This window comes from Xenopus tropicalis, chromosome 3 (assembly GCF_000004195.4).
Source record: "Xenopus tropicalis strain Nigerian chromosome 3, UCB_Xtro_10.0, whole genome shotgun sequence".
Lineage (NCBI taxonomy): Eukaryota > Metazoa > Chordata > Amphibia > Anura > Pipidae > Xenopus > Xenopus tropicalis.
In genome coordinates this window covers 76,152,769-76,224,857 of record NC_030679.2, presented here as the reverse complement: position 1 = coordinate 76,224,857, position 72,089 = coordinate 76,152,769, and the positions used below count along the sequence as shown (strand labels likewise).

General features: G+C 37.6%; 1 protein-coding gene and 1 long non-coding RNA gene across 2 annotated transcripts; one reads left to right on the top strand and one right to left on the bottom strand.

Moving 5' to 3' along the window:
- Nucleotides 1-22,881: 22,881 nt before the first annotated feature.
- Nucleotides 22,882-55,447, bottom strand: LOC101732374 (chloride anion exchanger). Its single transcript, XM_031899014.1, has 21 exons — nt 55,369-55,447; nt 54,900-55,035; nt 50,127-50,266; nt 49,194-49,304; nt 47,542-47,699; nt 45,453-45,617; nt 43,052-43,204; nt 40,747-40,829; nt 38,524-38,671; nt 36,703-36,816; nt 35,532-35,609; nt 34,866-34,961; nt 33,437-33,543; nt 30,353-30,422; nt 30,178-30,270; nt 30,001-30,096; nt 28,059-28,292; nt 27,026-27,080; nt 26,311-26,456; nt 26,163-26,228; nt 22,882-24,116 (listed from the first exon to the last, which is right to left on the bottom strand). The coding sequence occupies exons 2-21, from the start codon at nt 55,028-55,030 to the stop codon at nt 24,093-24,095; spliced, it is 2,268 nt and encodes a 755-aa protein (XP_031754874.1). The 5' UTR covers nt 55,031-55,035; nt 55,369-55,447; the 3' UTR covers nt 22,882-24,092.
- An 8,260-nt stretch (nt 55,448-63,707) lies between these two features.
- On the top strand, nt 63,708-64,815 carry LOC116409746. Its single transcript, XR_004221999.1, has 3 exons — nt 63,708-63,871; nt 64,159-64,218; nt 64,684-64,815. It is a non-coding gene; the product is annotated as an uncharacterized LOC116409746 (long non-coding RNA).
- The last annotated feature ends 7,274 nt before the right edge of the window (nt 64,816-72,089 follow it).

Sequence of the window (72,089 nt, the reverse complement as noted above, 5' to 3'; positions counted from 1 at the left end):
CTTCATGTATATAAAACCTACATAGAACTTGTTTAAGATGGTTTAGTGACAGGAGATGGAAAATGTAGTATTTTCTCCACTGGATAAGATTCCTTACTACCTGTGCTCAGTAGCCCTGAGAGTAGTGGCATCTGTCAGAGAACACAGGAGGCTATTTTATTACCAAAAATGCTTGTGTGCATTTTTGGGATGTAATTCTCCCATTGTGTACTAACAAGGGGTGCTGCTTTTCTCAGTGCTACTAAACATGGGTGGTACGAACTGGACCGTAGCCTAAGCATAGACTTCAGATCTATCTTACCAGGCAGCAGAAAATAGTTGCTTAACAAAACAATAAATAGTGTATTCATATTTAAAACACAATGATAGGATATCTTTTATATCTTGGAACTAGCTTAATTTCCCAAGAAGCCTAAAATGACATAAGCACTGAGCAAGTCACTGAGCAACTGACAGCTTATTAGATACTGGGTCTCCCCTGTTCTGCACTTCTTAATACTATAATAAAATACTTTGTAATGATAATCTGCTAGAGTGAAACACTGGCTACTGTTCCTTAAGCCATGTAGTTGCAATATCCATGTGTGGTGCTACATGAAATCCCTTTGCTTGGATACCAAACAGAGAAATTAAAACAAGTTTCAGTTTACAGCATCCTAATTCCTGTGAACAAATGTGGGAGGTGAATGTAGATTTTTCAGATTAGTGCACAGACACATATCCTGCATAATGGACTTCTGCTTGTATGTAAACCAAAACAAACTCATAAGGAGATGGGAGGGGTTTGTTCTTACATTACCTCTAGGGAAACCATCTCAACTGATTAGGGAGGAGTAGGGGAAGATAGTAAATTTAATCTTTTAATGATATGTGAGTGTTTTGTAAATAAATCAAAATCAAAATTATATATTCTGAATACATTTTATTTTATTTTATTTTTTTTTAAATTTAGGTACTGTTTTGCAGCATGAGAATAGCAACAAAAACCATCGTTGTTTGGCCTGGGAGTGTTCATGTTCCATATGCAAAAACGTTATATTTATTTTGCTCATGTTAACAACATAAACAAGCCTAACATGCTCAGAGATAAAATTTATGTAGAAACTCAGGCAAAATTTGCCCAGGTCCTGGAATCATTAGCATTCATTTTCCGAAGTCCACTTAACCAGGAGACCCTTAAGATGGCCATTCACAAAGAGATATTAGAACCAGAAAATATAGAGTAGGTGATACCTTTTATTGTCTAAGTAGATTATAGATTGCAAGTTTTTGAGACTACTTAGTTCCCTGCTGCAGACATGGTATCAAGTTTGAAGCAGGGACCTAAGCAGTCCCAAAAGCTTCCATTTTATAATCTACTTAGGTAGCCAATATTTTTCATTATTTTGTTTATTTATTTCCTATTATCTATATGGCACCAAACATTTCTGCAGCTCTTTACAAATATTATACATCATTCACATGAGCTTAGAGACTAAGGTCCCTATCACATTCACACACACAATGGTCAATTTTAGTCAGAAGCCAATTAGCCTGCCAGTATGTTTTTGGAGTGTGGCATCAAACCGGAGTACCCAGAGGAAATCCATGCAGGGCAGGGGAAACATACAATAAAAGGTATCACCTACTCTAAATTTTCTAGTTTTGATCTTTGGCTAATATTGTGCAACACTTTGCTACAGAGGAATTAGCAATTATTTACCAGTGCCCCAGATGCAAAGCACAAGCAGTACGGACATGAGGTATTTTGCACCATGCATGCAAGTTATTAAATACAGAACTTCCGGATGCAGGTAGTGCTCCATTCTGAAGCAAAAGGGCGCACAACAGGTGCTCATTGCTGAACAGGGTTCAAAGTATATAAGACATGGATGCTTGTGCATGTTTTGTGTACTTTGAACCCTATCCTACCAATTGTAAATGGCCACTAAATGCCAACAGTTCATATACAGAACAAGAAATCATTGACATAAAGACTGCTATCTTGCACACATGTTCATTCATAGAAAAGATTGGTTACAAGACTGGCCATGTACACAAAGATAGCAACTGGATATTCAGTTGGGATGCCATCATCTGGAAAGATCATTCTGTTGTTATCAGAAGACTGGACATACAGATACAGATATATGTTGTAAAAAAGACAAAGACACCACTTCAAACCTGTCTGATCAAAAAAAACAAGAACATCCATGGCATAACAGTATCTGTCCAGATTGTTTTTTCAACACAAATGAATGAACATATCATATTTTATCTGACTACAATATCTGTGCTTTTTATTGCCAGCTATTTTGATATTTGTAATTATTTTAGCATATGGCTGTCTGTTGGGCTTGATGGCACCAAAGCCATATTTATGGGTTAAGCTCTTTTAAATATATACACAGTTATTTTGGAAAAGGTTAATAGTCTTGTCTTTCCTGTAAGAGCTTTGCAATTATTTAATGCCTTTGTTGGGCAAGCATATACTGGGAGGCTCAGAGATGTGACAACATAAAATAATATTACCAAGTGATCAAGAATGACAAGGAAACCTTCTAAACACCTAAAAAACTGTGATCATTATGTTGCAGAAATGATGCTAATACTAAAGGATGTTAATTTTAATATCACATGACATGTATGACACATATTGATATAATAATAACATAATAAAATCATGATAAATGTTGCACTGCTAGTCTTGAACAATGTTTAAGAACCCTTTTTGTGGTGATTGCAGAGAATTCAGTTGGGTGTGTAATTATTAATAAGTCCATTGTTTTATAACAAAAATGTGTAACTGTATTAATGTGCAGTTTTTTAGGTTGTCTTTGTGATGTGGTGTCACAGTCTGAATGGACATTATAATACTGGAGATTATTATCTGATAAACGTGTGCCCCCGACATTGAAAATATTTTGAACAAACAGAACAATTGAAGGCAGCTTTGCAGATGCTTATACAGTGTTAATTCGGCTGGCCCCCGGGCCACTTGGTCAGATATTGTAGAGGTTTGGTCTGTGTATGATAACATTTTCCAAAGGCACAGTAAACAGGTGCAATAAACCTATATGCTTTACAAATACAGGTATAGGACCCATTATCCAGAATGCTCGGGACCAAGGGTATTCCGGATAAGGGGTCTTTCCGTAATTAAGATCTCCATCCCTTAAGTCTACTAAAAAATCAATAAAATATGAATTAAACCCAATAGAATTGTTTTGCACCCAATAAGGATTATTTATATCTTAGTTGGGATCAATTACAAGGTACTGTTGTAGTATTACAGAGAAAAATGAAATCAGTTTTAAAATTCTGAATTATTTGATTAAAATGGAGTCTATGGGAGACAGGCTTTCCGTAATTCGGAGCTTTCTGGATAATGGGTTTCCGGATAAGGGATCCCATACCTGTATATGAAATCTAAGTTTTTAAACTGATATAAAAAGCTTGTGTAAAAAAAAAAAATAATGGTACAGTATTTAAAGTGGTAATTATATTGTGACTGTATCCATTAATCTCAGTGTTTGCTAGCATTCATATCTGAGGGCACCCTGGGTGCATCACTGTTATGTTACAGTAACAAACAGTTTCTAGTGAGACGGCTTTTATAATCCTTTCTATCTCTTCGAAATTCCTGACTTTTGCCTCTCTATGATCTTTGTGGCTTTACTAATTTAAACCTTTTGCTCTTTAAGGATCCAAGAATGAATAGCACTATGTTCATGTTATCTCCCAAGGTTTCTGTTTTCCCCATACTTTACATAACACATACTTTTTCACAATTAGAGGTTCTTTTGCTTATGTGCAGGATATTATGCTTATGTTCTTCATTCTTAAATGAATCAAATCTGTAGACCTTATAATGCGGCAATTAGCAACTTTGCATTTGTCACAGTTCTCACTCTATTCATTAATGCATTTTAATTATACATCATACTGTTTTAAAATTATGATACATTAAGTATATTGTGGCTCAGACTACACCTGGTAGTTACCCCTTCTGTCTGCATTCTGTTGGTGACATACAATTCTTGGAAGCTTGTTACACTATGTTCAGTATTGTAGGTCAAAGATTATCAGTGAGTGTACATATTTTCTTTATGTCATGCTAGAACATTGCTATTATAGACTCTAACATGTAAGCCCTGGTATCATTACAGATAATGTATGCAACTTTCATTTTTTTCAAATGTTATACTCTTAAAAGGTTAATTAATGACACTAACACGCAAACTCTATTTATAATATTTATTGCTTTATTGATTTTCAATCATTTCTTTATAAAGGTGACTTTTTTTACTGCTGACTTTGTTTGTGGAATAAAACCTATAAATTAAAATATTTTTATTTGCAATTTAAAGCTCAATATTCTGCATTTATGGATTGGAATGGAAGTAGCATCACTTGATCGATCCAATATGTTGGAAAAAGCATGGCTTAAAGGGATTCTGTCATGATTTTTATGGTGTACTATTTATTTCTAAATGACACCGTTTACATAGCAAATAATTCACTCTACCGTTTACAATTTTATTCTTGAACCAACAAATGTATTTTTTTTAGTTGTAATATAGGTGTGTAGGCAGCCATCTCAGTGCATTGTGCCTGAGTCTGAGCTTTCAGAAGGAGCCAGCGCTACACATTAGAACTGCTTTCAGATAACCTATTGTTTCTCCTACTCCTATGTAACTGGAGGAGTCACAAGCCGGACTTTGATTTCTTAAGCTGGCCATGCACACACCGATAATATCGTACGAAACCTTGGTATTCGGTATGTGTATGGCAACTCGGCGAGGCAACTGATATCGCAGAAGGCTGCTGACTTGCCAATTGGGTGGGTTAAAAGATTTTGATCGGGCGCTATTGAAGGCACCTTAGCAAAATATACCTTCAGGGCTGAATCGACAGAAGGAGGTAGAAATCCTATTGTGTCTACCTCCATATCTAATGATTCAGCCCTGAATGTCAGTGGAGGGTTGGAACGACCTTTTGTGCAACATTTTCGAAAGATCGAAAATCACCACGTGTGTGGCCAGCTTTACTATTGAGTGCTATTCTGATGTCTACTGGGAGCTGCTATCTTGCTGCCATCAAATTGATCTGCTGATTGGCTGTGGAGGTAGGGGGGTCATATCCCTCCAACTTGCAACAACTTGCAACTTGCAAGAGTGACTGAAGTTTATCAGAGCACACGTCACATGGTTGTGGCACCCTGGGAAATGAAGAATATGGCTAGCCCCATGTGAAATTTCAAATTAAATATAAAAAAATCTGTTTGCACTTTTGAAAAACGGACATCAATTCAGGATTCTGCCGGAGAAGCTCTATTAACTGATGCATTTAGAAAAAAACATGTTTGCCCATGACAGTATTCCTTTAATCTGTTTTGGGCTCAGCATTAAAAACACCTTTTTGTCATTACAGCCCTTTAGCAGCAAAGAGCTATGCCTCTGAATATGTCCCTACTTGCTCCCTATCTCTATTCTTCTAACTCAGTTTGTGCTGCTGTCAGGTACATTTAGATTAGGGACTGACTCTCTATATACAGTACTGTATATACAGATAATACAATATAATATAAACTTCACTCTATAAGGCTGATAACGAATTAGTTCAGGTTCTGATGGATTATTCAGGGAGCGGCAATTGGCACAGGCCTCAGCTGGACCCTGTATTTACCACCTGCCTAGTAGCAGGTAATGGGGTAAAGGACAGGGCAGACCTGCACCCGCCGTTGCAGTGCTTTGCACCTTCCAACATTTTTTTATCTGGCATGAGGTTCAGAGTGCAGTGCATTACCTATGCCGCAAGTCAGATTTGAACGAGTACAAAAAGGCGCACTACTGCACCCCTTAGTGCTCCTTTAGTTGCAGCAGTAATATAAGAAGCCCAAGATCAGTGATTTACCTAGAAGTTACTGGAATGTACAGTACATTTTTTAGGGCGTCTCTAAACTTTAGAAACAAGGGTGATTTCTCACCCTCAGTTAAATCTATGCTACACAGGTGAAAATATCCCAATGTCTCCCTTTGAATTTTCTCACAATATGCCAGATTGCCACGAGTAATATATTTTACTTGTGGCGATCTAAATGTTATACTATTGCACATTTTATTCAGAAAGATTTGATGCACATGGTAGCACAGATTTAACCACAACTGATTAAGTCACCCTAAAACTTTTTTTTCTAATAAAATGACTTATCAGTCAGAGCCTCCCACAAAAGGTGACAAAAAGACAATCTAAAGTTGTCTTAACAAGGCCCTATAATGCCTGGTGAATTGACCACTCCTCAAAGTTGACAAGTTTTTGACCTGTATATATAGTTCTAATCTATGAGCCTGCATATTGAATTCCTGCAGGAGATCAGGGAATTGAAGTTGATGAAAGTGTTTTACGTTATCATCCTGAAGCTTATCTGTTTTTGGTCATGTACTTACAGTCTCTGTTGATCATTCATTTTCCAGGTAGTTATAGCTGTTATCTTCATTTGTCTTGTATTTCTGGTTTTTCTTGGGACATATTATCATGTTTGGATTGCAGTATCTCTGGATCAAAGTAATAGCCACATATTGGCGTCTGTTTACTAAAGTTCATATAAATTGTCTATAACCATGGTCGGACTGGGCCGGCAGGACATTGGGAAAAAAACCTCAGTGGGTCCCACAACCCACAACCAAGCATCAGGGTCCACCCCAGACCTTTCTCCCCTGATTGTGCCTAGTAAGTATGAGGTGGGGTGGGGGAGTATCAGCCCCGGTGGGCCCCGTACACCCCAGTCCGACCCTGTCTATAACCCATTGCCCATTAATGCTATGAATATTCTTGCAAGAATAAACACTGCTCCAGTGTGACAAATTTTTGTTATTTATGCAAATGTAGCAGTTAATTTCAGTGTTATTTCTTGCTAGTTGCAGGTTTTTTGGTGCACATTTAGGTTAAATGCATAATGTGATATAAATGCTGCTGACTTTTTTGGTCACTGCCAATAGCCACTCTAATGAATAGTTTATATAAAAGTATATTTGTTAATGTATTATTAAATATCATTAGGGTCAATAAATTAATAGTAGTAATAAATGCGTAAGCAAATGTTTCCATAACTTGGCAGATAGATAAGAGACAGAGCAGGTATTTGGGAAGAAGAGCTTAAAGAAGAGGAACTGAAAATACAGCAAAGTGTGAGGTGGGAAGTGGTTGTTATATCTTTTGTCATATGCTTTTATCAATCAATGGTGTTACTATGTCATAAAAATCCTTTTGAGAAAGAGCCTTTTAATTCTCTAAGTTCAATGGCCCTGGTTGATTGTACTTAAGGGTTCAACATAATAAAAATTCCACATTATAATTCAACCCTTAGCAGGATAAGAAGCAATTTTAGATAAAAAGTCTTCGCATTCTATGTTATTATCAAAGGTCTCAATTGATTCAAAGCTATTTAATTGTAATGGAAAATATATTTCCATTCTTAGCTAAAGGAAGGACAATCTCAGTACAATAAATGCACTTGGGAGGCAATTACATTGTTTTAAGAAAACAAAATGAAAAATATTGCTTAATAAATGTTACTATTGTTATTATTCTCAGTAGATTCACTATTGGTCTTTATATATACATTTTTAAATTTACAGGTATAGGATCTATTATCTTAATCCTTGCGATCTGTGGTTTTCTGGATAACAGGCCTTTCTATAATTTGGATCATCATACCTTAACTCTGCTAAAAGCATTTAAATATTAAATGAACCCAATAGAATTGTTTTCCACCAAACAATCCCACCTCATATGGATTAGTTACCATCAAGTGCAAGCACTGAGTTACTATAATACAGATAAAGAAAATCATTTTTAAAATTGATTTGATTAAAATAGACTCAATGGGAAATGGCTTTTCTGTAATTTCTAGCTTTCTGGATCACAGGCTTCTGGATAAGGGATCCCATACCTGTATGTATATGTGATTTGTTTACTTATGACTCTCTTTCACTGGGCATTTAAAGGAATGTTTGTTTTTTACGTTTACATGTATTATCATTCAAAAACGTTATTTTAGATATGTTCAATGATTACATAGTTACATATAGTTACATAGTTACATAGGGTTGAAAAAAGACCATTGTCCATCAAGTTCAACCCATCCGAGTAAACCCAGCACACAACCTATACTAACCAATCTATACACTCACATACATAAACTATATATACAACCACTAATACTAACTGTAGATATTAGTATCACAATAGCCTTGGATATTCTGCTTGTTCAAAAACTCATCCAGGCCCCTCTTAAAGGCATTAACAGAGTCTGCCATTACCACATCACTAGGAAGGGCATTCCCCAACCTCACTGCCCTCACCGTGAAAAACCCCCTACGCTGCTTCAAATGGAAGCTCCGTTCCTCTAATCTATAGGGGTGACCTCTGGTGCGTTGATTGTTTTTATGGGAAAAAAGAACATCCCCCATCTGCCTATAATCCCCTCTAATCATGTCCCCTCGCAAGCGCCTCTTTTCCAGAGAAAACAACCCCAGCCTCGACAGTCTAACCTCATAGTTTAAATCTTCCATCCCCTTAACCAGTTTAGTTGCACGTCTCTGCACTCTCTCCAGCTCATTAATATCCTTCTTAAGGACTGGAGCCCAAAACTGCACTGCATACTCAAGGTGAGGCCTTACCAGGGACCTATAAAGGGGCAAAATTATGTTCATCCCTTGAGTCAATGCCCTTTTTTATACAAGACAGCACTTTATTTGCTTTAGTAGCCACAGAATGACACTGCCTGGAATTAGACAACTTGTGATCTACAAAAACCCCTAGATCCTTCTCCATTAAGGAAACCCCCAACACACTACCATTCAGTAGATAGTTCGCGTTTATATTATTTCTACCAAAGTGCATAACTTTGCACTTGTCAACATTGAACCTCATTTTCCAGTTTGCTGCCCAGTTTTCCAATTTTGTCAAATCGCTCTGCAAAGCGGCAGCATCCTGCATGGAACTTATAGTTTTGCACAATTTAGTTATTACATCATGATTAGTATTACATCATGAATATACAGTGTTATTTTTCAAATCAGTTGCAGAGGCCAATTCTGGGCAATGCATACATTTCAAGTATTCTTTGCTATATTTAATTTAGTTTTCAGATATAAATACAAAGGGTAATGCTTTAGAGATTCATATATTAAACATGTGCCCCTAGAATAAGGGCAGTATATTCATATACTAAAGAAAACCCTATAGGGCACACGTACATCTGCAAGAGTAGTTTTTAGCTCAACCAGCAATTTTTCTTCTGCTAAAGAGCAGGAGTCACTTGGGCTCATTTATTTAACAGTGGGCAAATTTGCAACTGGATAGTAACCAATAGCAACCAACCAGTTATTAGCTTTTTCTCATCCGGCTGCAGGTAGAACAATGAAAGAAACAGTTTGATTGGTTGCCATGGGTTACGGCTCAGGTGCAATTTTGCCCAGTTTTGATAAATAACCCTGGCTGCCTTCTGAAGATGAATGACATGAAACAGAATGCTTTGATGTTAAACTTATTGCAGCTCTTATTTAGGCAGTCAGGTGTACCTTGAATTTGGAAGATACAGCCTGAACCTTTTGCTACATTGTTGTTTTCTAGAAAAAAAAAAGAGTGTATTCCCTGTTCATTCCTAAGGAAATTATAGACTATAGTTGTAAGCCTGCAGTTGTGGCAGTCTCAGTCTCCAAGGCCAAGGGCTGATAACATTGCACAAGCCATCTCAGATTCACCCAGGGGCACTTTGTGTAAAGCTGTGAATGATTTGAGAACAACGGCAGAGTTTTGTCTTGGTGCTGTGGTTGATTTATTCAGATCTCCAGCCAGAAGTTTTCCTTTCACCATTGCAGCTCGTAAAGCCTTATGGCTCCGTTCTTGGTATGCTGATATGGCATTTAAGAATACATTGGGGCCGATTCACAAAAGGTCGAAAAAACATTTTTAGCATATTTCTTATATTTTGAGAATTAACGATCGATTCACAAAAAGACACTTGTCTGAATTAAGAAAAGATTTTATTGTCGTTATTTATCTTGTGATGACATATTTTTAAGCGATATTTTAAAGCATACAATATGTTTATGCATTATTTCATAGCACGCAATATTAGCACACGCTATTACGCACGTAACCGTTACCTTCTGAAAACTACCGTTCTGAAAATTACAGGTTCCCTGAAAACTGGAGGATGCATAACTCTAGGTCAAACACACACTTGATTCTCTTTTTCACAATCCAACAAAAATCCGACTGCAAACTCCATCTTGTCTTCATGAACGCTCACGAACCGCAGTGTTTTTAAAGTTTCACTTTAATTATTGCAACATTTTGTGCTTTTAGCGCTTAAAATATGTCTGTGAATTATACGTTAGTATTATTTCTATTAGATAATTATTGCAATGCGATGGACATAACGCTTTGCGATTATTGAGATTTTTATGCATGAGATATGAGTAGTAACGCATGCGAAATGACTTTGAATGACTAATGAATCGGTACTTAATTAACGATTACTTTTTAACACATAAAACTATGCGTTAAGTGTTAACGACCTTTTGTGAATCAGCCCCATTGTGTTATCTGCCCTATAAGGGAAAGAGGCTTTTTGGAAAGCAATTGGATAAGATTATTTCTAAATCTTTGGGTGGTAAGAGCACTTTCCTCCCTCAGATGAAGTGCTTTTTAGACAAGAGGTACCTATATGCCAGATTTAAACTCCACCCATGTGACACTGAAGAAAACAAACACTATCTCTTTTATAGTTTTTTGCTGGAACCCTGGAGCTACCTGAGGAAGAGAGACTGGAGCCCTCTAAAATGCCACACACCGCTTGCACTTTGTATCTACAAAAAAATGATTTCACAAGCATTTGACATGTGGACAAGTTTGTGGGTGTGGATATGTTTGTTTTGAAACCCTGCAACTAATGCCATCTTTATGGGAAATGGTAGCTCAAGGGTTTTCCATGCAAATAGGTGGACTTTCATAATGAACAATTGAGTCCTCAGCACAATTATGAGGAACTACTAGGATGTTATAAGGCAAAAGTTACACTATTACTGGATCCCCTTGCTTGAGACCTGAAACAAAGTAGCAAGTCTGACTCCTTGTCAGCAGGATAGCTGCTAGGCTGATTTGGAAACAATTGTACAACACACACAGCTCGGCTTCTGGGTGCAGCTGCTGGCTTACAAACAGAGTAACAAGTCTGTAACTCGTTGGCAGCACAAAAGCTGCTAGGCAAACGTTTTGAAACTATTGTGACTACTCACAGCTCAGCTCCCAGGTAATGCTGAAAGTTTGCAAAGGTACTAGCTGTATGAGAGATTTGATCGAACTGGCAAAGGGGACTGCATGCAGGGGGTTTAAGAAACCTATGTCTGGCTCTGATAGGCTGCGTGGCCAGTGCATGTTAACTCATTCCTCACCAGCCAGCCAACAATTCACCCTGCAATCCTAACACAGGAGCAGCTTTAGACACAAGTACCTTTCATGAATGGCATTTTTTTCACAATAACTGCATCCATTTTGTGCTACCACTGGACCCCTTTTGTTTGGTTCTGTACCAGCCCATGGCAACCACATTTTTCTGCGACCGTTTCGTTAATTCGTGTGAATTTTTCGTACCTTGCGACAATTTGCGCAACAATTTGTGCGACAAAATCGGAAAGTTCTAGAAAGTTTCAGATTCATTAAAGCTTCATTATCGTGACTTTCCTTGGGCCAGGTTAGAGCTGCAGAGTGCCATTGAGTCCTATGGGAGACTTTCCTTGGGCCAGGTTAGAGCTGCAGAGTGCCATTGATTCCTATGGGAGGTCGTTGGGATACGAAAAATTTGTGACTTTCGGATCGCCAATACGATATTATTGTGACTATTATGATTTTTTCTTAAGCATTTTCATGCAATTTTCGATCAGAAATTATCGGATCTAATCCGAATAATTTCTGGTGTCCAGTGTCAATAATGACATAAGCTTTCAAATTACTGTCAATTGTGTGTGTAGATTTAAAGCCCACTAACGGAACCATTAAATTACCAGCAGGCCCACAATGGTTTTAATTGCAGGCCTCTTACATCCATGTAAATGAACACTATTCATCAGAGCTAGCTGAACATACAGATGCTAAGGAGTGTATATAAGCACAAGTACCTCAGTGAATAAAGTAAAGCAGACCAACTCCATTTTAGTGCTTTGCAGTTGCACTTGCATTTGTAAATGAGTCCTAAAATGTGTGCACTTCCAGATGGGCATCATATAGGCCTTTCTTGTAAACTTTTTCCATTTGCAGACTACTCAGTAGGTGCAAAATAATTAGCGGGTGGTTGTACAGGCAAAGGGGAACCCTAGATTTAATGGGTAGTGAAAGGCAAGTGTAAAGTATTGTGATGATAGCAAAGCAAATTGCTATGGCTTGGGTAGTATGTTTTCTGTTTGGCGTTATTAAAGATATACAAACATGCTATTTTTGTGCTTTCACTACAGTGTAATACATGAGGACTAATGATGAGTGAATTTTTTCGGCAGGCATGGATATTCAGCAAAATTCTTCATTTTGCCAATGGAGGATTTTTTTTGCGAAAGTGCAGCAAAAATTTTCCTAGTGAGGAAAAAGTCCAGGTCCACTGTCAGTCATGTGAAACTAATGAAATGTGCAGGTCTCCTTAAAATTAATGGTAAAAGTGAATAAATATTGGAATCACACAACCCAGATTTCAGCTGTTTTTGCTTACAGGATAATATAATTAATCAAAGTTTGCAACATGTCTAATAACAACCAATGTGATATTTGATTTGGAACAGGTGACAAATAAATACTCCTGCTGATTGCTAAACTAAAATGTGTACAAACCTTGTGATTTTTACATTACCAGTATGTAGTGTTTCCCCAAAACATTGATTCTATGGGACAGATGCGCCCTCAGGTGTTCAAATTGCAGTTTAACATTTCAAGATATTTTCCATCTTGCTTAATAGCATATACAAGTATAGCATCTGTTATTTTAATTCTTGGGACCTGGGGTTTGCTGGGAAAGGGATCTTTGTGTAATTTTGACCACCATACCTTAAGTCTGCTAAAATCATTTTAACATTAAATAAACCCAGTAGGATTGTTTTGCCAACTATATGTATTCATGCAGTTTAGTTACCATTAGTTACCATTACAGAACAATGTTCCAACATCCAGGACAAGGGTTGTTGCTCTCTCCACTGAGGGCTGGGTTGAAAAAAAACATGCGGAGAGCAGAAGGGCCCCAGTGTGGATTGTGCCTTCCTCTCCCTAACTTGTGTGACTCCCCTGCCTGACAATTCAGAATCTAGCACAGCCGCACAAGATTCAAACAGCAGTCCACAAGTGTCTGCACACCAAATGGATAGCAGAAACCTTTGCATTTTGTGTTTGCACAATGCCCCACGCTGTGGGCGAAATGCAAAAAAAGGCCAATTGCAGCCTTCATTTGCACTTTCCACACTGCATGGGGGATTGACTATACTCCCTACTGTTTTTTATTATTATAGAGAAAAACAAAATCATTTTTAAACATTAGATTACATTGCATAAAATTGAGTCTATGGGACATGACCTTCCTGTAATTTGGGGATTTATTGATGATAGGTTTCCAGATGAATGATCCCACGCCCATATTTTCTTCTTTCTGTTTTTTATGGCAGATAAACAAATATGATAAAATATGAAACTAAGGGAACCGTGGAGGACTGGAAGTAACAGCTTCATTTCTGCACTTCTAGATCTAGATTGAACTAACTAAATTGTAAACTCTAAAGGGCAGGTACCTCCATCCTCTTGTATCTTGGACTCTTAACTTATTGCAACTGTACCTTGTATTTATTGTCATACTTTGTATTTATCTATTATTATCTTAATAACACCCTGTTTGTATTCATCTATTCTACTGTACATCACTGCTTACGTAAGTAGTACTTTGTAAATAAAGATATACTTACATACATACATACACTTCCTTGCATCCATGGGTCCTGTATTTACATCTTACACCTTATTCAGCAAAGTGAACACAAATGGCAGTTTGATGCAAGGTGCAAGTATAGTTAAGTGTGGATTTGCAGAAATGTTAGCATATTTTAGTATATGTATACTTTAAGAGATCCTCATCAGGGTTAATCCATCCAAGGGCTCATTTGTGTTTAGGACAGGATGTGGCATCATGGATATAACCAAGCCTATAAGGATTGAGAGTGTTACAGCATGGATCTGTTTGGATACATTATAAGAACACCTATTGATGTTAGAATAATTTACATAGATAGATAGATGATAGATAGATAGATAGGTAGGTAGGTAGTATTTATTAATTTATCAATCCGTCTGTCATAGTACAAAGTTGTATAGAGTGGTCCATTTTAGTAATCCTCTCACCAATGCAAATGAGATATACAACACAAATACACAAAATACATAATAAATCCTTTATGCTTCCTATGTTATATTTTCAGAGGGATCATCTGAAGTCTTCTGAAGTCTTTTGGCTCATTTAGCAATGACAGTGCTAAAAAGAAAACAGCATTGTCTACACAGGATTGCTTATTCCAGTACACAGCACTCTCTTTTAGGGTACATGGAGCTCCTGCAACATTTCAGAGAATAATGGATATAATTCTCAAACCCCATAGCAAATATACCTTTGCCTATGTAGACAGTCTTATCATTTATGGCATTGACTGGGGAAAGCCAGTAGATTCCATCAGAGAGGTTTTGTGAGTAGCCGATCCCCAAGATGTTGGCAAGAAATGTGTTATCATTGGTACACCATTGGAAGAGGGGTCATAATACCCCAGGTAAATAAGGTACAGGCAAATTGAGACTGGCTGCAATGTGCAACAAAGAAACAATTTCTGGGTATTGTGGGATATTACCGAAGGGTTGTGCCAAGATTTGCCAACAATGGGTTACAAAATGATTGCAATAAAAAGAAATCATAAGCTTATAAAGCATTTAATATGTTGAAAGCCACTTTGTGTAAACAGCTATTGTTAATGACACCTGACTTTATGAAAATGTTTTTGCTGCAAGCAGATGCTTTTGATGTGGGGTTATGGGCTGTACTGTAATTAATAATGAGGAACACCCAGTGGTGTTTTTCAGCAGAAAACTGCACATTATAGTGAGGTAATGTCTTTCTATGAAGTGGGCCCTTCAATCTATTGGGGTGCCACGTTAAGCTCATGGCAGACCCTGACCCTCTAACGTGGATGAGCCAAGCTAAAGAATGCAAGAGTAGCAAGGTGGTTCCTTTCCTTCCAGACAGTAATCACTGTTGAGTACAGGGCAGGAAAGTGGCAACAGAATGCTGATTCCCTCTTTGTCTGGTGGCTAAAAGTATTCAAACACATGGTGGGGTTATATGTGGAAGGGGGGGTAGCTGGAAGAGAAATCTCTCTGCTCAGTAAGCAGGAAATATACATGTGGAGAGCATGTTTGCGCAGATAAGAGAAGAGGACAACTTGCAATTAAATGCTCACTTTGTTTTGGATATATAAAGGCAAAGGAACAGTAACATATAATGAGTTTGTTTCTCACTAATAATAACCTTGGAGAGAAACAACGCCACATTATAATTATGTTGGGTTGAAAAACCCAACATACTGTTCTTCTTCTTATTCTTAGCGCCCCCCATTTTCCAAATGCTAGTCCTCCTACAGTTTTAGGGGTACAACACCCAGACTTTCCACATTTCTTCACTCTATAGCTGAGCAGGTTGCTTGTGCTTTTCTAAGCGATCCCGCCCCCCGTCTTTTTGTGGCGCCGCTCCGAACACCCAAATTTTTCCATTGACTTTGACAGGGAAGATTTTCAAACTGCTGCCACACTTACAGCTTTGAAGCTACACCCCCCAAACTTGAATAACATAATCATGGGGTCACCCTGAAAGAAACAGTGACCTTTGTTGGATGACCCCAAAGTGGTAGGGGCCAACAACAGACAATCAAATTTCACCTATTGATTTTAATGGGGAAATTGAAACTGTTGCCAATCTTACAGCTTTGAGGCTACACTCCCCAAACTTGAATCACATGGTCATGGGGCCAGTCTGAATGAAAATATGGGCAGAGCTGTGAACCTGCTGCCATTCTCACAGTATTAACACCAGGGTCCCCAAACTTTTCACAGTTGGTCACTAAGGGAATGCAGTTTTAGTTTTGAAAAAGTGGGCAGAGCCACCAATAACCAATCAGATTTCATCTATTGAATTTTATTGGTTTGATGCCAGGGTGCCACTGGGTGACTACGTACTCAAGGTTAGAAAAAGTGGGCGGGGACACCAAAATCCAAAAAGTTTCTTTTATTGTTTTTACTGGGGAAATTTTAACTGCTGCCATTCTCACACGTTTAACATCAGGGTCCCCAAATTTTGCACAGTTTGTCACTGGGTGACTACTTCCAAGTTAAGAAAAGTGGGCAGGGCCAGGTTTGGAAAAGTGGGTGGAGCCATCAACAGCCAATCAGACTTCACCTATTGATATTTTTGGTTTAAATTTAAAATGCTGCCTCTCTCACACTATTTACATCAGGGTTCCCTAACTTTGTACAGTCAGTCACTGACTGTCTACGAATTCCGGGTTAGAAAAAGTGGGTGGAGCCACCAACAGCCATTCAGATTTTAACTATTGATTTTCAATGGGGAAATTCAACCTGCTGCCATTCTCACAGTATTAACACCAGGGTCACTAGGGACTGCATTTTTAGGTTTTAAAAAAGTGGGCAGAGCCACTAACAGTCAATCCATTTCCACCCATTAAATTTCATTGGTTTATATTTAAAGGAGACATATTGGATAAATGGGAAAACCCTTAATTTTGTAGGCAATTATGAATAATATACGGTGCTGGTTTCACTTTGTGCTAAAAATTAATCCTCTCTGTAAAAATGGCCCCTTTATTGGAGCTCCCTATAGATCCTATCACTTCTCCGACCTTGTTTGAAATAAAGAGTGGGCGTGTCCTAACGGTCCCTGCCAGAAGCACAGTAGGAGGGAGAGAGCCAATCACAGCCCTGCACTCACACAAGCAAAGACAGGCTTCAGTTCCCTATCAGGTCAGCCTAGCTGCTGATTGGTTCCTATCCTACAGTGCAGTGTACTGAGGGCCGCCGGCTCCCCAGCTCATCCAGAGAATTCAGCCAGCAGGAAGTGGGACAGATGGGCAGGACTAGTGGGGTTTTTGTGAAATTTCTCAATAAATCAGCAGGAAATACAACTTTTTAAAGCACAATCCTTCTATATCTAGAGGAGTATAATTCACTGGTACATTCATAGTTTTTATAAGATATGTCTCCTTTAAACTGATGCCATTATTTAAGTACTAATTCCAAGGTTGTTAAACTTTCCAAAGTTAGTCACTGGGTATTTGCCTTTCAAAGTTAGAAAAAGTTAGCGGAGCCACCAACAGCCAATCACATTTTACCTATTTACTTTCAATGGTGTAGTGTAAACAGCTGTTAGTCCCACAATTTTTATGCCTAAATCCCCAAACTTTGCAAAGTTGGTCACTGGGGACTGCAGTTCAAAAATAGGAAAAGTGGGTTGGGCCACTAATCAGATTTCATCCACTGAATTTTATTGGTTTAAATTTAAAATGCTGTCATCCTCACACTATTTATGCCAGGGTGCCCACTGTTTGTCACTGGGCGACTTTGACTCAAGGTTAGAAAAAGTGGGCACACCCATCAACCACCAATCACAATTTATCTATTGACTTTTATTGGTTTAAATTTAAGCTGCTGCTGTTCTTTAACTATTAATCCTAGGGTCCCTAAACCTTGCAGAGTTAGTCACTGGGTAACTGCAGTTCCAGGTTGGAGTCACCAACTGCCAATCAGATGTCACCCCATTTTCAGTGGGAAAATTTAAATTGCTGCCATTCAGACACTATTAAAACCAGGGCCCCAAACTTTGCACAGGAGTTTTTACTATATAACTGTGGTCCAAGGTTAGAAAAAGTGGGCGGAGCCCAACCAATAAAAGATACAAGAGTTGAAGAGGGCCCTGCCCAAAAGACCTTACAATCTACAAGAGAGCTTGCAATCTACAAGGTGATGCTTCCCTGCCTTTCAGGACTAGGTGAAGGGGTGATTGTTTCCATGCTGGCAGCCAGTGGCCATCTAAGGGTATCAGCATGCAACAGTAAGAGAGAAAAATAGAGGAAGGGAAATTCAACAACAAAATATTCCGTTTTTATAAAAATGGTAATTTTTTTAATAAGATTATAAAGGAGATAACTTTCTTTTTTAGCGAAGAGCTTAAAATCAAGTTTTTGCCTTTAAAACTGGTGTGTTTGCTTCAGAAAGACTACTATAATTTATATGCGCTGCTGTAGAGACATGGGGGCAGCCATTCAGTCTTAAAAAGGAGTAAATGCTCAGGTTATATAGCAGATAAGCTCTAAAATAGAATACAATGGACTTCGATACCTGAATAAGAACTTTACCCATTGTATTCTATGCAGCTTCTCTTTTATTTGCTGTTTAACCTGGCTAAAGTACTGTGAAAAGCAGCTTGTCAAAGTAAACAGTATGCCAACTAAACCAGTCTGTTCTGCTCTCAAAGGAATAAACTTTGACTGTATTGCATATGTTACATGCCAATAAATGTTGGCTGTGAAAACCCTTGTGTGAACAAACAAAGCAATATATGATGAAGTTAGAAAGTTAGCTGTCTTTCATTTTGAACAAGGTATTCCCACTTCAGCCACTTGCATATATCGGAGGGTAAAGGTTTTGCTAATCTTTAATAAGGTGAAGGTTATGGACAGGTAAGGGCTTGTCCTGATTTACAATTGGGAGGGGAGATATTTCCCATTCCTGGGTTAAAGTATTTTCCTAGCAACTCAGTAACTATCCAGATGGTGTCAGGATTCTTTTTCTTTTGGTCTCCCACTTGCTGGGAATGGAGGTAGGTCCCAGAAGAAGTAGTAAGTGTTATTTTGTAATAGTTTACTCTAGGAATGCGAGGCAGGGTCAGGGTAGTTACTAGAGCAGCCAGAAGCTCTAATGAGGAGGCCAGGAAGTGTTAGTACCCTGTGGTGACAAGGTCGCTAGTAAAGGGACTCAAGCATTTAGGCTCAGTAATAATTGATTCCTGGAGCATGAGCATGAGCTCTGCCTAGCACTGGGGATTGTTTGACTAAGGCCATGAGTACTACCTCTTACAACTGATGTGAGAAAGTACTTTAAGCATTTACTGATTTGTGATCTTGTTCCATCTGTTTCAGTATCCAGTAATGATATTCTACAGAAATTCCATCAATAAAGAGTTATCATTTGTTTTTAAGAACCACCCGGCCCAAGTTATTTGTGAGATCAAGTTTTGTCCCATGTGCTTTACAAGGAGTTGCAGGGAGCATGCATGATCATGACAGTAGTGTTAATATGGTCAGCGAAGGAGAGAGAGGTCAAAGATTACCCCCAGACAACATGCTAAGTTGACAGGGTTAATGAGTGTTAATAGAGATAGTAAAGGGGGTAGTTGGACCAAATATAGGTGGAAAGATGATGAGTTTATATCAAAACACTAAATGCCTGAAAGACAATAAAAAAAATGCAATAAGATAAGAATAAATACAAGTTGCTGTACCTCATATTGTAGATATAATGATCTGGTAACAGGGATGGCAAACAATCCAGTGTAAAGAAGGAACTCATTCTGGAAGAGGTGCCTGAAGTGCAAATGGTTGTCTGATCTATATCTATCTATATGTCTATATATTTAGTATGTATTTAGGGATAACCTTTTGGGATCCTGGACTTTCTGCTGCTTTTTTCATGCTGTTCCACCTCTCTGAGGGTTCCAAGTGCACATCCAGGTATGAATGCAGTTTAAGACAACCAAGGCAGTAATAGAGAAATCATATTGAGAATCTTTGTTTTTCAAGTTGCCACAGAGACTCAATGCAGCTTACTGGGTTACCTAATAATTTAAATTCTAGACGGTATTTTGCTAGATTTGCACATTTTCTGTTTAAAGTTAATTATTTTGAGTGACTGGATTGTTTAGAAAGAGATTAAGGGGTATATTAATAAAACTCTGATTCAGAAGAAGCATTTACAAAAAAAAGGAAAAAATGTCCCACACACCTTCCAACAGTAATGGTCTCCCAACAGATATTTCCCACAGTACTTGAATAATTTGCTTTCTTATTCTGCCTTTTTAAACCTGCAGTCTGAAATGCAATTTCTACCTTGGCATATTCCCAGGTGATGGGTGCATTGGAATCTAGTATAATCCCTAGCTACCATTTCAATTATTTTAGGAATATGGTGGTGAGAGTTTTGATGGCAGATAAGGGACAAGAGTCATCAGAGCTATGTAATTTAGAAGTTGTTTGGAATGTATAACTTTGTGGTCCTTAATCATAATTAAAAGCCATTTATTACTGTGTAGAAGTTTGTCATTATTTTAAAAATGTAGTGCTTTTCATGAACTCTACGGCCCATCTTGTACTTGTACCCCTTGAAAGCACATTGAATATAATTCCTCTACATACATTTAAAAAAAAAAAAAAAAAATACAACAAGCATCTCTGTGGGGCAAACAGTGATTTTAATAAGAACTAGTTCATATTTTATGGTTACCGTGGCTTAGCATACCTTGTACCAAATCACAGATTAGTGTAATAATCATTTACTAAATAATTCTGCAGAGCTGCCCTGCAATGTAAGTAATTAAAGCCAAATTCTTTACCTGATAATCCTAGACTTACAAAGTTAACATATAATCATATATATAAAGTAATAAATAGAATGAGCTACTCAAGGGCAATTATAAGAAAGCCTGAGAGGCTGTCAGTGCACTGGGTTCTTTGTGCAAATGATTAAACCCTCATGGGAATTTTGTAGATAAAAATTAAAAAAAGAAAAAGGTTTTCCTAAAACTGAAAGAGACTTAGCATGTATGGCAAATAATCACAAAATATGAATAACTATAAGCAAAACATTCACACCAAAATGAATAAAATGCAACTGGCATGTTGCGGCAGTGAGCAACATGGAACACTAGTACAGGTACTACTGGTGAGAAAAGAGGTGTATGAAAACGTTAAAAAAAACACCTATGCCAATGACATAGACTTAAAACAGACTTAACCATTTAATTTTTGAATTCTTCATAATAAATCTGCTCATTTCAAGTCACGCAACTCTGTTTTCAGTTAGAGTTCTAAACATAATTGTTGGTGATTATGTCCTTATAAGGAATATCTGTATCAAGTTCCTGGGCTCAGAGCAGCTGCTGAGGGGCTTTGCATGAAGCCTGAGAAGGCTGAGATTTTGCAATGTTGTTTTGTTATTTGTACTTCCTTTTCTAGACATAGTTTGACCAAAGTGGCTACAAAGACCAACGGTCAGGATAAACAAGGAGCCTGAGACTTTATTGCTATTTTCTTGTTAAACATTTAGCAATATTCAGGTTACTTAGCCAATAATGTTTGCCCACACCATAAAGGGGGACTTTGTCACAGTGTAATGCCAGTTTATAGTGTCAGACAGCAGTTTATAGTGTCAGTATCTAAAAGGTATTTAGAGCAAAGCAGTGTTTTTGTCGATTTATGAATATGCAGACAGTGCAAGTTAAAGCTGGCCATGCAGGGGGCTGCAATTTCCTGCTGAGTTGTTTAGTTGTGACAGATTTGGGAGCCTTTTTTCCATATATAGGACTAAAATTTCAGCCCCACCCACCAATATTTTATCATTGTTTGGTTAGATGTGGCCCTCTCTCTACAGCTCAGCACAGATCCCCTATGGGGCCATTTCAGGAAATGATCTAAGGGGTAATTTACAAAATGCAGGGCAGGGTGCAAAGTGCAGAATTGGCAAATTGCCACACACGGTCGACCACGGGTGCTGATCTTGAGCTCCACAATGAATAGAGGGCTGGGGGTATTTGACAGCAATGCAATCATGAGAGGCAGGCTGAGGAAGCACAGGGTGCTAAAGAGCAGGTACAGGGCTACCATGTCCCCATCAGTGCTGTACTCTGCCTCAGACATAACTGCTGGTTAAAAGAGTACCCCTTAGTACTCTAACCTGGCCTTCTGGGTATGGTCAGCTTCATTATGAACAGATTATGTTCTTAATAGCAGTTTCCTATTCTACTGGACCTATGTTATTTCAGGGAAATTAGGCTTTTTTATTAAAAGGAAACTGTCACAAAAACAAAATGTTTTTCTTTTACTTTGAATTAGTTGAAATACTTTTCTTTCCGTTTGCATATACTCTGGTACACCTGTACCTTGCTACTATTTTCCAGTCATGTATTTGTAGCTAAGTCCAACCTAAATCAATGGCCATTTGTTTTCCTATGGAAGCCAGAAGTGTTCCATCAGCATTGCATTAGGTCTAGTAACCCATAGCTACCAATCTCAAGGTAAGAATTACTGGTTCCCTCTTTGAAAGCAAATAGGGAATATTAGACCTAATGTAAATGTTGCAACTTTTACCACAGCACTCTGTCTCCTTCCATGATGCTATCATAAAACCAGAGTAGAGCTGTTACCTACTTTGGATATAATGCCATGAACCCCACTGAGGAGGGACACTCTGAGCTGGGCAGGATCCTGCAAAGTTTGGCAGAATGCATGGATGCAAATGATATGCAGCAAGTCTGCTTTAGGCATTTTGGTGTAATGATGTGGGCTTGTAAAAATAACTACAAGAAGTAGTATTTTATAAACAAAATACAAAATTGTATGGTAAGTAGACCCCAGCATATTGGCAAAGGCAGGGCTACCATATAGGGACTGATCAAAGCAGGGGGACAGTACAGTTTAAACTATTTTTAATACTTCTTTAAAATAAAAAGTCTCATAGAAATAACAGGGAATAACAACTTAGAAGAATATACTATGATTTTTTACTTAAATAACATCTGTACACCTATACTCATTTAATAAAATGTGTCCTGTCACTGTTAGATCTGAAATTGCATTTGCCCCCCAAAAAGCACAAAATAGAATGTAACAACTGTTACACAAGCATATACATATTTAAGGACAAATAATCAGTAACAGCAGATGTATATACATAAATAGCAGAAGATAAACATAACAGAGAAAGTTGTCAGTGTGGCCATTCCATTTACAATTGACCCGATAAAAAATACACGGGCAGATTTATCAAAATGTGAGTTTAGAACTTAATATATTAAAACCCTATTTCTATTCATTCCTAAAGGATTTTTAAAATCTTATTTATCAATAGGTTCAAGTAAGAGTTAACTATTGATGATAAGTGAATCTGTCTCATTTAGCTTCGACACGGGGAAATCCATGAAACGTTTAATTTTCTACCGGCCATGCCCATTTTTACACATCTACAACTTTTTTTTCCCTTGTCCGTGACTTTATTTGATGTGAGGTGAATTTTTGCATGACAAATTTTTGCTGAAGTTTCATGAAACAATTCACCAATGCCAAAATGTGGAAATTTGCTGGGAATCCATGTCTGGTGAAAAAATTCGCTCAACACTATTCACCATTTGATAAATACATTCTGAAAAGGAATGAATGGAACATGGGTAAAGGTTTCTATATTAAGCTCTAAACTCATATTTTAATAAATATGCCCCCACAGTACAGTTTTTTTCTATATAAAATCACATTATTTCTTGTCTGCTAGATTTTCTGGTGTAGACCGTGTACTTTTGTAGGTTGGACTGCAGCCAAAGCTTGCAGGTTGCACATCCTTGGGCTGAATGATCACTTGCACACTGCCGCTGGCTCTTTATGTAGCAACAATACAAATAAACACTAATATTTTTCTTAGATTTGTATACAATTTTTTAGTATTTAAATAACTTTTTAAAATTTACATTCCAGTGTAGCAACAATATACAGAGTAAAATTAAGTTTTGCTGACAGTAGTATATCACTATTGGTCAGTTTCCTATTGGAGTTCATTTTGATTGGAAATTCTCTTTTTATACACTTACTTCTTGAGCCCTAACTTCTAGTATTTTCTAGTATTTAGAAATCCTTTGTTATTCCATTTATTCAGTTTTAATGTAGTTTGTCAATGAGAACAGCCTGTATATTTCCATTTGTAAGTTAGAACTTGGTTTCATTTGGCATCTAAAAAAGAATTGTACTTCATTAGCTTGTTATAAATAATTAAAAAATAAATGTATTACTTGTATACTAATATTTCTTCATTAAGCTTCATTAATATAAATAAAATTTTATGTCAGTGCTGTCCAACTTCTGTCGTACCAAGGACTAGAATTTTTATAGCCTCCATGGTGGAGGACCAATAATTGAAGAGAGTTTTGACCATTCCCCTTTTTTAAACTGCGTCCACAGCTTTTAAGACTGTCCCTACATTAATGGTGGTAGCACAGCAAAAACCCAAATGGTTGGTGCTCACTGCCAGGTTCACCTCCCAAAGGCAGCGTAGGGCAGGCAGAGTATGGCACACACAGGCAGGGTAGGGAAGGCAGAGTATGGCACACACAGGCAAGGTAGGGCAGGCAGAGTATGGCACACACAGGCAGCATAGATCAGGCAGAGTATGGCACACACAGGCAGTATAGGGCAGACAGAGTATGGCGCACACAGGCAGGGTAGGGCAGGCAGAGTATGGCACACACAGGCAGCATAGAGCAGGCAGAGTATGGCACACATAGGCAGTATAGGGCAGACAGAGTATAGCACACACAGGCAGCATAGAGCAGGCAGAGTATGGCACACACAGGCAGTATAGGGCAGACAGAGTATGGCGCACTCAGGCAGGGTAGGGCAGGCAGAGTATGGCACACACAGGCAGTACAGGGCAGGCAGAGTATGGCACACACAGGTAGCATATGGCAGGCAGAGTATGGCACACACAGGCAGCATGGGGTAGGCAGAGTATGGCACACACAGGCAGCATAGGGCAGGCAGAGTATGGCACACACAGGCAGCATAGAGCAGGCAGATTATGGCGCACACAGGCAGGGTAGGGCAGGCAGAGTATGGCACACACAGGGAACTAATGGCAGGCAGAGTATGGCACACACAGACATGGTAAAGCAGGCAGAGTATGGCACACACAGGGAACACAGGGCTGGCAGACTATGGCACACACAGACAGGGTAGGGTAGGCAGAGTATGGCACACACAAGGAACACAGGACCAGCCAAATATGGCACACACAGGCAGTGTAGGACAGGCAGAGTATGGAACACACTGGCAACAAAGAGCAGGCAGAGTATGGCACACACAGGTAGAATAGGGCAGGCAGTACATACAGTGACACAATGCTGGCACTGCTCCCACAGTCTGTCAGAGGTGTGAACAGGTGAACAATGTGGGTGCTTACAGTCTGAGCTGGTTGTGCAGTTTGTTAAAGGTGTGAACAGTACAGGGGATTACATGTTTAAACAATACAGGGGTTTACAGCCTATATCTGAGGTGTGAATAATGCAGGGGCCAGTTAATCTCAGTACTGATACAATTTAAAGCTTACACAAAAGGTAAGCAGCCAGAGCATCCATACAAGTGGGGGGCCACATTGGGAGGGGCAGGCTGGATGCGGCCTGCAGACCACCAGTTGGACAGCACTGTTGTGTGTTATTTATAGTTATTATCTTTTATTTTGTTTACAGTCTCAGCCGCAATACAATATAATATTAATGATGTGACATACAGAAAAGAACCTGACCCTAGTGGTGGAGCATATCATTAGTATTAATAGCAGCTATCAGTCACTTGTGGTGATAGCTGCATTTTGGCCAGAAAACACTAGTTTAATGAAAGGTTTCATAGGAGAATTTAGAATGTTGTGGTAGAAAATACATCCCATGTGCCATAAGCCTAAAAAACTGAAAAGGACCAGCCAAAATTGTACTATTGTACTGTCCACTTCAGGTCTGGACTGGGATTCAAAATAGACCCTGGCATTTCAAATACACAGAAGCCCCAAAAGCTCCCCACCAGCCCACTAAATAATGGCTGTCTATATGGCATCTTTCAGAAGCCCCAGAACCCACAGATTGCCAGTCCAGGCCTGCTCCAGTTCAACCAGACAGATAGAAATATAATTACGGGATGTATTTAATTCTTCTGAATTAGGCAAAAGTACACAAAAAGTTAAATTCTACAGTCTTATTCCTAAACCTACAGTAAGGCAAGATTACTTACAGTGATGGCTCTGTTACGCAGATTTTCATCTGTATATCCATTTATGTATGTGTAATAATTTACCTCCTGTTAACAAAAGTAAGGTTTTTAATGCAAAACCTTTCCAAAACACATGTAGATTAGCAAAAGATTGTTTTTTATTGGTTACCTTGGCAGGCTGTATATCATAAGGATATTTCATGCCCTTTTTCGCTATACTGTGCAACACAGCATCATGGACAGTGAGAAAGAAAATTGATGTCTGAATTTCATCATCAAAAAATTCACAGTTTTCTAGTTTATACAGGAGGTCACCTAAAGCAAGATAAAGTAGAAATAAATCTTAAGTTCTTTGCATTTTGTAATCTGTCTGTCTGCCTACCTATCATGTCTATTTATTTGACTTGCTTATATCGCTGAACTATGTATGACATTTGTACTGTTGGGTATATATCCTAATATACTTAGATACTGTACTTCTGTAATGAGATATGTCTACCAAATACATACTTATGATGCAGTTAACCCTTACATGGGGGGTGGTTACTGTGCACAGGAAAGATTTTCAGTAGCAGCTATTCACATTTACACACTTAGCCTTATTTATTAACACTGGGGTAGTTTTGCACACCAGGCCACAAACATATATATATATTAGAAGATACAAAAGTGGTAGTGTTTAATCCAGAAATCATGTTATAATTAACACGAAAATATTAGATTGGAATTGATAGGAATCTGAAGGTAGATTATTGCACTGTAAAGTAAAAGTTTGACTGTGTACATCACAAATTTAATGCAATCTATTGAGCAATGAAGACCTAAAATGTCTAATTAGATAACAACACAAAAAATATCAAAAATGTGTTGAAAAAATAACTTACTGTCTATATTGGCTATGTATACATCAACATCAATCCTGATATATTCTTTAATTGTCTAAAAACAAAAAGACATTAGATTAATATAATAAAAAGCAAATGATTTTATGCAATACTGGAGAACTAAAAAAGGTTTTGTGCCCATCAGAAAAGGGCTGGGTCTGAGGCCTAATGTCATTCTTGTGTGATGGTATTTTCCTGCCTTTTTCCATGTACGTACGATGACATACAAACTCCAAGGTTGGTTTGCTAATGCATGACTCCTCTTTCTACTATTAACAGGACACAAACAACCAAGATAAATGGTGGCATTCAATGGGAACAATGGCTTTTCTAGATCAAAGTAAAATATATAGATATAATAATAATAAAGAAGATAAAGCTATAAAAAAAATAATTATACCATCTTTTCTAGTGGACAAATCGAATGGAAAATAATGATTTTTTTGCTGTGGTTTTGAACTTTGTAGCTTCTCTGCTAACTGCTGATTAAACCCTTACTTCTGAACTACCAGCAACTATCTATATTAGACTTAAATCCTACCAACCAAATGGTGTGTTTGAATGTGTTTGTGTGTGTATGTATAAAGGAGATATTAAACAGAATAAGGGTAGAGAGAGGTTAAAGATAAAGACATGGTTTGAAGGATAAGAGGAAGCGGGTATTATAACATTTTATAATGACCCTTATAAGAGTAGCAAATACAATAGGTAATAAACTACAGTATAGGAAAGACTGGTGAAATAAAACACATACTACAAAAATGTTTAAGACTCAAGGTTAATGTGTACAGCAAATAAAATCCATGATTGCCTGTTTTCTTTTTTTATGCCATCCTATGGAGCAATATGACATTTGCTCAAAACCGCAAAACACATTCTGTTGAATTACCACAGGAATCAGTTTTTATAAATGTGTCAATTTGTTAAAACTTCTGACACAGTTAAAAATGTTTTTATACATATACAATAGATACATCTATTAGATGTTCCCTTCTTCCCATTGTATATTTATTCATAGATTGTGTGAACTTACTGATTTCAAGCTTTTCATCCCAGACACATCAATAAATGACACTGCTCCAAAATCAAGAATTAAACTGTGAATGTCAACCTTTGGGACCACAATATTATATGGAAGATCTGCATTCCAGTCTATGTGAAAGGGAAGGTCATTAGGATGAATGGGATTGTATAGCTCTTCAACTCTGTTGTTATCTAATTCATCATCGGAGGCATTGTATTCATATGAGGTACAGACCAAACCTTTCTGTTAAAGAGAGAGAACATTGAAATATGCCATTATTCTTATATATATTTCTTATATACACTTTGTCCATATTCTTTGGTGGGTTTTAAAATATTTACATTTTATGTTCTGTAACTCCCAATAGCTATCAGGTTGCTATAGCCAGGCAACCAGGCAGCAGTGTGTTGAATGTTAGAAGGCAAGATCAATAGGAAAGAACCAAAAATGAAAGGTGTTAATAAGGAGTTAAAAACACAAATTACAATAAAATCCAGCTGGTCATACGTGGGCAGATTTAAGATGCCCATTTGGTCCTTTTTGGTTACCTCTCTACAGTAAATCTGAATAGCCAGGTAATAATTTAGAAGCCAAATAAGTTAAATGATGAAAGCTGATTAGTTTAGAAAATAATTATAATCTACTACAAGTTAATATAAAGGTGAACATTCCCTTTAAGTTTAAAAAAATAGAAGAAAGACTGATCTGCTTGCAGGATGTACTTAGGCCCCCTGATGAGACCCCATAACCAGTAGCGCTCGGTAACTGAAAATGCACAATAGGGTTACAAGGCCACAGATGACTCCTGCACACTGTATTCAGCCCACAGAAGCTTAAATACATAAGATGAAATGGAACATAAGATGTGCAGTATAGAGGTTAACAGAATGGCCCATTATATGTACATATTAAGAATATACAGGTATGAGAGGGAGAGGAATGTGCACAACTATTTAGAGAGTATGAGTTAAGATGAACATGCTTTATGATGGGCATTAAGAGAGCGCTGGATAACAGATAAGCTTACTTTTATATTATAAGTGCAATTTAAGTTATAAGCAAGTGGATGCATACTTATATGATATGATAACAATATGTTGTTATGTAGTTAAAGACACTGGGGGTCATTTATAAAGTTCACGTAGTGCATAATTTTTGTTGCATATGGTTGTTTTATACGTGTTCTCCCCTAAATGGTTAAATTTTGCACTGTTGTGCCCGTCTTTCCTTTTTTTGCAAATTGCTATGAAATGCACATACAAATTTGCAAATGGCTCGCAAATATGATTAAGGTTTGTATGAGCATGGCCATTGTGGGTGTTTGTTGTACATAAAAATAAAAAAATTGCAATTGTATTTGCACATTAAATACACAAATCTTGTCTAGATTTATAATTATAAGCACAGGCAGGGCAAATATGTTATTTGTGCGAATAATTCTGTGCTGTGTGAACTTTATAAAGGAGCCCCACTAAGTTTTCCCAAATACAGCAATCAATGAGCTATGTAGCATTTAAACATCACCAATTTAATAGCAAATGTCTAATTGATTACTAAGGGATACTACTCCTGGGCAAACTTAGTGCCTGTTATTACAAAAGGTGGTACTTATGTGTAAAGCATCTCTATACTACTGAAGATGCCAGAGTGATAATATCATCTTGGAGCAGATAAATCATAGAAGAAACACTCAAGCAGGCAAGACATTACAGATTTTCAGTGTATGTCTTTATCTGAAGTTACAGTATAAAATTCTGCAATTTTCTAAAAACAGCTTGGGTAAACAAGGCAATTTTAAGTAATTATTGATTTGATCAGGTTACCTTAATCACTCGAGACTTGTCTTCTACAAAGGCGAGGCATAGTATTATTTTACTTAATTCCCTCACCATTTGTTTATTTATTACTATATAATCAAAGGCACCATACACCAACATAAAGAGGAACTTACTGGTGTGACATGCAGAACTCCTTCCTTTAGTAACGCACTGATTTTTCGCAGGGCCTTATTTCTCTTCCGTAAAATTCTCAGTGGATTAAATCCAACCTGAAAATAGGAGGTTGTAATGAATAGAAATACACATTGTCCTTATGCATTGCAGGCTTCTTTACAATTTATCCTACTTACAGCAGCAGAAACCTTCTCTTTAAAGAAACCAGCATTAGCAAAAAAGATAGGAGAAGGACATTTGAAGATTAGTGTTCCTTCTGGTTCATAGATCTAAAGACAAATGAGAAATAATTATGCATTAAGCATTCCAGCATAATGCTGCCACTGTATAACAAACCAACCGATAACTCACTTCTGTATAGTCTTTTTTGTTTTTGTAAATGTCGCTTCTTCCGATATTGGCTATGACTGTGAATTTGGGGCTGTAAAAAAACAAACATTAAATTTTTACTTGTCTTTACTGTTGCATATGGGATCATACTTAAGAATATATACTCTTTCAAGAGCAATATGTGGCAACTCTTGATTATGTTCAAAAGTGCAGAAAATCCAATTTATGACACAGCCAATATCAGGACCATGAGTATTTCAGAGAGAGGGGTTGGACCACATTTAATTTGAGATTACATACACCATTTTATCTATAATTCTATATAGCAGGTATGCCTTCCTTTTTTAACATCCAAACAATAACTCATTTTTATCCTCAGTCAGCTAATAATGTAGTAATAGTGTTAGTATAACATAAATTGAAGTTGCAGTTTATGTCAGAGCTGAAGTGCAGGGGATAGGATGACAAGTTCTAGAATAAGAATATTGCAACTGTGAGGCTGTAACCTGAGGTTGCTTAGGAGAGCATACCCATTAGTGAGCAGTAGAACCCTGCCAGAATCAGTCTTTACCAACACCCTTTTGTGGCCCTGGAACTCTCTGCTGCAAACTGACAGTGAGAACCTGAACACTGCAGCGTGCACTGTAAAAATAGAGCCAGCTTGGGCAAATATTTCTAACATTAAGAGCTTTACGGGAGGGATTGCTCCCATTTACATTAGCTTTACATATGATTATGAGTGCTATTCTAAGAAAGTGTGCAATTTTATTTTTTAGTACAGGTATGGGACCCATTATCCAGAATGCTCAGACAGAGCAATAGTTTTTTGGCTGCTGGGGTCAGTGACCCCTATTTAAAAAAAAATCAGAAGAGGAAAGCAAATCATTCAAAAACTATGAAAAAAAAGAAATGGACCAATTGAAAAGGTTAGGCCATTCTATGATATTCTAAATGGTAACCTGAAGGTGAGTCACCCCTTTAAATGTTAAATTTGGTGGCAAAGTGACACAACTGCGCAGGCCTGAAGGACACCCACACGCCGACACCTGCACAAACGGACTTGGGGACCGATACGCCGAAAAGTAGTGTGCCGGTCTCCCAGTGGACATTTCAAAGAAAAATATTTAACACTTTACATCTACATAAGGTTTGTGGCTATTTTATAACAAAAACACATGTGGTTCTGCCATAAATATCAAAGGTCACTGATTTCCATTTCTGAAGTATTTTATAAAGTTTGCATGGGCGGAGTGTGCAGTGCAACCAAAGGAGCAGTTTTTATTCCAGTCACCAGGCAAAGTATTTATAAAGTGAAACAACCTCTATAACCGAGATAAAATAGCTCACCCCTCCAGTGGGTAAACAACCCTATTGTTACAGATACAAGCTGTAAAACTGTGGCATAGATGCACTTTATTTACACAGACACGAAAAGCCTTATTATCTTGCCAAATAATGAAATATCTATAAATGTTTTACTGCCACTGGAATGTGATTTGGTTTTGATGAAACATACTATCCCATGATACAGTCTGTGCAAAAATGTTATAAGGTCAAAAAACAAACAGCAGTGTGAAAATAAAATCTATATAACTTGCTGAAGTGTAACTTGATAAAAACATACTCTTTTGGTTACATGAGTTTCCAGGTAGAATATAACACAATATAACAGTCATTTGTCAAGGACACTTAACACTGCTGAAAACACTGGGGGTATAGATTTTATCCTTGTGAGCTAACGAGATGTCTGATTTAGGAAACAAATTGAAATGCATGCCTGGCCCCATCCTGGTGCTTATTCATTACTCAGTCCCTCCCCTACAAGGGGTGCAAGGTTTCAGTGATTCAATAATTCCATATATTTTTAAATCAATTATGGACCCACATTTTATAAATGCCAAACTTGAGTCACACATTTTAAACATGAAATTTGCCTATGAAGGATCATGCCTATGAAGAGAACGACAATATGGGCACACAGGAACTTAGTGAAGGGACCCATAGGGTAAATGGTCCCTATGGCTTTAAATCCCTACAGGTCCAGTTCCCTTAGTTGCTGGGCAGAAAGGAATGTATCAATGTGAGTTAATTAACATATGTGTGCTATTGGTTAGAAGGTATGGTGACCACATCCTGCCTCACTTTGGTATAGTGCTGGGAAAGGAGTGGCATCTTCCTGTTTGCTTCCACCTGAGGAACAGGGTAGATGTGTGTGAGAGCCCAGGGCAGGGGCCCAGACCCAGTGAAGTTGGGGAACAGGGCCCTGTGAATGAGGCATTAGATAGTGGCAGGTGTAGCTTCCTTTATAGTACACTCTTGGAGTGTAAGGCAGTTAGAGTTGAGCTAGAAAGAGCAGTTCTGAGCTCCTACATTGGACTTGCAGTTTTGGAGGTATCTCTCCTAGGCCACATTGCCTGTAGTTTAGGGATCCAAGTGAATAGGAAATCAGGATAGAGAATTCCCTGAGGTGATCCTCTACGGGGTGTGTCCAGGAGTGAAGTGAGATTCCTGCCAAGTCTGTCCGCAGGGGAGTGTCAGTCTGTATTACACTCTGTATGTCAGGGGTGGCTAATACATCGATCGAGGTCAACCACTCGATCCCCCGTGGATTCCTGGTGGACCACGGTCAAGCTGGGGAAGCGGAAGTGCTGCATGAATGCGTACGTAAGCTGTGTTGACTGAAAAAAGTCTGCCCACTCCTGCTGTATGTGATGTTGCCTGTACCACTGGAGAAGCTTTATTGTGAGTAACCCTGTGGATGTTTATTAAGCACTTATTATTTTGTTCAACTGCAAGAACCTTCTGGTGCCCATTTGTTACTCTGCACTGCACACAGTTACAGTGGGTTGTAGTTGCACCACACCATAGGTCTGTTCAGTCAATTACACTTTGCGAAGGCCCACCCTGAAGGATTGAGTCGCGTGTACCCCATGCTCTAAACCTACACTAGCTGTGCTGTTGGCTTGGTTACAGCCAAGAAGGGGTTACATTAGCATTAAAAAAATCTTGTTGCTTGGCACATACGTCAAACACAGGTTAATGTGATAATACTGAAAAGTCTTTAAAGATACTAACAATTGTGGAAAAAAAAAAAAAGATACTTACAATTGTGTGCGAAACACTACAGTTAACAACTCATATCCTACTCCAGCTGCCAGCCCATAATCAAGCCCAAGAATAACTACAGCTATGAAGGTCACAATCCATACTGACTGTCAAACATAAACAAATAATGTAATATTAGTCTCATTCATTTATATAGCATCAATATATTTTACACAAGACTTAATGGAAACTATTCATCATTCACATCAGTCCCTGCCATTGTGGAGCTTACAATTCAAGGGGCCAATTTATTAAGTATCAGTAAAGATAAATACCACTCAATAAAAAATGATCAATACTATTTGTTTTCCACATTGGAATAAAAATAATTTAATGGTTTTTACTCACATGCAATTTGCATTGGGGAGCAAAGATTTGGATGGGTTGTAGCACTCTGAGCTGTAAGCCGCCCTGAGCACTACCACTACCACTGCTGCGCAGTGCAGAAGAATTGACACAGGTACTTTCTTTTTTGTAAGGGCTTGTACTTACAGGCACTTTGCCCTGCATTTCCCTGTGGTGGAGGGCACCAATGTTCCACCACAGGAAACACCCATGAGTACAAGTCCTTAAAAACTTTAAAACACGTTTCTGAATGTCAGGAAACTATTGATAAGTAGGGGAAATGACAAACTGCTGGTGCCATTCCTTCAGGATTCCCCACTTCTGTGTTTGATAAACCTGCCTCTTTCCAATTGCATTTATACAACACACACATTAGGGTGTGTTTTATCAGAAGCCAATAAACCTGCCTGTACATTTGCTGCGTGAGGGGGGAAACAGGAGAACCCATAGGAAACACAGATGTGACAAGAACATACAAAGTCCTTGTAAATAGTGCCCAGGTCAGAATGGAACTCGGAGCAAGGCTGAAGTGCACTGCTTCAGTTACATTTGCAGCTGTTTACTTGCTTTTCCGCTTGGCTGAAAAATAAACTCTGACACACAATATTACAATACTGTATACAGTACCAACCATATAAATGCAGTTCATATGGGATTTACTGTCTGTATAAAAAATAAAGGTGTTTGGCAAACAAAGGGAGAGAGTTTGCACTAGTTTTATACAGACAATTTATAGACGACTTTGGTCTCATATATGCAGGCACAGACGGGGTGTAAAGAATAGATGTGTTTTTGATTGTTCCTACTAAATGATGATTAAAATGCAGGGCATTCTGTCTGTAATAAAACCTTGTTTCCATAAATTCTTTGTAGAGTATGGAGCTTACAGAAGGGCTCTTTGTAGTCCAGAGACCTTGGACATTGCTCAGTTCTGCTCTTGTGAGCACACAAGGAATGCACTGATAAAGACTCTTATGAAATGTTGGTGAGGGATCAAGACATGTGATGGCAATTTCTGCTACTTTTTACCTTTGCAAAGAATATACATAAGCAAATGTATTCGTTTTTTTTTCCTTTAACTTACACAATCATATTTATCCTTCCGCCACAAATTTCGAATTTCGGAAAACTGCATCAGCATTCCCTTTAAATTAATTAGCACCAGAGCTCCAAGCACCGACTGAAATAGAAATACACAAAATACTGTATATAATTTATAAAACATATTTTTTTCAAACATAATAATTACAATAATAATACTAAATGAATAGATCATCTCTAATTTATAACAATAATGCTAATTTATTACAATAATGTTACTAAATGAATATATTCTCTCTAATTTATAACAAAAATAACACTAATTTATGACACTAATAATACTAAATGAATATATTCTCTTTATAACAAAACATTATAGGCACAAAAACATAACATCATAGGCAAAAATCATAAGGGGTTTATTATTAACCTCCCCTCACAAATAGTGATGAGTGAAAAATTTGCAAAAAGGCAAACATTTGAGAAATGCATTGGAGTCTTTGGGAGTTTTTTTGCAGCAAAACCCAGTGAAAGATTTTGCTCATTTTGGAATAATGGTAAGTTCTAAGTGCAAGACTTTCTTTTTAGTACTTCTTGCCAGTGTCATGTGGTATAACTAGCAAACAAGCTGCAAATGAATTCCTGGGGTTCTGATTTAGATTCAAAATATATTCTATACGTAGAACCTTGTTATATGATGTTAGCATACCTTTGGTAAGGTTTTCAAGAGGAATCCAACAGCTAAAGTTACAATCATAGCAATCAGAGCTGACAGGACTCCAGCAATCTGTAAATAGACAAATAACATATAATTGTAAAATATATTAAATATATTTTAAATATAATATTTTATTGGGGGTTATTGTTGATCAGTTGATGGCTAGCAGGTCCATGGAAGAATCACAAAGCTAATCAAAAAATGTACAGCCTATTAATACATCCACAGCAGTGATAGGCTAGGACCTTTAAAGTCTAAAATTCTGTAGAGCAGGGCTGTCCAACTGGCGGCCCACGGCCCCCCTCATTGTGGCACATATAGGAAGGGTAGGGCAGGAAGAGTATGGCACACAGGCAGGGTATGGCAGGCAGAGCATGGCACACAAAGGCAGCATAGGACAGGCAGAGTAGGGCACACACAGGCCACAGGCTGTGTGTGCCCTAATCTGCCTGCCCTATGCTGCATGTGGGAGGTGAACCTGGCAGTGAGCACCAACCATTTGGGGTTTTGCTGTGCTACCACCATTAATGTGGGTATGGTCTTAAAAGCTCTTTTTATAACATGGGTGTGGTTTGAAATGGGTGTGGTTTAAAAAGGGGGAGTGGTCAAAACTGGCTTCCATTATCAGCCCTCCACCATGTAGGCCAGAAAAATTCTATCCCTCGGTACCACAGAAGTTGGACAGCACTGCTGTAGAGAAAGACCTTTGCTGGGGGAGGAATGCAGTGGATATCCATCTCTATGTACACCTCTGTGTTAATTAATTATTCCGTTTCATGTATTTGAATGTGGATTAGTCAGATGAAGGTTTGATTCTAAATTTAGATCAGATATTATAAGATTCTGGGTGAGTAATTCACCATCTTAGGGGCTGTGGCACCTATACTAGCCCATTTCTGTTAAAGGAAAACTTTACTTTTTGCCCATTTTAGCTGGTGAATTATTTATGTGTCTATATCAGAGTTAAAAGTTCAATTAACTTAACTGGTTAGTTCCCAAATTCTTACTAGTGGCTTTACAGCTTTATAAATAATAAATGTATAAATATCCCACTATTTACATATCAATTAATGGTGTAGAAGCTGTTTTGTGCCACTTTTTTTTATACTACTTAATAACTATGCCATTTGTTTTAGACAGAAGTAACATTTTTATTTATTACCTGGGATTTGCCTCCTGTGCTCTCCTGTACAGCTGAACGTGATAAGGATGTACTAACAGCAAAGCCTCGGAAACACCCGCAAAATATGTTACTAATTCCAAATGCCACCAGTTCCTGCAGTACACAAAAGTTCATATTTTAACAGTAATTTAAGTATTACAAAACACTGCCTGTTACTGAAAGTTATGCAGTGCAAATATATTATAAATGATTTATTCAAAGTCATCTTTTTACCTGTTTAAAACAGAATTAAATCAATTTTCATCAAATACACTCAAAAATAGGGTTTTTGCCTTTAAGTATTGGACTCATATATTAAAAACCTGGGTTGATAGAAATTGTGGGTAGTGCAGTTCTGCTACAACCTAAGCTGGTGGACCAACAGTTACACTCCCATATACCTCTATGGAGTCACATGAAAAATAGATCATCAAATCCATGAGGGTAAGACTTGTATTTAATGAATCATGTGATAGAAAGCTGACCTCTGTTTTTAATTTTTGCACATAATGTATTAGTGTCCACGTTTTGATACAGCTAGGTGCAGAGTTTTTGTCTGCAAATGTAAACTCTTTTACATACATTTCATAACCTTTTATCACACTTTTGTTATATCAGTTGTTATGTCATTTTGTAATTTTCTTTTGTAGTTTTAAAGAACTGTTGTGAAAAAAGTTTTATTTGTACAAGTAAACCACGTGAAATCTCATGTAATGTAGAGTTGTAAAAAAGTGTTTATCTTCTGAAATCTTAGTTCATTTCCTGAAATTCACATAAGTTTATGGATCAGGTCATGTGTCACTGAATTTCTGAAGGGATTTACGTGATCTGAAATAATGGCCACTTTTGCCCTCTTATTTAATATTGTTTCCTAAATAATCCTCTTACACTTTTCCCTAACATTACAAATATTTAATCTGGTCAAGTGAAAGGGAGCATGTCAGAGTGGCTACCTGCAATTCTATAGTATAGTATATTATAGCAAAGTTGTGTACACAGTAGTGTATACTCTTATGGCACAGGTAACTTTTGTTAAGATCCACCCATGTGTAAACTTCTTCATAGATATTAATAAATGTTCAAATGACATCCTCTGAAACAGGCTAAGGCAGACATGAAAACACCCAAATGTACAAGCACATTTGAACCTTTCTAATTTTCCTTATTGTGTAAGCTTCACCTACAGCGGGTCAACTTGCCATGCCTATATCATTATTACTTGTCTCTTACAATCTGCCTTTTCTTTCCTTGCTCCAGACTCAGCCTATAAGCCTTGTTCTATTCCACCTGTTACTGCCCCCAGCAGTTCTTCAAACAGCAGTCAGGGTGTGTTTAGTTGTAGGGTTTTTTATGTGATGATTGCTTTATTCGGCTGTGACATGTTCCTGCTGCTTTGCTCCTGAGCCTGATCTTGTCTATTCAGTATTTTGAATAAGAATGATAATGACAATGTGGGGGGGGGTGGTGATATAATAACTGGTTCTAAGTTTGCTCTGGGTATGATATCTTACAGTCATCAGTTCTGGCTAATTAGGACTGGTGCAAAGTTGGTACCTGTTTCTATATAGACCCCCATATGTCTTGTATTTAATGATTTTTGTTCTGCTCCACATTTGATTTGATATCAACTGAGGGTATTCTTTTCTTGAAACATAAACTTCTTTAATTACCAATCCCATTGACTATTGACATAGGTGATATTTAACAGTATTTCCTAGAATGTATTACTACAGTGGTAGATTACACTTCAGATGGCAGTTGCATTTTTGAGTTATACATGTTTTTCTATAGAACAGTCAACAGGGATAATGCAAAATTTACCTGACTGCCATTAATGAGGTAGTCATGCTTCAGTGCATAAACTTTGGCGACAGAATACCCTACAGCAAATGCTACAATTCCTATTGCAAACCCATCTGTTACCAATTCTTGAAATACTTCGACACTTGGTGTTATTGGAGGTTCATACCTGTGTGTTAGTAAAAATGAAATAGTTATTAATCTTAATTATTGACCATGTTGATAATTTAATTGTTGTGTTTTCATGCAATAACAATGGATGGATGTGAGAACAGTAATGAGTTCTTTAATAAATTATACCGTATTTTTCGGACCATAAGACGCACTTTTTTTGCCCCAGAAGTGGGGGGAAAAAGTCCCTGCGTCTTATGGTCCGAATATACTTTAAAAAAATGTTTTTACTTGCCCATGTGGTCTCCGTGCAGGGCCCTCCTCTATTCACCGGTGCTTAGCTGTGGCGCTGTGCGCATGCACAATGACGCGCATGCGTATGGGCATGCGCGTCATTGTGCATGCGCACAGCGCCACAGCTAAGCGCCGGTGAATAGAGGAGGGCCCTGCACGGAGACCACACGGGCAAGTAAAAACATTTTCTTAAAGTATATCTGTAGGCTATATGCTGGTACAGATGGGGGCAATATGTTGGGTGTTGCTGGTACAGGTGGGGGGCAATATGTTGGGTGCTGCTGGTACAGGTGGGGGGCAATATGTTGGGTGCTGCTGGTACAGGTGGGGGGCAATATGTTGGGTGCTGCTGGTACAGGTGGGGGGCAATATGTTGGGTGCTGCTGGTACAGGTGGGGGGCAATATGTTGGGTGCTGCTGGTACAGGTTCGCTTTTAATGCACATAAAATATTTTAGGACAGTATTTGTTTCAGAATCTTTTTTTCTTCATTTCCCTTCTCTAAAAACTGGTGCGTCTTATGGTCCAGTGCGTCTTATGGTCCGAAAAATACGGTATATAGAGAGAGATTCTTCTTGAGAGAAATGCAAATATAACAATATAAACAATCCAAACATTTGCAATGAGACTAAGAAAATATTTAATGCTTGCCATGAAGGTTAAGATTGCTAATGTACAGCCCCCAGTCCAACATTCCCACTACATGTGGGGTGTGTGCAGACAATTGGTAAGGAACTGCATCCAAGGCCTAATGCGGTCTTGCCTTGGTCTGGGCAGCTATACCTAGGCCAATTAGCAGATAAGTTCATGAAGAATGTCCACATCACCCAATGTATGTCCAACTCAATTGACTGAAACTTGAATGCAGGTTTTTAGATTTTGATTTTTACATTAATATCTTTTTGCAAAACGTATTAACATAAGAAGTGTGTGTATATCTAAAGACATGTATATCATGGATTTAGGACAAATAAAATTGTGTATGGCATAAATGGGCTGAGAAGACAAATTGGGTGGTAGTTATTTAGGTATTTGGATGTATAACAGTGGATATACCCAACAAAACTCTAGTTTTCTTAATTTTTGACTCTCAATGGAGAGGTGCTGAGATATCCGAAGTGAGTTGAGATGTACTGTATATTGTCCCTTTAATAGGGCAGATTTAATGAAGGTCAGTTTTCTCAATGTCATGATTTAAGGCATTATTTTTTGCTTTGTTTGCTAGCTTCACGTTTTTTTTAAAGTTAATTATTTTTTCATCTGATTTATTTAAAGAAATTTCAGTAATTTAGGGATTGTAAAAACCATAATAAAATAAGGATTTACAATTTGTGTGATTTTAAAAATAAATTCTTTCAGTGGACTGAAAGTAGCACAAAGACACGGGAAAATATTTACTTGGTATTTCTGTTTTTAGTAATCAAATCTGTCTTATAAAGTTGTTGAATGTAATGCTGCCGAAAATCAAATGTAAGTAATGGCATAAGATGCTTGTGTAGACATTTTGATAAAATCGGTACATTTGGAGAAGATATTCACTCTTTAACTCCAGCAGCCTTCCAGGCACCATTATTGATATAACGCCATTGTCCATGGGTGTGTGCCTAATGACAAATGGTGCTGTTTTGTCAGCTTGATAAAGAACCAAAGTTGTCTTAAACGTTGCAGTACCCATACCAGTGTAAGAATAAAAGTGCTTTTATTGAACCTGGGTGTGCTGAAATCTGACCCATGTTGGTGAGCACCATTCACTATGTTGCACCCATAAGAAATTCACAGATTGGTGAGTGCTGCAATTTTTGCATTTTCATATGGCCAGTTGTACTTATGATTTACTTACCCCTGCTTTAATTCTCCAATAATCTGTATACCATATCTTCCAGCAAAGTCACAGCCATATGAAATCCCTGTTGCTATTACAGTCTGAAAAGCAAAAAAAAAAAAAAAAAAAATTAAAAATCACCACATGGTAAACTTTGAATAATAAAATTAATGAAATCAAATCAAAAATCATAATAACTGCATATTTCTTTCCATTTAAATCGCAAGGAAAGTGAAATTAATTGAATCGGTTCCAATTTGTTAGACTTCCTTACATTTACTTATTTTTTGTAAAAACATACTGATTGGGGGACTTTCTCTCTGAGTGCCATCTTTTTTTTTTTGTTTGTTTCCATGAATCTTTATTTTTCACAAACAGGAATAGCTCCAGCAGCCATTTTAGGAACATTGGCACTCTTGGAAAACAATAATATGAAACAATGAGGGGATTAAGTTCCCACTGAAAGTTCAAGGACAGTCTGTCACTGACTATTCTATTCCTCTGCTATTCTAAGCCTCCATAGGACGTAATGGTACTCGACTGATAAAACCTGCTGAATTTTTTTTTGACAAAAAAAAAGTAACTAAACATTAATAAATCACAAACCATGGAGTTATTTTCGAAAAAATCAAATTTTTGGGGAACAATAACAAAAAAATCAAGTTCTGGCAAAAAAACAATCATATGTCTTGAAATTATCTAGAAGTAAGAAAAAAATCTGACTTTATCTCAAAATTGCCTAGTAAATGTGCCACTATATATACTATTAAGCTGATTTAAAAGGTTCAATTAAATCCTGGCAGTTCAAAGTTTAGTACATTTACAAAACCCGTTTCTACTGTCATCTATATACTGTAGTATATGCATGCAAAGCTGTGAGTAAGAATAGGTATATCTTTTCCCAATTATATGGTTTCAGGGTGTAAAATAAATAGTTAAATCTGATATGATTGCAATTTTTTTTACCAACCAGTACTGAACTTACCATTCTGACATTTTTGTTTGCTATGTCAGTAGGCAAGTTTTGTGCTCTTAGGGGTATTCATAGGTTTTTTGACATTGGAAGTCTTGATAAAGGTCCCATAGAAGTCTGAAATATTGGCTTATTAAATATTTGAAAAAGATTTTGTGTAGAATTAAGCTGGACACAGTCAATGACTATACAAATGCCTGTGCAGTAAGTTAGTACAGACTCACCTTTGGTAAGAATCTATATACTGTATGTTAACCTACTGGCATTAATACTGATATGAGTATCATTGGTAAAGTCAACTTTCCTTATTTTCTATAATTTTTATTGTTTTATAACAGCATTTTCATGTTACATAAATCGAGTTCATATAACAATAATAATAATGTTATTGTACTATTACAGATTGTCATTGATATTGAGATAATATTGGTTTTGCCTTATCTGTGATACTTTGTATCAGCTCCAACAATAGCATTTGCATATATGTTTCAATAAAAATAAAACTATTGAATGAATGCATACTTCATTAAGCAGATAATAGGTGAGTAGGAAGAGTCCCTCCAAATCTATAGTCTATCCATGGTTGCCATATTTTAAGGAATAATGGGTTTTTATCTAGTGCAATCTAGTGTCAGCTTTTCGTTTATGAATATCCAGTCAATTTTGGGCTTAAGTAGGTTGTCATTTTTAGAAGGGGACTTCCAAAATCTTGCTAGAACTTGTCTTGCAGCTAAAAATATCTGGTTAATTAATCTCCTTTGTATAGTTCTCAGCCCTTGAGCTGGTGCTCCCAGTAATGCAACAAATGAATCTCTTAGTAAATTAGCATTTAAGACTGCAAATATTAAGTTGTATACCCGTATCCAGTATCTAGTTGCTTGTAGACAAGTCCACCTTATATGGGCCATAGTCCCCGATGTAGAACATCCCCTAAAATATCTCTCGCTTCAGGTAAGATGGTGTTGTTTGAGCTTTGCTGTACATTTTCCCATCATTTCTTCCATTCAGAGCCTGTAAGTGTTTTACCTAGTTCTTTATCCCAAGACTTAATATATTGGAGATATAGTAATTGTTTTGGGGAGTTAATATGTTGGTATAGAATTGTGATAGCTTTCGGGGGGTAATTCCATCTGTACACCATTTCTCAAAATAAGTCTGGTTTGTAGCTTAACTTGTGTCCAAAGCAAGGATTCTGCAGTGTAAGGGGCCACCATATTGTTTTCTAGATATAACCATAGAGGGGAGGGTAAAGTCAACTTTCCTACCTCTTTTATCCAAGTGTGGAAGAAAATTAAATTAACACACACACACATACACACACACACACACACACATATATATATTTCTTACCATTATAAGTTCAATGGGGATTGGAATTGGTATCTTGGCCTTAAAGCGATCATTTACTTCTTTGACAACGAAAACCACGACCATTATAATAATTGATGTCACCAAATCACATATGTTTGTCAAAGTAATTTTTTTGAAGATGTCTTCCAGAGTCTATAATAAATAAACAATCACACCGAAATCTATTGTGAATGTTGCCAAAAATATATTTTTTTTAGATTCAGAAGGTTTATGCCTCTGGTAGAGTAGACAGAATTTTATTGGTAAATGAGCAAGCTAAGACTGATGCAGAGCAATAAACAAGTAAACAAAAGTTGTAACAAGGTGTGATCAAATATAAACAAAACCCTAAATATTGCCTTTATTTTTACATGTCTAGGTTTTATGCAATTCAAAGCATGTGGACTTAGATTGACTCCCTGCATCACATAGATCAGTGCTGTCCAACTGGCAGCCCGCGGTCAACCCCCCTCTGTGTGGCCCTCCACCTGTCTGGCTACTTTGATGGCTTACCTTTGTTTAAGCTTTAAATGGTATCAGTACTGTGATTAAATGGCCCCCTGCATGGTTCACACCTCAGATTCAGGCTGTAAACCCCTGTATTGTTTAAACATGTAATCCCCTGTGTTATATAGTTATTGTGCAGACTGTAGGAGTAGTGCCAGCATTGTGTCACTGTATGCTGCCTATGTTTGCCATACTCTGTCTGCCAAATGCTGCCTGTGTGTGCCATAAACACAGGCAGCATAAGGTAGGAAGAGTATGGCACACACAGGCAGGGTAGGGCAGGCAGAGTATAGAATACACAGGCAGCATAGGGCAGGTAGAGTATGGCACACATGCAGGGTAGGGCAGACAAAGTATGGCACACACAGGCTGCATAGGGCAGGCAGAGTATGGCACACACAGGCAGCATAGGGCAGACAGAGTATGGCACACAGGTAGCATAGGGCAGGCAGAGTATGGCACACACAGGCAGCATAGGGCAGGCAGTGTATGGCACATGCATGCGGGGTAGGGAAGGCAGAGTATGCCAGGTTTTTGCTGTACTACCACCATTAATAGGGGCATGGTCATGTGATAGCATGGGTGCGGTTTCAAGTGTGTGTGGTTTGAAAAAGGGGAGTGGTCAAAACTGGCTTCCATTATCCGCCCTCCACCATGTATGCCGGAAAAATTCCGGCCCTCAGTACCACAGAAGTTGGACAGCACTGACATTGATTGTCAGGTCTTGATCACATTGCACAATTTCTAACAGGATTTTGATAATTCCTATACCGTGCAATGGTGCGTAGATACTGCTCCTAATTATAAGCTAATGTATAGTATCTAGTAGAATTAAGTCTAAAACAACTGGACTTTTCTGAGTTTTTCTTGAAAACGTTTCACCACTCATCCAAGTGGCTTCTTCAGTTCAAATGACTGGTAGGGAATTCCCCCGGTATTTAAACTCTTGATGGTAGTAGAGTCACACCAATCACAATGGTTCCATTGAACTTGTTCAGTTAGGTGTTAGCTGAAACTGACAGGTGTAAGAAGGTATGATCCAATCACAATGGTACCAAGATTCTCATTGATGAAGGTGTTAATCCTTCAAAGTACATGACTGGAAGTGTGAACTGTTGTGAAACTGCCGGGGTAAGGATGTCAACGCGCCATTGTATGTTGGTGACAAGCGGTGTCTCAGGCCCCCTCCTCTGTTCAGGGATGGTTTTTCCAGGCTGGCATAAATGGCCTCTTTCACACCTCTTTGAAACCATCTGTCCTCTCGGTCCAAAATATGCACGTTACTGTCCTCAAAAGAGTGACCTTTTTCTTTGAGGTGCAGTTCACACTTCCAGTCATGTACTTTGAAGGATTAACACCTTCATCAATGAGAATCTTGGTACCATTGTGATTGGATCATACCTTCTTACACCTGTCAGTTTCAGCTAACACCTAATTGAACAAGTTCAATGGAACCATTGTGATTGGATGTCTGTGACTCTACTACCATCAAGAGTTTAAATACCGGGGAATTCCCTACCAGTCATTTGAACTGAAGAAGCCACTTGGATGAGTGGTGAAACGTTTTCAAGAAAAACTCAGAAAAGTCCAGTTGTTTTAGACTTAATTCTACTAGATACTGTATATCATGACCTGGATGAATGAGAATCTTCATAGACATAAGCTAATGTATATTTTCTAAAATAAAAATGAAAAAAATGAGTGGCATTTCTAGTTTATAACACATTGAAATGTTTCCTATAAAGTCTCACCACAGTGTTCTTGGAAACGTTCATCTTTTGTTGTGTGAAAAGACCTTTGCATATTATATAATAATACTTTGTATGACATGGATTACATATAAGATACAATAATTCATGATATGATTAAACCAAAATGGTATTAGAATACTTACATAAAACATTGACAGTGGACCACTGAAGTTACTGATTTTAAGTCCAAGTATGAATTTGATCTGAGACACTCCCACTAGGACAGCAGCACCAGTGGTAAAGCCACTTATTAGTGGATCTGATAAATATATCACAATGAAGCCAACTTGTAGTAAACCTAGAGCCAACTAAAAGAAAATGACTCATGTAATAAGTGATGAATGTCAGCAACTTGCCATATCAGTGCAAAACAGTGTATTAAGTGCTCACTTCATAAATCCTCATAAAGCAATAAAAATCATCCAGAGGAAGCAGATTTTATTGAAGCAATTTAATATAGAGTGCTAATGAAAAATAATATGCAGCCTGTGTGCCAACTAAAAATACCAATTGCTTAGAAGTCTACATTTCTGATCACTGAATACTTTCTACAATCTACATTCATACGAGACCTCCAACTTTAGCTCTATAGGTTCTGGCTCCTAGAGCTAACTTTCCAACATGCAACAACCAATACAAGCAAATAACTGTCATTACCTTGTCTACATATGTTCCCATGGTTAACACTCTCTGATCTGCTCAGGAAGGTGCATAATTTATGCTTTGGGTCTAAATTCAGGATTGAGATCTAGAGCTCCAGCCTAGAGCTGGGATGTGCAAGTTTAAAGTATGGATTAAAGATCATAAGGATAAATTAGTACTATAACATGGGGTATATTTTGAGGCCCTTACATGGGGCTGTGGTGCCAGTAAATTAATTAAGGGACTTAAATTAAGATATCTTTAAGGGGAGTCTTTAATCCACAATAAAACCCGGAATTAATTTATCCACTGACACAAACTGCCTTCATTTTATTTAGAGATGTTTTCAAATCCGTAAATAAACTCCATATCTACTATTCCTCTTCTGGCATAATGTTAATTGCAAGTTTAAATTCACAGATAACCCAAACATTGCTTTGACATCATAGAGCTCACACAAACATCAAGATACAATTTATGTCACACCATTCATTTCAGTGGAAACCTTATGATGATCTAATCTGAGCCAAAATGTCTAAATAAAGTTTTCTCCATCTGAATATTATGTAATATGTTCTTTGTGCTTTTGCATTTCTATATAACTAATGCAACTAACAAAAAAGGTGAGGGAGAAAACAGAAGCTCCAGAAGTAAGAGAGGATAATAGTGGGGCCATAAGAAATAGGACTTGGGACAGTGCTCCTAGATATACAAGCAGTAGAAGCACTAAAACACTTGCCGAGGGTGACACTCAACCATATCTGCTAAGGAATCTAAAGGATTACTGGATTTTTAAAGGTAGTTCATCTTTACAGTAACTTTAGATTGCATATTTTAGTTTGTATATCTTTACAATTATTAGCCCACCGATTCTGACCCTTTTTTCATTGGCCCACAACCTGCCCTCACTATCTCTACCCCCAACATCAACTGGGCCTGCCCCCCCTCTCTAGACCTTCAAGTGAGCAAAGGTGGCAGCCCTAATTTGGATTTTAACATTACTCCCAGATTGCCTTAGTAGCTAATCCCTAGTGTCCAGAGAATCATTAAGATTCCAAGCTTGGGAGCTGTAGAAACAAATGGAAATAACTTAATTACCACAAAAAATACAAAATGGAGAAGAGTTCTGTGACTCTTTTGCTAGCACCTGTCCCAGAACCCAGACAGAAATGTTGACAAATGTAACTCATCAGAATTCTCTGACATAGGTGCCTATTAACATGGGCAGCTGTGGGAACCCTCAATCTACTGCCAGCTCTGACCTTGGTGGTAGATCAAGGTTTCCCACAGTGACATGTGTCGATCTTGACAGTGCATTGGTGCGAAACAAATCAAACGCACATGTCACACTCGCACTGAAAGCTCTAGATGATGCCAACCACACAAAATGTCTAAGTGCAATATTTTTGTCAGTTTTAACACATTGGCCATACTTGTGTCAGGTGCAACTCTCCCTAGTGACCACAATGACACAGGAACTATCAGGAAAAACACTGCATTGTGGGTAAAAACATGGTAATTGTGTCTTAAATGGCCCTTCAGTAAATAAATGACTCCTGATTATCTAACTGAAAAAAAGTAAAAACTTACCTGAAAAATACCTGCAAGCGCTGTGATTGTACCGGCAACAAAAACTCTCTGTTCTTCAATTGTCATGTTATTAGCAAAGAGTGTAGTGCCATTAGAACCTTCAGGCACAATTTTCAATACAGCTGTACCTACCATCAGACTCAGAACAGGAAAGGGGCCTACAAGTCATCACAGAAGAATTCATGAGTTTCACCAAACAGGGAATTATAGAACAATATGTAAATAATGTAAAAATAACAATTGTAAATTTTAGTCATACCTAAAAGAGAAGGAAAGGAATAATCACTAAGTGGTGCTGAATCCTAGGCACCTCTTATAATCCCTTACCTGATACCCCTGCTCACTGAATAGTGCACCAGCCTGGGGTATTTTCTATAACATCTTCTTTTGCTTCTGTATTCCTTTCTTCTGTCTTGGGCAGGCACATGCGCAGTAGAGTGAAAAAGCCATCTTTTTGCATATAACTTTGGCTTTTCACTATATTGTGCATGCATTTCTGGACCAGAACAAAGCAAATATGGAGAAAGCTGAAGAAGATGGTGACAATGAGCTTCTACTGAAATTCTGAGGTTTGTGTAGTTTTTAGTAGACCACTGGATCACTTGTTTATTTTCTGTCCTTGGTACACCCCTCTCTGATTCTAGACTGGCACATGCAAAAATCCACATTGTGGATGTGAAAAAACAGCAGGAGTGTGCCACCTCATTCCTTAGCTCCACTAGATGATTTCACTTCAAGTCTCCAGCACCTGGCTGGAGAAGTTTTTAAAAAAGTTTTTTTCTATATAGATATCAGCGTTCCACCCGCTGAAGCCATAATCCTAGGTGCCTATATAGGAAATCCAGCTTCTTAGCTGCTGTCATCTTTGTACATAGCAGAAAAAAACTAACTTTACAACTCATTTAGAATTTGTAGCATATATATTCTCACCATATGACAAAACTAGTTCCATCTTATGTATCATATGCTCATTATTACATGTAAATGGTAAAAAAATAATGAAATGAACAAAGTTATAATAGGTTTTCAGTCTTTATTTATAGGCAATTGATAATATAAATGTTATCACTGGTGACCTTGGTGGCTCGCATGGCTTTTTCCAGGTACCTTACATTATATTTAAATAAACAATGTTCCCATAAATATAAGTAATAGAGTTGCTAATAATGCGTACAGCGCTGCATACATAAGTAGCGCTTTATTAATACAGATATACATACATACATACATTTGGTACACTATTCCCTTAAAAGGATACTATCAAGCTAAGTTATCCCCTATCAGAGTAAAGGGATAGGGTTTCATTTATTGTTTTTAAACACTATGGGATAAATGGATACATTTTCTGACTAAACACTTCTTTTATTGTTTTTGATATCCCAGAGTCATTGTTATGCCTGGTCTGGGATAATACATCTTGAAACCTCAGACAATGATAGATACCAATTTTGACTAATATTTATTGAATCAATATAACTGACCTATCAAATTGATCAGTCAGTTGGATTGATTCTATTAAAGTTCAAATGTTCATACATTAATTCCCCTCAAGGGCAGGATAGCCAGCCATAAAATCCTACAATAATTTGACAATAATAAGTCTATATCTGATTGATGTTTAGCAAAGTATAAATATGGAATAGTTAACTTACCAACTGATATATGCCGAGAAGTTCCCAATATGAAGTAAGTTAGGATCGGGAAAAAAGCAGAGTAAAGTCCATATGAAGGCGAAATGTTCACCAGAAGAGCAAAGGCTAATCCTGGTTATCACACAAAAGCAACAACAACATTAGCCATTTTTGTTTGCTATTTGCATTCTGGCAAAACAGGATTAATTTAAACAGGGTATGTGAGTGAGGGTCATTTATCAACACATGGCAACCAATCAAATTGTTACAAACATTGTTCTACCTGCTGATGACTGAAAAAAGCCACTCAATGATTGGTTGCCATGGGTTACTTTTCACAGGCGAATTTGCCCAGTGTTGATAAATGAGCCATTGGATGTAACTTTCATGTATTCATATTCAGGCAGAGTAAGGCACATCCAACTTTAGAAAGTTTGAGCTTTGCTTATCCCAATTAACATAAAGCTTATTAACATATGATTGAAATGAATTCTAAAATGTATCTGGAATAACAAGTCTCATACAGTAAACCAAGCTATTATTTATGTCTGTTATACTAAGAAGATCTTATGGTTCCCTATTTGCTACAGAACTTTCAAGCTTCCCAACTGGTCACCTGGCATTAATCCCCAGGCACTGTCAGATGGGTATAAAATCATTCACTCATTCACAGGATATACTTGAGCTCATACTAGGGAATCATTTCTGATATTAAAAATATCACATTTTACACATAAGGTTATGGAAGGATGCAGTTTATATATTTTGCTCTGAGACTGTGGTGGGTTGGCAATGTAGTACAAAGACCTTAGGGATACGTTTTTTGAACCAAGGCCTTTAGTAGTGCTAGAGTATGACTGAGGTGCCAGATGGCAATAAGCAGATTGTGCAAGGAATGTTTAAATGGTTATTTGCAAAATATTTTTAGCTGCCAAAAAATATTCCAATATTTACCTTGCAAAACTGCCACTGTTCCTGTGCTTATACCAGAAATGATGTCACCTACAAGCCATTGTTTGAAGTTATAAGCTGGTAGCCATGATAAAATAGGGAAGAAGGTGAAAAGGATTTGCTTGGCTTTTTGAGGGGAGCATCTGGCAAAAATGACAAAAACATCAAAAATAAGATTCATGGTTCACATACTCCAGTACTAAACTTATGGTATTTAAGATACAATTAATATACGGTGATCATTTGACAATCAAGTAAGGTTTAACAAGTACAGTACATAGACTAAGGAGAAGTGGTAATTTTTTGGTGAAAAAATAGTAGAATTAGGTTGGATGAACAAAAGGGCAGAACACAAACAGGGTATGGGTGTGCATGAACTCATTTTTTTAACTGTAAGTCTCACGTAGAGCAACAGTGAGTATCTGTAGGAGCTGGGCACTGTTACTAAACCCCAGATCAGGTGCTAGGTGCCAAGCTCCTTGTGCCAGAGAATGCGTCAAAGTAGGCACAACTGGCACATCTGCATATGACACTAGTATGGATTGTGGAACAGCACTGTGTATGGTGCAACTAGCAATTGTAAATAAGCCCTTACATATTAAAATATTTATTTAAATTTTTTTCTAAAACTTTATTTATTTTAACAAAAATTTAAATTCACATTTTTATCAAAATGTGGGTTTAGAGCTTAATACATAAAAAGTCACTGACATGCTATTCATTTTTATGAGATTTTAGAAGCCGATTTATCAAATGGTAAGCTTTAATTTTCACCCATTGCAAAATACTCTTTTAAAAATCCCAAAAGTTATTAGGTTCTAAACTCACATTTTGATAAATCTGCTCCTTAAAGTTTAGTCAGTAGAGCATGTATAAACCAATGTTTCTTTATTACTCCTACACCATACCCTTTATGTTAATAATTTACAATTGTTTAAATGATGTATGATGATTTTTTTCTGGTTAGAGACGCCTCATATTTTGGGTTCAAGAACTTATTATACTCACTTGTGCCTCCCTTGTGCCTCTGATGTATACAAGACAATTACTTCAACAGAGGGATAATTAATGTATTTCAGCAGCCATTGAGCATAGCTGCTAACATCCATTAGTAGGGTCATATGGAGGATAAAATATACATGTCTACTCAGTACACAAAGCTTACTTACAACAGTGTTTGCCTCCTGTGCTTAAGTTTATGTATTGTTTGCAATTTGTAGTTAAAATAAAAAAAGTCATCTTGACTTGACATATAAGGTGGTAATAAGGTGGTAATAGGGTATACTTTTTTTGCTTATCCCTAGAAGCATGACAAAGATATAACTCACTTGTAGTTTTAGGGGCACATTTACTAAGACACGAATCTGAACTGAATTGGAAAAATTCCGATTTGAAAACGAACATTTTGCGACTTTTTCGTATTTTTTGCGTTTTTTTCGGCGTCTTTGCGACTTTTCGGAAATTGTCGCGACTTTTTCATTACCAATACGATTTGCGCGAAAAAACGCGAGTTTTTCGTAGCCATTCCGAAAGTTGCGCAAAATCTGCCGATTTTTTCGTAGCGTTAAAACTTGCGTGAAAAGTTGTGCCTTTTTCGTAGCGTTAAAACTTAAAAGGTGCGACGTTTCAAGCAAGTTTTAACGCTACGAAAAATCGCCAGATTTTGCGCAACTTTCGGAATGGCTACGAAAAACTCGAGTTTTTTCGCACAAATCGTATTAGTAACGAAAAAGTCGCGATAATTTTCTGAAAAAATCGCAAAATACCGATCATTACGAAAAAAACGCAATCGGACGCATTTGGCCCATTCGTGGGTTAGTAAATGTGCCCCTTAGTGTTGCCTAAGTCCCTTATTTAAAAGGGGGCTATTGTGAATTGTTTCCTTTTCTGAAACACTTCACTATCAGTTTCAGTTACTCTTCACTATCCCCCTCTCAGCAATCTGTCTTGGCAAATGCAGCTTTGTGCTGCAGTCATTTATTTTAAAAGACTAGCTCTAATATATTGTCTAGGCAAAGGGTGCACATCAAGGGGGCTGATTTACTAATCCATGAATCCGAATCTGAATGAGAAAAATTCGGATTGGAAAACAAACATTTTGCGACTTTTTTGTAGCCGTTACGACTTGCACGAATTGTCGCGACTTTTTCATAGCCATTACAAATTTCGGGAATTGTCGCGACTTTTTCATAGCCATTATGACTTTCGTGAATTGTCGAGACTTTTTCATAGCCATTACAAATTTCGTGAATTGTCGCAACTTTTTCATAGCCATTATGACTTTCATGAATTGTCGCGACTTTTTCATAGCCATTATGACTTTCGCGAATTGTCGCGACTTTTTCGTATTGAGCGCTCGAAAAAAGTCGCAAAATACTGATCATTACGAAAAAAACGCATTTGGACGCTTTTCGGACGTTCGTGGATTAGTAAATGTGCCCCTAAGTCTCATTCAAAGTCTAACTCTGACTCCTACATAAGGAGAGACAGTTTGCTGCAAGATGTATACTAACAAAAACACTGATTATTTAAAAAAAAAGTACAGCAACTGTATATTTAGGGGGCCCTTAGGTTCGGTTTGCATCTTGCCAGAACCCACAGCTACAACTAAGTTTCTAAGCCCTATTCATCCTGACCTGGTAGTGCCACAGGCTTTGGACTAACCTGCCCATTATGAAGTTGCAACTATGTTTGATGAGTGACATCAGCCTACCCCATTTATTGGGCCAAGAGCCATCAAATGGTGGCATTTGACCAGATAAATGCCGTAAGCTCTCTGTTCACATATATACTGAGTGTGCAATTTCCAGGGGAGTTCAGACAGACCTGCCCTTCAGAGCTGAACCTTCATAATATATAAAATTCAAGTGGTGCTGATTCCCCTATATGTTTGTCAATTGTAAAGCCTCACCATGCACTACATAAATGAAGTATAGGAGATTGCACATGCCATATATTTAAAGCTCATCCCATTTGGGGGAACTCTTCTGTGATGTTGGGTGTAAAAATAGGGTAGACTTATATTACTGTGGCCATTTTAAGCAATATGTGATGTTACTCTAAGGTGCAATGTGTACAAATTTTGGATTGACTCCTACTTGAAAAAAATATTTCATCTACATTGCAAAATGTCTTCTTTTAATAATTTCTATTAAATTCTCTATAAAATACACTGCATTCCCTTTGTCAGAAGTGTTCACACTCCCTACACCCTACAATAAAGTTATTCTAAAAGAGAGAACTGTGGTACCTTTAAAAAACCTACTGAGTGAATGAAACATTGATCATTGATCTGTGTACAAAATATTTCAAACATCCATCTATTAATGCAAACTCCAAAGACCGAGTCAACCTAAGTTTGATGTTTCTAAATCATTGCATCAAAACCCTTGAAAAATCCGGGTAGAACACATCTACTGCAACTCCACTGCCAGGGAGAAGTACAGTATATGGTTGAAAAATCCATGCTGGCTGCATTAGACTAATCTAGGGACAGTTGAAATAAATAATGACTATATTTTCTTACTAAACATACCCAAAGATACAAGCTATAATAAACAAAAACTAGATCTTTGAGATGATATTCCAAAGGTTAATGTGCTTGCATAGTTGTAAGGCTCTGCTTTTCCACCAGGAAAACTGGTGTCATTAAAAAAGGATGGACTGTAATAATCTGGCAATTATAGCTATGTGGGACATCTGCAGTAAGATAAGTTAAGAGATCATATTCAAGATTATGTTCTGGAGAACTGCATTATGAGCAGCAATCAGCAAGGCTTTATGAAGGACTAACAAATTTTCTTTTTATAAGCCAGTAAGTCGGCTACTAGTTTTACAGTACAGATAAGCTCATATTTTGCAGCAGTAGTATTAGTGCAGAGTAGGACATAAACGTTTGCTTTTTATAGTCTGTTGGTCTAGATGTGCTATTTTGTAATTAGAAAACAGTCTGAAAGCTCATGCACATAGAGTATTTTTTAATTGTACATTCTCTAAATGTAATAGGGATCTATGTGGGGTGTCACAGGGTTTTCTATTAGTCCATATTTATTAAAATGTTGTCATCCTTCTGGGGGATCTTGACAAACTTTCTTTTCACATATTATCAAGAGTGAAAAATGTAATTAAATGTTATCGTATTTATAATTGTTATACCGAAACATTTTCAAACAATGCAAACATCTTCACTGGTGGTAAAAATAAAGATTTTTTCCCAACCTTTGATAGATCTGCCCCTCAATGTTGACAAAGGTAATACTATTTAGATTTAGAAAGATGAAAAATTATACAGTGACATTGCATGGAGTGTAAATCTGCTTTTCCTACTCCTTTTGATCAAACATGCCAAAATCCATAAGACATGTATCATGACCACTGAATTCTCTGTCTACACTTTTTTTTAGTTTTACCATTTTACAATTAAACTTTCCATGTAGAAAAAGCACACATGAAACCAAATAGTCAGAAATAACTGTGACCTTCTAAGCTTGCTTAATGAAAAGCTTTCCTAAATAGCATTTATGAAAAATAAGACTTATAACATAATGAAACTATCAGATGTTCTATGGTAAGGACTGACTACAACTTCAAGAGAAAAATATACCATGTTTTGTAGTTCTACCTTCGTATGTACAAACCCACTTCTCATTAGTCCACTCTTCTATTTATACGTTTTTCTTTTACCTTTTAATATCTTCATTTTTGTGGGCATTATATAGTAGTGGAGGATATCATTATCACTCTAAACAGATAGGAATATAAAAAAAATCCACTTACCTAAAGCATTCCTTAAGGTGATCCAAAAATGTTTTGTGATTTCTGGAGAGTTTTGGGTGATTTGCAGCAAAGGCATTTTCTGAAAATATTGGTCTGTCCACAAGGTAGTTATTTCCACTGTGCTCAATCATCGCTTCTAAATATTTAAAGGTTGAATGAAATTTCACTTGCTCTTTTCATAAGTTAATACATCTATGCAGCAGTGTCCTGATAGTAAATAGTATGTCACGGTGACATAAAAAGAAATGTAATTAAAAATATACAATAGAGGTTAAATTAAGGGTGTTATTTATAATATGGTTTGACTATGATTATAATGCATGTTTTCAGCTTATAATGCTTTTAACATGCACTGGTACATGTATGGGGTTATAGTATAAATGTATGCATATAATGTTATACTGTGTCTATTTGATGCTTTGTAGCATTATAATCATTGAAATCTCTTTCATTTCATTCCATATATTACCTGCCTCTTGAAGAACTTTTGAATGCTCCTTAAAGGTTCCTGTATGAATTCCTCAACAAAGATCCCGAAAGCATCACATAGTTCACCTTTTAAGCATCTTGTATAATGATGCAAAATCTTTATAATGGTGTCTACTGTAATAATTAACTTAGATTCAATTTTACAAGAACAGTTACATTTCAGATGTGACCTTGACCACTAAACTGAAGCATTTGGAAGGATATATGTGTCTTCTTTAAGTTTTCAGGAAACTGATACCTCTCATAAACCTTTAGCTATTTTTGCTCACTCAAAGCTCCTCAACACTTTACAGTTTATCCACATGTTTTCTTTTTTTTTTTGTAAGAAGTTGCAAGAAGGAAAGATATGCTAAAACAAGGGGAATCACCTGATGTTGAATAAATCTATAAAAAAATGAAACTGTTGCTAGAGTTATCTAGTTTAATATGCAATATTGAGTGTAACTGGTTCCAGTAAAAGTTACTAATAAAACACTGAAACATTTAAAAATGACATTTTGTTTGGATTGCAAAAGATTTATGGACTGATATGTAATCCTTTTTGGCACTATCTTTTACAGTGACATAACACTCTGAATACAGCTGGCCATACATGCACCGATAAAAGCGAGTTTATTTGATCATCCAGGTTAGAACATTTCGGGCAGATACAAATAAAATCTGCACATGTATTGTATATCTGCCGATATGCTTGGAGGACCTACAAGGCATTTCCAGGAAATCCCTTTCGTATGATTGGTGTCTGTCAGCTATTTAATGTTCAGGCTTTATCCTACAATTTTAGTCTGAATGTTAGTTTTAGATGCATTTGAATGTACAATCAGTATTTGAACATTCGTCTGAAGAAGACTAAAGGCCCCCATACACGGGCCGATAGAAGCTGCCGATATCGGTCCCTTGGACTGACTCGGCAGCTTATCTGCCCGTGTAGGGGCAGAAACGAGCGGGCTGGTCGACCGATATCTGGCCTGAAATTGGCCAGATATCGATCGGCCAGGTTAGAAAATCCAGTCGGATTGGGGACTGCATCGGCTCGTCGATGCAGTCCCCGAACCGACTGCCCCATTGCCGCCTACATAATCCGGTCATTTGGCCCCAGGGCCAAACTGGTATTGTAGATTTAACTGCCATAACTAGTTTGAAGGTTAACTCTTTTTTGGTCCAGTCTGCAAGGTGAAACAGGAGTATCGCTGGAGCGCCTATGTCTATCTGGCTTCCTGTAATTTCCTCGCAGATGTCCTTCACTTGGTTCCAGAATAAGGTAAGTTTTGTACACGTTAACCATAAGTGTTCTAAGGTTCCTGTAGATTGGTTGCATCTCCAGCATATATCATTTGACATTAAAGGAACAGTAACTAAAATATAATGTGCTGCTGCCCTGCACTGGTAAAAGTTGTGTGTTTACTTCAGAAAGTCTACTATAGTTTATATAAGTAAGCTGCTGTATAGCCATGGGGGCAGCCATTCAAAGGAGAAAAGGCACAGGCACATAGCAGATAACGGATAAAACACTATTGTATTCTACAGAACTTATCTGTTATCTGCTATGTAACCTGTGCCTTTTCTCCTTTTTTCCAGCTTGAATGGCTGCCCCCGTGGCTACACAGCAGCTTATTATATAAATCAGGGCTGTCCAACTTCTACGGTGCCGAGGGCCGGAATTTCTCTAGCATACATGGTGGAAGACCGCTAATGGAAGCCAGTTTTGACCACTCCCCTTTTTGAAACCACACCCACTTCAAACCACACCTATTTTATCACAATGATGGTAGCACAGCAAAATCCCAAATGCTTGGTCCTTACTGTGGGGATATCAACCATCATTCATATGTGAAAGAATTATGTCATATTAAGATATACCCTTAAATTCCATATGCCTCCTCCTCCCCTGTGGATAGCACAGCAACCCCCAGTACATAATTACACACCTTTGGGACCATTTAATGGCTATTTCCAACTGCTAACAAACTCCCACAACAAACCCCTGCCAGGTTCACCTCCCACAAGCAGCATAGGGCAAGCAGAGTATGGCACACACAGGCAGCACTCTGCCTGTCCTATGCTGTCTGTGTGTGCCATACTCTGCCTGTCCTAACATGCCTGTGTGTGCCATACTCTGCCTTCCCTATGCTGCCTCTGTGTGCCATACTCTGCCTGCCCTACCCTGCCTGTGTGTGCCATACTCTGCCTGCCCTACCCTTCCTGTGTGTGCCATACTCTGCCTGCCCTACCCTTCCTGTGTGTGCCATACCCTCCCTGACCTATGCTACCTGTGTGTGCCATACTCTACCTGCCCTATGCTGGCTGTATGTGCCATACTCTGCCTACAGTACCTATGTCTGAGGTGTGAAGAAGTGAACAATGGGAGTAACATAGTAACATAGTAAGTTGGGTTGAAAAAAGACATACGTCCATCAAGTTCAACCATAATGCCTATACCTAACCTGCCTAACTACAAGTTGATCCAGAGGAAGGCAAAAAACCCCATCTGAAGCCTCTCTAATTTGCCTCAGAGGGGAAAAAATTCCTTCCTGACTCCAAGATGGCAATCGGACCAGTCCCTGTATCAACTTGTACTAAGAGCTATCTCCCATAACCGTGTATTCCCTCACTTGCTAAGAATCCATCCAGCCCCTTCTTAAAGCTATATAATGTATCAGCCAGTACGACTGATTCGGGGAGGGAATTCCACAACTTCACAGCTCTCACTGTAAAAAATCCTTTCCGAATATTTAAATGGAACCTCTCTTCTTCTAAACGGAGTGGGTGCCCTCGTGTCCGTTGGAAGGACCTACTGGTAAATAAAACATTAGAGAGGTTATTATATGATCCCCTTATATATTTATACATAGTTATCATGTCACCTCTTAAGCGCCTCTTCTCCAGTGTAAACAGACCCAACTTGGCCAGTCTTTCTTCATAACCGAGACTTTCCATACCCTTTACCAGCTTAGTTGCCCTTCTCTGGACCCTCTCTAGCTCAATAATGTCCCGTTTGAGCACTGGAGACCAAAACTGAACAGCATATTCTAGATGGGGCCTTACCAGTGCTCTGTAAAGGGGAAGAATAACCCCCTCCTCCCGTGAATCTATACCCCTTTTAATACAGCTCAGAACCTTGTTTGCCCTTGCAGCTGCTGCCTGGCATTGCTTGCTACAGCCAAGTTTATTATCTACAAGGACTCCAAGATCCTTCTCCATTATGGATTTGCCTAGTGCAGTCCCATTAAGGTTATACGGGGCTTGCATATTTTTACATCCCAGGTGCATGACCTTACATTTATCCACATTAAATCTCATCTGCCACTTAGCTGCCCAGATTGCCAGTTGGTCAAGATCCTGCTGCAGGGATGTCACATCCTGGATAGAATTGACTGGTCTGCAGAGTTTTGTGTCATCTGTGATTACAGTCTGAGCCTGAGGTGTGAACACTGCAGGGCGTGAACAATGCAGGTATTAAAAGGTGTGAAAAACACAGGGGATTACATTTTTAAACAATACAGCCTGATTACAGCCTGAATCTGAGGTGAGAACCATGCAGGGGGCCAGTTAATCTCAGTACTGATACCATTTAATGCTTACTCAAAGGTAAGCCATCAAAGCAGCCAGACAGGTGGGGGTCACACAGAGGGGGGTCGCGGGCCGCATGCGGCCCGCGGGCCGCCAGTTGGACAGCACTGATATAAATTATAGTAGTGTTACTGTAGCAAATACACCAGTTTTACCAGTGCAGGGCAACAGTGCATTATATTTTTATTACTTTAAAGCTCTTTCATTTTTTGGTGTTACTGTTCCTTTAATCCCATTTTATATAGCTCCACAGCTGGAGTTCTATACCAACTGGATATTAATTTATAGGAGGACTCTTGGAATCTACTGCTCACTGAGCATTTAGCTATGGTTTTAAAGATTCGTTTCCAGTCTTCTTCCGTTTATGTTATATTTAAATCTTGTTCTCCTTCTTTGGTATACGTGGGGAGTGCTTTATATTTTCCTCTATTAAAATTTTGTATAAGGCAGCTAGGCTATGTCTTACCGGGAAGGGTAGTGCGCATAGTATTTAAAATTTTGTCAATTACCTGGATGTCGTTTGTGAAGTGAGTTTGCTCTTAGCCAGGTAAGTATTTGTCTATATCTCCATTGGTCAATTTGTGACCAGTTTATCTTATTTTGATAGATAGCAGGGTCCTTCCCAGTTGTTGATTTCATTAAATGACCTAGCCTTAGGTTTTGTATTCCAAAGGCTGTTCCATAGCCCTTGTCTATAATCCCTGGGGTGAACTCTATATTGTTAGCCATAGGCATTAAAGGCAGAGATTCCAGGATTCCTCCTGACCATATACAGGTATAGGACCCATTATCCAGAATGCTCGGGACCAAGGGTATTCCGGATAAGGGGTCTTTCCATAATTTGGATCTCCATACCTTAACTCTACTAAAAAAATCAATAAAACATTATATAACCCCAACAGGATTGTATTGCATCCAATAAGGATTATGTATATCTTAGTTGGGATCAATTATAAATAATGAACTGTTTTATTTCTACAGAGAAAAAGGAAAGCAGTTTTCAAATTCTGAATTGTTTGATTTAAATGGAGTCTAAGGGAGACGGGCTTTCCGTAATTCGGAGCTTTCTGGATAATGGGTTTCCAGATAAGGGATCCCATACCTGTATTTTCAATATTTCTCCATTGCATCAGTGAATTACAGTTATTGTATTCTTTTCTATTCAAGCTTTATTTAGACAAAAATAGAAACATCATAGAAAGATACATTTTGTACATTGGTTTTCTTCTCATTTTCATGTACTTTCTAGTCATATCTGCACATTTGTTACTTGTATTGTTTTAGTTGAACATCATATTTTTATACATATCAACAATAAAAAAGAAACTTATACATTCGGTAGTTGTGTACTAGTCTTTTTCAGCTTTTACTCTTTTTGTGCTATTGCTTCTGAATTTTGGTGTTTATTTTATTTATGGTTCTATTCGCCCTGTTCATATTACCTATTCTCTACTTGCGCTTTTGTTAATATATTCTTTCCAGGGTAGCCAGACTGCTAGATAGTCCTGGTAGTTATCTCTAATTGATGCTGTTATCTCCTCCATTAGGCATAGCTCATTGATTACCTTAAACCATTGATCTTTTGTAGGAATTTTGTCTGAACGCCAGTGTACTGGTATTGTGGACTTTGCTGTCATGAGTAATTTTAGTGTGAGATCTTTTTTAGTCCAATCTGCAGGTTCATATCGGTGAAAAAGGAGTATTGCTGAAGGATTTGTATTTATCCGACTTCCTGTGACCTCCTCGCAGATCCCTTCTACTTGGTTCCAGAACACGGTAAGTTTTGTACATGTCAACCATATATGTTCTAACGTTCCTTTCGATTGGTTACACCTCCAACAGGTATCATTTGGTATCAGTCCCATTTTATGTAGTACTACTGGCGTTCTATACCACCTAGATATTAATTTGTAGGAGGCTTCCTGGAATCTACTGCTCACTGAGCCTTTTGCTATAGTTCTAAAAATTTGTTTCCAATCCTCTTCTGTTATTGTTATGTTGAGCTCTCGTTCCCATGCCTTGGTATATTTGGGTAATGTTTTATATTTTTCCTCTAAGAGTATTTTATATAAAGTAGCTAAGCTATGTCGTATTGGAAAAGGTAATGCGCACAGAGTTTCAAACTTTGTCAGTTCTCTAGACATGGTTGAATCGCTGAGTGCATTGGCTCTCATCCAGGTAAGTATTTGTCTATATCTCCAATGATCAATTTGATCCCAATTTGCTTTATTTTGGTGTATGGGCGGGTCTTTCCCAGTTGTTGATTTCATTAGGTGTGCGAGTCTTAGGTTTTGTATACCAAAGGCATTTACATATCCCTTGTCTAAGGTCCCCGGGACAAAATCGGCATTGTTAACCAAAGGCATTAGTGGGGATGGGTAAGGGGCTAAGTTATATTTATTTTTAGTTTCAGACCATACTTTTATGCAGGCTTCTATTAGCCCGTTACCTTGGATTGGATCAGTTACTGTTGCCTTATGCCTCCAAGGCAGAGATTCCAGGATTCCCCCAGACCATACATTTTCAATCTTTCGCCATTGCATCAATGAGTTACCTTTATTATATTCTATGATTTTAGATAGAATGCTTGCCTGGTAGTATAGTTCGCAGTCTGGCATACTTAAACCCCCTAGGGTTTTTGGTTTATGTATTGTGGCTCTAGCAATCCTTTTGCTTTTACCTTGTCCTACATATATATCTAGCATTGTTTGCAATTGTGCAAAATAATTTTTCGGAATTGCTATTGGTACAGTAGAGAATAGGTATATGAACTTGGGCAATATAGACATTTTAATTGAGTTAATCCTGCCTGTCCATGATAATGTCTTGTGTTTCCATTCTCTCAAAGTGTTTTGGGTATTTTCTAGGAGTGGTTTATAGTTGAGTTCGAATAATTTAAGATGGTTGGCTGGGATCTGTATGCCTAGATATTTTATACTTTCAGGTTGCCATTTAAGTTTAAAGGTGGCTTTCAAGTTGTTTTCTTCCTGTTTCTGTAGGTTCAGTACTAGGGCTTCAGATTTATCCATATTTATTTTGTAGTTAGATAATTCCCCAAATTTTTGTATCTCTTTCATTATGTTTGGCAAAGTTATGATCGGTTTCGTTACTATTAGTATCAGGTCGTCAGCAAAGGCTGCCGCTTTATACTCTGTTTGGCCTATCTCTAGGCCTGCTATGTCTGTATTTTGTCGAATGGCATTGAGAAAGTATTCCATACATAGTACGTACAGCAAGGGAGACAAAGGGCATCCTTGTCGTGTCCCGTTACTAATATTAAAGTGATTGGAGAGTAGACCATTGACTCTTATTTGTGCAGAGGGTGTCGTATACACTGCCATTATTTTTTCTTTAAATTTAGTTTTGATTCCTAATGCTGTTATGGCCATGTCTATAAAATCCCATTTAACTCTGTCAAATGCCTTCTCTGCGTCCATGGCTAGGAGCAGAGACGGCTTATTTGTTTTAGCACACCACAATGTCCAGTTTATTACCTTGTTTGTGTTTTCTTTGGCTTCCCTTCCCATAACAAACCCTACTTGATCTCTATGGATGCATTTTGGCAGCAATGGTTTTAGTCTTTGGGCCAAGATTTTTGTAAGTATTTTCAAATCCAGATTTAATAGGGATATTGGCCTATAGTTTCCACAGTTCACTGGATCTTTCCCTGGTTTGGGGATAATCGTTATATATGCTAGTAGGAATTCCCTGTTTAATGGTTCTTTGGTTGATAAATTATTGAATAGGGGTGATAAAATGGGTGCTATTATATCCTGAAATTCTTTATAAAATTTTGCTGTATACCCATCTGGGCCTGGTGCCTTGTTGGGTTTCAAGAGTTTGACTGTATCTTTAATTTCACTTTCTGTTATGGGATTTTCTAGCTTGTCTAGTTCAGTTTGTGGTATTTCTGGTAATTTATTATTTGTTAAGTAAGTTTTTATTTTTTCCCTTAGTTGTACTCTGCTGCTTTCTATTTGGTCTTTGTCTATATTATAGAGTTTCTCATAGTACTCTTTAAATACTGTTGCAATTTTATGTGGTAGTACCTGAGTCTTGCCCGAGGAATCTTTGATTTTATGTATATTTAAATTATTTTGTCTGTTTTTGAGAGCTTTTGCTAACATTCTGCCTGTTTTATTACCTTGTTCAAAATATGCTTGACGTGTTTTGGCAAAATTTTGTTTTATCTGAAAGTTGAGTAGTGTTTGGAGTTCTAGTCTCAACTTCGTTAGATTTTTCAAATCATTATCTCGTTGGTTCTGTTTGTGTTTAGATTCTAATTCGTGTATTTCGTCTAGGAGTTTTTTAATTTTTCCATTTTTTTCTTTTTTTAGCCTTGAGCCGTGTTTAATTAAGATTCCTCGGGCGAGAGCCTTAAGGGCTTGCCACTTTGCTATATTCGAGGAGGTATCATCTTTGATATTCTCTTTATATTCTGTCAATACTTTCTTTAATTCAAGTAAGCAGTCGTTATCTTCTAATAGGCTATTGTTCAGTTTCCATTGCCAATTTGCTCTTACTTTGTTTGGGATTGCTAATTGGATCTGGACTGCCGCATGGTCTGACCATAGAATACTGTGGATTTTGGCATTTTTAAGCCAGCTTAAATGGTGTTGTGACAAAAATATGTAATCTATCCTAGTATATACCTGTTTAGCGTATGAATAGTGAGTAAAATCTTTTTCTTTCCCATTGTAGTATCTCCATGCATCTATCATACAGTTATGACGTATTTCTCTATTTGCCATATTTAGTGCTGAGAAGGGTAGGGAGGATTTACCATTTGATGAGTCTAGGGTTGGGTATAGGGCCATGTTTAAGTCTCCCCCTATTATTAGGAGACCTTCTGCGAATTCTTTGAGTTTTCGCATGAACTTCTTTAAGCTGGATGCTTGGCGTTTGTTTGGGAGGTATATAGAACCTATTGTACATTTTGTATGGTATAGTAATCCTTTCACCAAAATATATCTGCCCTCTTCATCTTTTAGTGTCTCTTGTTCTTGAAAGTCAGTGTGTTTATGTATACCAATTGCTACCCCTTTAGCTTTCTGTGTGGGGTGGTTGCTTGTAAACCATTTACTATAGTTTGTAAATTTCTTGAGTGGTGTTTCTGTACCTTTAATGTGTGTCTCTTGTAATAATACTATATCCCCTTTGTTCTTATATATTTCCCTTATTATTTTACTTCTTTTTTCAGGTATATTGATCCCATTTACATTCAAGGATATCACATTTAAATTATGCATCATAGATCTAGGTAAGTAAAAAGTATTATACCATACACTTTAGTATTTCTTTGTGTAGCACCGTTGTACTTGTTATACAATCTACCGATTTCAAAAAACTTTCTAACATTGTAATAACCATTTAAACCAATAATAACCTGTTGCTTCTTATGAAGCATATCTTTTAACTGTTAGCGTTATAGCTCAATTGTCAATGGGGTTGTATTTGTCTGAGTGTTCAGACTTAATAGCAGGTCATCTGCTGGTACCCCTGGGGGGGTGCTGTACCTAGGGAGGAAGCAGTCACAGAAATTCTCCGCCTTACATCGACCCTTTAGCCAAATATCTCTTATCAGTCACAATAGTAAGTAGATCAGCCATTTTTGTATACTTATCTACAGAGTTCCGGATTCTAAGTGAGTCACTTTTGTTTTATATGTCCTCTGTAGGGCTTCTCTTATCTGGGGTTTGTTTGTTTCTCCTTCTTTTGCTTTTAGGTGTAGATACCTCGATCCATCCGTCTTTTCCGGGGAGCGGTGGGATTTGGGGTGATTGTGAGAAGTTCAGCCATTCCGTCAAGTCTGGTGCCTCGATGCCACAGGCTCTGCAGAACGGTGTTATGTCCTCGGGTGAGTTGAGAGTAAATTGTTTTCCATCTTTGTTTACTTGAATGCTGAAGGGGAAACCCCATCTGAACATTATTCCTTTTTCCTGCAAAATACTTGTTAGAGGTTTTATTAGTTTCCTTTGTTGCAATGTATACCACGACAGGTCTTGCAGTAGTATAATCTCCACATTCATATACATTAGTGGTTTTATTTTCCTTGCTTTTTGTATTAGTTCCTCTTTTACTGGGAAATGGGATAGACAACATATGATATCCCTTGGTTTATCTGTTGGTAGGCCGCGTGGCCTTAATGCTCTGTGTACCCTTTCTATGTTGATCTGACTGGTGGGTTCTCTTTCCAGAATTTGGTTAAATAGTTGCATAACAATATTTTGTAGATTTCCCCCTTCAGATTGTTCCGGTAGCCCCCTTATTCTTATGTTGCACCTTCTGCCCCTGTTGTCTAGATCATCTAGACGTCTTTGTAGCGTGTAAATAGCTTTATCTTGTGTTAAGGTGGCAGCAATTAGTGCTTCTACTGTGTTTTCTACCGCGCCATTTCTGGTCTCTATGTCTGAGACTCTAGTATGTAGCGTGGCTATATCATTTTTGAGGGTGGCTACTTCTTCTTTCAGGGTGGTTTTTATCTGTGTAACCATGTCTACAAAGTCCGTTTTAGTTGGTAGTGTCTTTAGGTATGCAAGGGTAACGCAATCGGAGCTTACCGATTCACTGTCTGATTCTTCCACAGGGCTGCGCGGCCGTCTCGGCGCCATTTTGGAAACCTGTTGCTCTCGGTCCGGATCCGTCGGAGCGAAAAATTGTTTCAATAGACGTTGGCTTTCAGATGTCTTGGGTGTCTTCCCCTCCTCTCCGGTGTGTTCTTTACTTTTGCCGTGTTTCCCCATATTTTATAGGCTGATTTTACTGCAGTTTTTGGCGGGTCTGCACGGAGCTCCTCTAGTCTGCTTCCATCCTGTCTGGCAGCTAGCCACGCCCCCACAGTTATTGTATTCTATGATTTTGGACAGTACACTCATTTGATAGTATAATTCACAGTCTGGCATACCGAGTCCTCCCAGAAGTTTTGGTTTATGTAAAGTAGATTTAGCAATCCTTTTGTTTTTGCCTTGTCCTATATATGTGTCTATCATTATCCTTAGTTGTGTGAAATAGGTTTTCGGAATAGGTATTGGCACTTTGGAAAAGAGATATATAAACTTGGGTAGTATGGTCATTTTAATTGAATTAATTCTACCCGTCCAGGATAGTGTTTTGTGTTTCCATTCCCTTAGGGTTTTTTGGGTATTTTCTAAAAGTGGCTTGTAGTTTAATTCAAATAATCGTTTATAGTTATGTGGAATCTGTATACCTAGGTACTTTATACTTTCAGGTTGCCATTTAAATTTAAAGGAGGCTTTCAAGATGCTCTCTTCTTGTTTCTGTAGATTTAATATTAGGGCTTCAGATTTATCCATATTTATTTTATAATTTGATAGTTCACCAAACTTTTGTACTTCTTTCAATATATTTGGCAGGGCAATTATTGGTTTTGTTACTATTAGTAATAAATCATCTGCAAAGGCAGCTGCTTTATACTCAACTGTACCTATGTTAAGGCCTGTTATATCTGCGTTTTGCCAAATAGCATTCAGGAAATACTCCATGCACAGTACATAGCAGGGAGGATAGGGGACATCCCTGTCTTGTCTCGTTACGGATATTGAAAGGATCAGAGAGTAACCCGTTCACTCGTACTTCTGCTGAGGGCTGTGTTGTGTATACCGACATTATTTTTTCTTTAAATTTAGTTTGAATTCCCATTGCTGACAAGGCCATATCTATGAATTCCCATTTAACTATGTTGAACATAGATAGGAGCAGAGAGGGCGTCCGTGTTTTTGCACACCAGATTGTCCAGTTTATCACCTTGTTTGTGTTTTCCTTGGCTTCCCTCCCCATTACAAACCCCACTTGGTCTCTGTGTATACATTTTGGCCATAGTGGTTTCAATCTTTGTGCTAGGATTTTAGTAAGTATTTTCAAATCTAGGTTTAATAAGGATTTAGGCCTGTAGTTTCCACAGTTTACTGGATCTTTCCCTGGTTTGGGAATGATTGTTATATATGCAAGCAAAAATTCTCTATTCAATGGTTCCGTAGTTGATAAATTGTTAAATAAGGTAAGAGGATTGGTGATAGTATGTCTTGGAAAACCTTATAAAACTTGGCCGTATAGCCATCTGACCCTGGTGCTTTATTTGGTTTCAGGGTTTTTACAGTTTCTTTAATTTCACTCTCTGTTATGGGGTTTTCCAATTCGTCTAATTTGGATTGTGGTATTTTTGGTAATTTGTTTTCTTTTAGATAGTTTCTAATTTTTTCTTTGAGTTGTTGTCGGGTTGTTTCTCTCTGATCCTTATCTATATTATATAGCTTTTCATAGTACTCTCTAAATACTGCTGCAATTTTCTGTGGAATTGCTTGGATCTTGCCTGAGGAATCCTTAATTTTATGTACATTTAGGTTGTTTTGTCTATTTTTAAGGGCTTTGGCTAACATTTTGCCTGTTTTGTTGCCCTGTTCAAATATGCTTGACGTACTTTGGCAAAAATTAGTTTTATTTGAAAATTGAGTAATGTTTGAAGTTCTAATCTCATTTTTGTTAGGCTTTTTAGGTCAGCCTCTTTTTGGCTTTGTGTTTGGTTTCTAGATCATGTATTTCTTCTAAGAGCCGTTTTACTTTTTCATTTTTCTCTTTCTTCAACCTTGAGCCGTGTTTAATTAGGATTCCCCGGGCAAGAGCCTTAAAGGCCTGCCATTTCGCTATATTTGTTATCTGTCTGGATATTTTCCTTATATTCTGTCAAAACTTTTTTTTAGTTCTGTTAAACAATCATTATCATCTAATAAGCTGTTATTTAATTTCCACTGCCACTTTGTTCTCGCTTTGTTCGGTATTGCTAAGTGAATCTGAACTGCCACATGATCTGACCATAGAATATCATGGATTTTTGCCCTTTTGAGCCAGCTTAACTGATGTTGTGATAGAAATATATAATCTATCCTTGTATAAACTTGTTTAGCATATGAGTAATGTGTATAGTCTTTTGCTTTATCGTTACAATACCTCCATGTATCTATCAAACAGTTATGCCTTATCTCTCTATATGCTATATTGAGTGCTGAGAAGGGTAGAGAGGATTTACCATTGGAAGTGTCTAGGGTTGGGTATAGAGCCATATTTAAGTCACCTCCTAATATTGTTATGCCTTCCGCGAACTCTTTGAGTTTCCGCAGCAATGTATTTAGGCTAGTTGCTTGATGTCTATTCCGTAGGTATATGGAGCCTATCGTGCATTTTGTGTGATATAAAAGACCTTTCACCAAAATGTATCTACCCTCTTCATCTTTTAGTACTTCTTGTTCTCGAAAATCAATATGTGTATGTATGCCAATCGCCACCTCTTTAATCTTTTGTGTCGGGTGATTACTTGAGTACCATTTACTATAATTTGTAAATTTTTTTAGTGGTAGGTCTGTGCCTTTAATGTGTGTCTCCTGGAATAGTAGTATATCTCCCTTATTTTTGTACATGTCTCTTATTATTTTACTTCTTTTTTCAGGTATATTGATCCAATTAACGTTCAGAGATATCACATTTAGATTGTGCATCATTAATGTAGGATCTCAAATAGGATAAGTAGCTTTATACCATGTATTTTAGTATTGCTTCGCTTAGCACATTTTCTCTCATTACACAATCTAACGAGATCTATGTACATTTCAACAACAATACAGTCATTTAAACCATATTTAAACTGTTGCTTCTTTTGAAGCATACCTTGTAACTATTACCTTTAAACTTCAGAATTATCAATGGGGTTATATTTGTCTGAAGATTCAGACTTAACAGCAGATTGTCTGCTAGGACCCCTGGGGAGGTGGTGTACCTAGAGAGGAAGCAATCACAAAAAGTCTCCTTCCAGTGTCGGCCTTATTGGCCAAATTTTCGTTAGTATATATACAGTTAGTTAAATAAGCCATGTTTTATACTCCACAGAGTCTCAGATTTTCAAATGTAGAGATGTGTATCCTAATATATCCTCTGTTGAATTCCGTTTATCTGGGGTTTGCTTGTTTCTCCTTCTTTTATTTTTAGGTGTTGATACTTCTATCCATCCATCCTTTCCTGGAAGTGGTGGAATCTGCGGTGATTGTGAGAACTTCATCCACTCCGTCAGATCTGGTTCTTCAATATTGCAAGATCTACAGAAGGGTGTCCTCTGGTGAGTTGAAAGTTAGTAGTTTTCCATCTTTGTTCACTTGGATGTTGAAGGGGAATTCCCATCTGAACATTATCTTTTTATCCTGTAGGATATTGTCAAAGGTTTTATTAGTTTCTTTTGTTGTAGTGTGTACCACAGTAAATCTTGGAGTAGTATTATTTCTGCATTCATGTGCATTAGTGGTTTTATTTCCTTGCCTTTTGTAATATTTTCTCTTTTAGTGGAAAATGAGATAAGCAGCATATGATGTCTCTAGGTTTATCCGTGGGTAGGCCGCACGGCCTTAATGCCCTGTGCACCCTTTCTATGTTGATATGGTTGGCAGGTTCTTTTTCCAGCATTTGGTTAAATAGTTATATGACAGTGTTTTGTAAATTGCTCTCTTCTGGTAGCTCAGGTAGCCCCCTTATTCTTATATTGCACCTTCTGCCCCTGTTATCTAGATCATCTAGGCGTTTCTGTAGCATATATATAGTTTTATCATGCATTGTAGAGGCAGAGATTAGTGCTTCTACCGTGTTTTCCACTGCGCCATTCCTGGTCTCAATTTCTGACACTCTGGTGTGTAGTGCAGTTATTTCGTTTTTGAGGGAGGCTACCTCTAATCATTTGTGAAAAGTCTGTTTTAGTAGGGAGTGTTTTAAGGTATGCGAGAGTAATGCAATCGGAGCTTACCGATTCACTGTCTGATTCCTCTGCAGGGCTGCGCGGATGTCTTGGCACCATTTTGGAAACCTGTTGTTCCCTGTCGGAGTCTGTAGGAGCGAAGAACTGCTTAAGTGAGAGTTGACTTTTGGTCACTTTAGGTGTCTTTCCTTCCTCTTCACCATGTTCTTTGCTTTTGCTGTGCTTCCCCATGTCTTTAGGCTGATCTCTGGGCCGTTTTGGACGGAGCTTCATGGAGCCTCTCTACTTTACTTCCACCATGTTAGGCAGCTAGCCACTCCCCCCGGAGAGTTCTTTTCTTATTCAAATAAACTTGCATTTTAAAAAAACCCAGATTTTTGCTTATTTTTTATTAATATTAAAAACTTGTTTGAATAAAAAAAACTAGAATACCTCAAATTTGTAAGTTTACAAACTCCAAAAAACTTGAAAATCACGAATAGAAAATATGGCTTGATTATGACTAGAACAACTCCCATTAACTTCAACATAAATTGATAAGCTTTTAGATGCTGAATTTTACATTCAAGTTTTCAGGTTTTTTGCACTTAATAACCATCAGACATTCAAGTTTTTGTACCATAGTTTGAATATTGGGAGTTTTAGCACAAAAAAACTTGAATTGTGGAAAAAACAGTGAGTTTATCATTGATAAATCACTCCCCTATTGTATAATTTTTATTATAAAGCAGTAACAGCGAATTGTTTTGTGTTTACACTTGCTAGCTCCACTGTAATTAGCTGATTTAGTTTAACTAGAGAAAATGATATCTGTATAAACAGCACCATATCTATAGTAATAAGTCAAATCAACTGGACTTGCTGTATTTTTTTTTTTTTGACACTGATTGAATTAGCATGATTGGAGCTATGAGGTCTTATTAAAATGTCCAGGGAGAAATGCCAAAGAACGCTTTGATATCCCTCAGAAAAGACTTGAATATCACCATCCTGCCTGCTGATAAAGGAAGATGCACTATATATTCATGACCTGGATGAATGACCACCTTCTCAGATGTAAACAACACCAAATTCACCCATTTGTTGTGATTGTTTTAGCTCACAGATAATCAGAAGTTTATTGTGTAGGAGAATTATCTGTGCTTTGGTAATATAATAATAACAACAACAAAACAACAACAATAATAATTATTATTTATTTTTATTATATTTATCTCTCAATAACTCAAGTCAAAAACAAGAAGTGGTTTCAGTTTCTTCATTTTCCCTCTTGAGCTCAATAAATATCTATCCCTGCAGCAGCATTAGTTCACCATTCAGGTATACTGGCCCTTTATATCAACATCCACTGCAATGCATTATTGATAAAAGAGGCTATATCTTTGCCAACACATTCTCAATGTCCACTTACACATAGGACTCTTAATCAGAAGATTGCTCAGCAGGTAGGTTTTCAAATAGATTTCCATTCCCTTGAGACCTTCCTCTGTGGTTGCACTCTCCTCACCAAAACGGTGGCTTGGAGTCTTTATATGGTGTGTCCTAATACTTGAGTGCCACAGTTACCGGCGAAACTTTCAGTTACTTTTAAGATAATGAGATAATAGTCATGCAGAGTTGTTCAAAAAGCACTTTGCAGATCACCTTAAAAAAAACCCTCAGTGAATGATTGGCTGTACTCTGGGACTGCCCAGCAAAGATTTCTAAAACGTGTTAACTTAATGAAAGAGGTCTTTTGCCAATTTCTTGTTCCACACTTTCAGGCAAATTTCTATTTTTATTACTCAATCTCAATTCATCAATTCATGAATTAGGGGTTTTACTAAAAAAATTGAGACCCCTCAGCACTATGTGGATACCTGTCTGTCCAAGCAATTATAGGCAGCATTCCGTCTTAATACATTAAAATGCCTTTATTGTCACAATGCGGGCAGCAGCAATGTTTTGAGTCTAATTGGCTCTTTATCAAGCTTCCAAGACAGATACCTGTCTGTCCAACATCTCATTCCAAAACTATTACTTGAGCTTGGTTCTCTCTACCCTCTACTCTTCTGTAAAGGCTTTTTACTAAATATTGGAAAATTATTGCTAGGATATGCTTTCATTCATATGCTAGAGGTTGGGCACTGATGCTGGGTGATCAGGCTTGGCTCGAATTGGCATAACAATTCACCCACATTCTTCTACTCTCATTTCTGGAAACCAATTAAGTATGGACCTTACATTTTTCACAGGGTTACTATCCTGCTAAAACAGGAAAGCGCCTTTCATCAACTGTTGATGCAAATTAAAAATAGGGATGAAGCAAAGGCTGAATGCTTTAGTGATACCAAATTGAGTTTATACTAAACTTAAACCATTAGAAAGCAATATGGATTGAT

Excerpts from the sequence above, each read along its gene's own strand:
- LOC101732374 (XM_031899014.1), bottom strand. The coding sequence starts at position 55,030 with ATGATTGAGCACAGTGGAAATAACTACCTTGTGGACAGACCAATATTT. Across the intron at positions 43,205-45,452 it reads GTCCACTGTCAATGTTTTAT|ACTCTGGAAGACATCTTCAA; the intron begins GTAAGTATTCTA and ends TATTTATTATAG. Across the intron at positions 38,672-40,746 it reads ATTGGAGAATTAAAGCAGGG|GTATGAACCTCCAATAACAC; the intron begins GTAAGTAAATCA and ends ACTAACACACAG.